Raw genomic sequence first — 72,089 nt, forward strand, 5'->3', positions numbered from 1 at the left:
GAGTCTTAGAATGAGCCCTACTTTACTCGCATCTTCATTTTGGTCTTCCTAGTGTCCAGAACTGTGAGTAATTAATTTCTGTTGTTTTTGCCACCCAGGGTGTGGTACTTGTTATGACATTCTGAGCTAATATAGCCACCAATTTTAATACACAAAATTAGTAGGATTCTCATCTTGTAAGTAAATGTTTGTGTGTTGTTTGTTTCCTCATACTTTATATATGTTACATACATGACTTTATATTTATGAAATAATTTATTACATATTTCTTAAATACCCAATGTATATTGGAGTAATACTGATAAAATTATTGAATAAAATCAGATTATAAATTGTTTTAATCTGTAATTTTAAATATATAAGTATTATGTTCGCTTGAAATCTAAAAGGATAGAATTCCCCATGTACACACACACATAATGAGATCTAATTCACAATAGCATCAAAACCATTAATAATATGTGAAATGTGGAAAAATGGATAGAACCTGTAGGAATAATCTGTAACATTTACCTGAAAGACAAATAAAATACTTGATACAATGGAGGGGTATGTCCATTTCTCAGATTTAAAATATAGCAATTCGGGATCCCTGGGTGGCGCAGTGGTTTGGCACCTGCCTTTGGCCCAGGGCGCGATCCTGGAGACCCAGGATTGAATCCCACGTCGGGCTCCCTGCATGGAGCCTGCTTCTCCCTCTGCCTATGTCTCTGCCTCTCTCTCTCTCTCTCTCTCTCTCTCTCTCTCTCTGTGACTATCATAAATAAATACATAAATAAAATAAAATAAAATAAAATATAGCAATTCTCTGTAAGTTAGCTACTACATAAATGCAATCTGAATTTATATTTCAACAGTGCTTTTTTGTATCATGGAAAATGTTTGTATGAATGAATAAATATATTGTAATATTCAGACAACTTCAGAAAAGAGGATACAATGAGGGGCATTGCCTTACCAGATTTTTAAAACTTTCTGTAAAGCTAAGGAAAATTTAAACATTGTGGTGTTATCTTATAAATGGAACAGAGATTTCATATATGTTTTTAGCTATATAAAAAAAATTAAGTATCCAATGAGATTTACCATCATAGCTTGACCATTTGGTTTGATGATTAAGACCTTTGAGGACCATTGAGAATGAAGAATTCGGAGTCCTGTTCTTATTGAAATCGAGTTATCTGCAGATTTGGACAAGTGGAAACAATGCAGATTTCAGTTATTATAAAGCATGACCACACGAGGGAAAAGAGTAGTTGAATGGTGCTCAAATTATGAGGGTGTCTCACAAAGATAATATTGAATCTATTGAAAAAATAGATTTTTCTATTTTATTCCTTAAAGAAATAAGACATAAAACAAATATTTTGTCAGAGCCTGGAGGAAACTTAACTTTTATATTCAAACATCAGTAATTATGGGAATTGTAGGATGCAGTGGAAAGGAGTAAGTTGGGTAATTATACCACATGTCTCCAAAACCACCACAGAAATAAATTATTTGGTTTTGTGCTAGGCTTTTGAATTTTTACCTTGTTGATTAATGGTTGAATGTACTCCATATCTCCAGTCTTGGTTTGAATAAATATTTTTCTGCAAGTGTTTATTACCAGTGAATGGCCCAGTATTTTTAGAAGTCTTGAAATGGAGCTCAAACAGTTCAAACATGGATCTTGTTTGCTGGATGACATTTTTTAGTTGCAGAGAAAGTATTCTATGTCTGTGTTTAGCTAATGTCTTTATTAATGACTTTGAAAAGAATTTAAATATATGTTAATTAATTTTGAAATGATAGTAAAGGAGAAAATTTTGTGAACATTATGAGAATCCAAATAACCTCTCCAGGAGAGGTTAAGGATGTAAGCAGATAAGAACGCCAGATTTAACCTATCATGTAGACACAATCATGCAGGGAAAATGATCAAAAATAAGATATTTTAGTCTAGGGAGTGTACTGACTGGAAATCAGCCATGCTGTGAGCATTTGGCATTCACCAGAATAGAATTAGGCTAAATGAAATTCTCAAGGAAGGAATGGAAAGATTCACACTGAATTTCCAACTTTTGTCTAGAAAAAACTTTTTTTAAACTTTGTTTTCCTAAGCGTTGATGTAGCCCATGGTTAAAGGGTCACATAGATTGTAGACATAGATTGTAGACATAGATCTGAGTGATGAGACAGTATTCCATATCTATTCTTGAAGTGATGAAAAATTTATATAGCATGAATGAAATTTATTCATTAAGGAAAACTTGACCAGTACTTCCATTTTTGGAGAGTACTTTCAAAAAGGACAAATGATGACAATAATTTGTGTTTTAGTGGGGTTCCTGAAGTATCATTTGTTTTAAAACTATCAGAAATGCTTTTTGAAATGGAGAATTCTGGGCTCCACTCTTGACTTAATGAAATGGAGTGCTTTGATATGAGTATATGGAATATGCATTTTAAAAGTTCTGGGTTTTCAATGTTCACAGCAGCAATGACCACAGTAGCTAAACTGTGGAAGAGGCTGAGATATCCTTTTGACAGATGAATGGATAAAGAAGATGTGATACACACACACACACACACACACACACACACAGAATATTACTCAGCCATCGTAAAGGATGAATACCAACCATTTACATTGACATGATTGGAACTGGAAGGTATTATGTTGAGTGAAATAAGTCAATTGGAGAAAGACAATTATCATATCATTTCACTCATATGTGGAATATAAGAAATAGTGCAAGGGGCCTAAGGGAAGAAGGGGAAATTCAATGGGGAAAAATCAGAGAGGAAGACAAAGCATGAGAGACTCTGAACTCTAGGAAACAAACTGAGGGTGGCAGAAGGGAAAGTGGGTGGGCAGATGGGGTAACTGGGTGATGGCCATTAAAGAGGGCACATGATGTGATGAGCACTGGATGTTATATGCAACTGATGAATTGTTGAAAACTACGTCTTAAACTAATGATGTTTTTATATGTTGGCAAATTGAATTTTTAATCAAGAGAAAAAGTGGTGGGCTTTTTTTCTGTCTTATGTAGTAACTTTTGGAGGGCACCGTTTTATGTTATCAGTATTAAAATGTGATGAATGGATAGTAATGTAAAAAATAGTAACTGTATTTTAATATGGAATGCCTTTTCTGTTTACTTAGAATATAAAGGCCCAGATTATCAGGGGCAACCATCTGTACACATAGAAAGAGAGGAATAGCAACACTGAAGTTAGTACTTACAACCTTACAGATTAGTTACTGCACGACTCCGTGGGACATCATTCACATGAATTACAATGTGAATGGAACCCCCAAAGATCATGCAGTAAAGACTCTGAATCATTATATACAAATTTTCCCATTTACTACTAGCTTGCTTCTAATCTGGAGAAGAGAAATTCATTCATTTATATCTTACTCTAAATTAAAAGACTTATGTTTTCTTTGATCTATGTTAACTAGAATTTTCAAATTTGGTATTAAAATCCCTTGATCCTGAGATTGGGATGTCATTGGAAGTATGTACTCTGTTATTACATGATACAGTCACATCTTCATTCATAAGTGATTATTCTCGAGTTTGGTGAATCATAGTTTTATAACCTGTAGAGTTTAGGGTCATACCCTGGAGCAAGAAAGATGCAACTAAATATATTGATCTCATGCAAGCCAGTCATCTGAAACTATCAGCTTGCTTTGTCCTTGTCATGATTATAACTGCAATCCTGTCCTATTATGTATTTTAGTTTGTAAAGAAAAAAAAAATCAGTGTTTAAGGATGTAAGTTGCAGACAGCTTGATGAACCATAGATTAGGTTTAGAATATTTTCACTCAAATGCAATTTTTTTTTTGCACCTGCAAGCAGATTGTAACCTTGAGAAGAATCTTATGCACAAAATTAGAGGCCACAGTGGAAAATTTACTTTTGAGAGTAGGTCATCAAACAGAGCACGCTGAGTCCAGATGCAGAGGAAATTAGAACCTTTGTTTGTTCTCTCTTTGAGGACAATTGTGCCCTCTGTTTAAATTACATAGCCCCTCCTTACAACATTTGAGGGGGAGTGAAACCCATTAAAACAAGTATGGGAGATATTGGAACACAAAATCAGGAGGAGTAGTTAGGAAAATAATTGAGTTTGAAAACTGCTGAGTCATTTTGACTGATTGTATAACCTGAGGAAAGAGGAGAGACAAAATAAGTTACCTGAGTTAAGGGAGTGGATGGAATTGGGTGAAATAGCTCCTAACAGGTCATGGCTTCTTCCACAGGTTTCCCTTCTCCTGGAAATCATCTTCACTTGACCCAACTGCCCTTTCTAGATTTCTCCTTATTTATTTCCTTCCTTTCATAACTGAAGTTCTTTTCATAATTTGACTTTCTCTGCTTTCCATACATCCTTCCTTGACCCCTTACTGAAATACATTTAGTCTGTAATTTCTTCCCACCATTGTAGTAAATCTATAATCCTAACATTCATCAGTGCCACATGAAACCTATATTTCCAGGTCCGAGATTCTTTCTCAGTCGATTTTTGTTTTTCTCAGTATCTCATAGATTCTCTGCCTAAATATAATAGCATAATGAAAGCAAAAACAGCAGGCATCATGTATAACAGAGTACTTATTGAGCACTGCCAGGCCGTGTTTCGCATGATTTACATGTACTAACTCATTTGATTCTCTGTAGTCTATGAAGCAGGTACTTCTATTAACCTTTTTACAAAGATAAAGTAGGAAGTCTGGAGAGGATTCATGACTTCCCCAAGGTCACACAGACTAGGAAACTGAAGAGCTTGGAGCTGAACTTAAGTACTTTGACTTCTATGTGTTAAGTGACAACTTTCACTTTTCCACTTTAATGAAATCACCATTTTCCCAAATCCTTTTATCATCATCTTTAAGCAGTGGTAATGGGAAATAAAGAGATTTCAGCATTTTGATTTACTAGTTTATGAAAATTTTAATCAAAAACTTTACAACTTTGCCCACAACTATATGGTCAATTAATCCTTGACAAAGCAGGGACGAATAGTCTCTTCACAAAGTAGTGTTGGGAAAAGTGGACAGCAACATTCAAAAGAATGAAACTGGATGACTTTCTCACTCCAAACACAAAAATAAATTCAAAATGCATTAACGACCTAAGTGAAAGGCCTGAAAGTATACAGCTCCTTTAACAGAGCATAAGCAGTAGTTTCTTTGACACTAGTCATAGCAGTATTCTAGATAGGTCTCCTGAGGCAAGGGAAACAAAAGCAAAGATATTGGGACTTCATAGAAATAAAGAGCTTCTGCACAGCAAAGGAATCAACAAAACTAAAAGGTAATCTATGGACTAAGAGAAGATATTTGTAAATACCATTTCTGGTAAAGGGTTAGCATACAAAATATATGAAGAACTTACCAAACTCAATACCCAAAGAACAAATAATCCAATTAAAAAATGGACAGAAGCCTTGAACACTTTTCCAAAGAAGACATGCAAATGAAAACTACAATGAAATACCACTTCACACCTCTCAGAATGTCTAAAATCAACAACATGATGTACACCTGATACAACAGGTGTAAATGAGGATGTGGAGAAAGGGGAACCCTCTTGTTCTGTTGATGGGAATGCAAACTGGTACAACCACTCTAGAAAACAATATCGAAGTTCCACAGAAAGTTAAAAATAGCACTACCCCACAATCCAGCAATTGTACTACTAAGTATTTACCCAAAGAACACAAAAATACTAATTTATAGGAATACATGTACTCCAATGTTTATAGCAGCATTATCTACAATAGCCATATATGGAAACAATACAAGTATCTATTGACTGATGAATAAATAAAGAAGTTACATATATAAGTGTGTGTGTGTATGTATGTATACACACAATGGAATATTTTTCAGCCATAAAAAAGGATGAAATCCTGTCATTTGCAAAGATGTGGATGGAGCTACAGGGTATTAATGTAAGCGAAGCAAGTCAGAGAAAGACAAATACCACATGATTTCACTCATATGTGAAATTTAAGGAACAAACAAAAGAGCAAAGGGAGAAAAAAAAAAAACAGATTGGGAAACCAAGAAACAGATTCTTATCTATAGAGAACAAATTGATGGTTACCAGAGGGGTGGTGAGTGGGGATGGGTTAAATTGTGATGGAGATTTTTTTTTTAATTTCAGAATTTTGGGGGACAGCCCAGGTGGCTCAGTGGTTTAGCACCACCTTCAGCCCAGGGCATGATCCTAGAGACCTGGGATCGAGTTCCACGTTGGCTCTCTGCATGGAGCCTGCTTCTCCCTCTGACTGTGTCTCTGCCCCCCCCCCCCGAGTCTCTCATGAATAAATAAGTAAAATCTTTAAAAAACATAAAAAATAAAAAAATAAAGACATTCATGTTTAAAAAAATTTCAGAACTTTTTATGGTGAGTGTGAATAGTTTGATATAGTAACATACACAGGTATTTCATGGTTTTTAAACAGTATAGTTTTATGTTTTTAAATAGTACTCATTTATTTTAATGCTTTCCTGCAAATAAATGTGAATCTCACATAATTTTTAAAGAAGGCTGGGGTCCCTGGGTGGCTCAGCGGTTTAGTGCCTGACTTTGGCTCAGGGAGTGATCCTGGAGTCCCAGGATTGAGTCCCATATCAGGCTCCCTGCATGGACCCTGCTTCTGCCTCTGTCTGTGTCTCTGTCTCTCTCTCTGTCTCTCATTAATAAATAAATAAAATCTTTAAAAAAAAATAAAGAAGACTGAGGGCTTTTTTTAATGGGTGCAAGTTATCTAGAATATCTTGAATTTCACATATTAGCTGGAGTGTGTATTATGTGGCAAAAATGTCTTTACTTATGCTATTCTTCAGCAACTCCTTCCAACTTTATCAGACATGTACATGCTCTAGTAACTTTTATGAAGAAAAAGGCCCCAAACATCTTCTTTTTATAGATGAAATGTTATGTGATTGGATACTGCTTCATGTTTTAATATCTCTGGGCTAAACTAGATAGCAGATTGAATATTAGGATGGGCAGTAGATACAGATAAGAAAACAAACTGGCAACTTATATGGGAAATATTATTTTAATCACCCATATATTTTTTTCTCACCATCCTTGGAAACACATGGATCTTTGGCATAGGGTGGACCAACCATGTCTGTAGTTATATGACTTTTTCATTTTTGTACAGATTATTTGGTATTAGGTAGACTTCGACAACCTTTATATTTTAATATTCCTTATGTAGCAAGACATACAATGGGATGTACAGCATTGGTATATTAATTTAATTTAATTTTCTATGACCCTACTTTTTTAGAGAGAATGAGAGCACGCATAAGAGAGATCACAAGCAGAGGGGATGGGCAGAGGGAGAGGGAGCTCTGAGCAGGGCACTGAGCAGGGAGCCCAACTTGGGGCTTGATCCCAGGACCCTGAGATCATGACCTGAGCCAAAGGCAGATGCTTAACAGACTGAGTCACAGAGGACCCAGGGTTGTTACATTAAAAGATTGACTGAATTCTACCCTTGAATACATCTGAATTCCAAAATAGAGGTAATTTACAGACTATCAGTAGTTTGAAAATCACCCCAAATTCTGGCAGTAGTCCTTTTCTTTAGCAAAGAGAATTTAAGTAATTTTTGCCAATAGCTCAACACCATACACTTGCTGATCCTGACTTTCTGACTGTACAACAGTTGAGCCTTCTTGTCAAACCAACCATATACTTCAGAGCCAAAAAATACCATGAAGACAGAGTTTGAGATAAAAAGGGATAATAGATTTATCACTTTTCTGGGCTAAGGAGGCTTTGGGATTCTATATCCTCCACAAATTATAAGCCCAGCTGAGGATGTTGGGGGGTTTTATAGGGAAATCAGGATCTAGCTGAATTTGATAGGAAACCTGTATGTGCTACTTGCCTCCTTCGTCTTGTCTTTTCGGTGGTGCAAGTTTCCTGATACAAAAGGCCAACAATGGAGGAAGGAAAGTTTGAGGGAGAGGAAAAAGATTACTTTAAAATCTACTTCAGTGTTCCTGGGTGGCTCAGTAAGTTCAGCGTCTGCCTTTCACTGGTGTAATGAACTGGGGTCCTGGGATAGATCCCTGCTCAGGGGGGAACCTGCTTCTCCCTCTGCTGCTCTCCCCTGATCGTGCTGTTTCTTGCTTGCTCTCTATCTGAAATAAATAAATAGAATCTTTTAAAAAAAATTAGATCTAGCTTCACTGAAGTATTAGTGCAACCATTTTGATTTTGTTTGCCTTTATTCTTTTAAGCATTTTCATTCTTCCCAAGATCAGGTAGGTAGTTCCCTGCCTCCTTCTCCAATACCCAGAACTAGGTTGCTTTTTCCTCCTGTGCTTGATCCTTTGACCAGTATTCGTGTTCTTTTGAAATTATGTTCCTAAATTTTCTTTTTCATTATATATTTCCAGAGACTAGAATCCAGACTCAGAATTTAATTTCCCCTGTCTTGACCCCTGAAGAGTGCTACCTGATTTCCCTGACATTTCCTGTTTATCTGCCTCCACCTCCTGGCTTCCACATAAGGTTATGCAGCTAAACACTATGCAACTCCAGGGGATGCCATTGTCAAGTCTGTGATGTGAATGTTTCCCCTGCAGCTGTACAATGAGGCAGCTTTACCTATTTTTTGCTGATAGACTTCCCTCGTTTTGTAACTGCTTTTTGTAAGACCTTGCTCCCCCTATGTCATGGATGTTTGCCTAATATTTCTTACCAGGCTACCTTGAGCTCAATTTGCTGCCTTCTTGGACCACCTATTAATGCCTGCTGTTTAAAAACTACTGCCAATGATTACAAATGCAATTTTTTTAAACATCAAAATGACACAGAAAAAGGTCAAGTTGTAGAATGATAAAATCACAAAACTCAAGGGTATGTGAATTAGCTAGTTCTCATGGTTCTGATTATTCATTTGAGTGCATATACATATATATATGTATATATATATACACAAATATACATATGCAACATTGGTTGCTTACATTTAGTTTTCTAATTGCATTAATTTCAGTAAGCAGTTTGTTTATTTATTTATTTATTTATTTATTTATTTATTTATTTATTTTTAAGATTTTATTTATTCATGAGAGACACAGAGAAAGGGAGAGAGAGGCAGAGGGAGAAGCAGGCTTCCTGCAAGGAGCCCAATGTGGGACTAGATCCCGGATCCCAGGATCACACCCTGAGATGAATGCAGATGCTCAACTGCTGAGTCACCCAGGCGTCCCAACAGTGTATTTTACATTTATACCATCATACCAGTGAAACAAATCTAGACTAATTCTTTCATAATTCAAATACATATACAATATTGGGAGTATTTTTTCAGAAGGTTTGAGAATATAACCTGAGAAGTAACTAGATTCTTTGTAGAATTTCACTTATACTTTTTGATTGAAAGGGGTGGATCAAATGGATAGTTTATGTTCTGTTTGGACAATGAAAACTTTTTGCAGGTTTTTCATATGTGGTCATTAAAAAAAAATTTTTTTAGGGCAACCCAGGTGGCTCAGGGGTTTAGCACCGCCTTCAGCCCCAGGGCGTGATCCTGGAGACCTGGGATTGAGTCCCATGTCGGGCTCCCTTCGTGGAGCCTGCTTCTCCCTCTGCCTGTGTCTCTGCCTCTCTCTGTGTCTCGCATGAATAAATAAATAAAATCTAAAAAAAATAAAAATAAAAATAAAATAAATTCTTTAAACGTACCACGAAGAGGAATACTAACAGTTGCCATGATGAAGCACATTATTTATGCATTGCATAAGTCAAGCAATTATTGTTCTGTTATTGCAACTAACTGTTTTGGGAGAAGTCTAGACATTTCCTAAAAGGGAGTAAGTAACCTTTTGTTCAGTTTCACAAAATGAAATTTCCAATGTATAGAGATTATTTGAAAAGAACAATTGAGAAACTTTGGTGATATAGTCACGCTGTGGTTCTGTGAACGCTAGGATATTCATAGCAGTGGACCATGAACTTATTACAGTGCCTTTTCATTTCATTATCAACTATAAGTTCAGGGTTTTTTGTTGTTGTTTTGTTTTGTTTTTTAAGTTCAGGGTTTAAAATCTAAAGGCTCTAAAGGGCTGTAAACCTAAAGGCCTTTTTTTCTCTCCATTTGTGTGAAAACTCCTTTTGTTTTCATTTTCATGAAATGTGGATATCATCCACGAAGGAAGTAGCACCAGCCTCCATAACTATAAATTTTTTTTATTTGTTTATGATAGTTACAGAGAGAGAGAGAGAGGCAGAGACACAGGCAGAGGGAGAAGCAGGCTCCATGCACCGGGAGCCCGACGTGGGATTCGATCCCGGGTCTCCAGGATCGCGCCCTGGGCCAAAGGCAGGCGCCATACCGCTGCGCCACCCAGGGATCCCTCCATAACTATAAAGAGAGTGATAGAAGTGGTATCATTTTCCCACCTCATGATGTTGTGCCCAAGATTGCAAATCCGAGAAACCACCAAGGAGCCGACACCGATGCAAGTACACGAGGGTTTATTTACAAGCTCGAGCTTGGGTCCAAGTGTACCCGACACAGCGGAGCAGGGACTTGGACGCCGAGCTGGGTTCCAGCTGGGTTTTTATGGGCTGGTCTAGGGGATTTCCTGAAGGGGTGGAGGAATTTCTTAAGCTCTGTTTTCATTCTGATATGGGGCTTTCAAGGGCATTGAGCGTTTTTTTCCTGTAACTGAAGTAAGGTAAAGTTCAGCTTTTATTCACCGGGACCTGAGATGGCTGTACTTGAGCTAATGCTGAACTTGAGGTGGAATGGCCTTAATTTTCTCGGCCTCCACAATGGAAACTGCCTCATTGATGGAGCGTTTTTTGTTGTTTTGTGTTTTCGCAGAATACTGATGATCAATATTGGCTAAGAGCACAGATTCATAGCAATTACTGTGCTCCAAGGCATATAATTTGAACATGTAATTCTCTAGCCTGCTTAATATAAATGATAACCAATACCATCATATCTTTGTTTAAAGTTTATGAAGTGCAATGGAAATCACAAATATCTAAGATGTTTGCTGCTTCGATGACTACCCGAGCATTTTTTTCTCTCCAGCCTCTTTCTGTCATTCCCCAAAGACAGCTTTATTGTATTAGCAAATTCTACTTAGCTTCCTTCATTGGTGTTTATGATTTTAAGCTACAGCAATCTGAAGGAAATTTGGAAGTGTTGAAAAGTTTAGCATGAAGTTCTTTCCTTTATTCCTTGGTAACAGAACAAGGTAGATTTACTCTTTTTCCATAAGAAGAAACTTTATTCAGAGTATACCCTTTTCGTTTTAGTCAGTGAAGTGACCAAACAATGGAATATTTAGTACTCAGAGCTAGGGTTATCTATATTTTATCAGATCACCTTCAAAGGGTTATACCCAAGCTGAAGTCATATGCTCTAATGGGAATTTTCCTAGATAGTCAGGTCTAGGAATCTAGATTTAAATCTAGAATAGATTGTTTAAATCATGTCTTGCACATTTAAATGCCTTTGGGAACCAAGCAGGTAACATAAATTTGTAATTAGTCTAAATGTGGCATTTTAAGTAATGTTAGTGTCAGTTATAAACTGGAGATTGTATTCCAGTTTTAGATAAATTCAAGTGAGCTTGTGTGACTGTTTTAATGGAGTTCACATCATATCTATCCTCACATGGCATCTTGTTACATGATGGTAAGAAAAAAAACAAGCTAGTGGGATATTAAAGCATATTAAAGCCTTTGAGAATTATTATAGTCAATAAACTTGTTTATCCAAGAGTTTCTCAAATGTGACAACACGACCCTCCTCTCTCAGTATTACTATCCTGCCTCCTTTATGCATGTGCATCCAAGTGTGAGTGTTTGGCAAACATACAATATGTATTTGTTTCTTGTGGGATTTTAATTATTTTATGGGATGCAGTTTAGTAAATATTCTTCTTCAGGAAACCTATTTAGAGGAATCATAAAAAACCAATCAGTCAATTTAATAAAGTTTACTTCTCTTAGATGCTGTATAATTGCTCTTTATCTCTATCCATGTTGTGAAACATTAAACATTTGCACAGTCAATCCTGCCTCACAGCCAATTGAAAAAAAGTGGCTTTCAAGTTCAAGTTAGTCATTATGCAAGGTAACAGGTTAGACTTTATAATTTTTCTCATCAGTTAATATGATCCAGCCTCTTGGTTAAGGAATCGGCTAAGTTGTTATAATAAAAATAACTCTAATAGTGGTTCTAAGAGAAGCCAAATAATCTTCTCTGTCATAGAACTGTCCAAATCTGTCAAGGGAAAGTAGGTTTGTCTTTAAGAAGATGACCTAGGTGGGTGTCTGGGTTGCAGAGTCAGTGAATCCTCTGGCTCTTGTTTTGGCCCAGGTTGTGTTTAGGGTAGTGAGATTAAGCCCCATTTGTGGAGTCTAATTGCCATTCTCTGTCTCTTTCCCTCAGTCACTCCTGCTCATGCTTGCCCTCTCTTTCTAAAATATATAAATAAATCTTAAAAAACAAAAAACAGAACAGATGACCTGGACCTGCACATTGCATTTCTGACTGTATCCCATTATTTAGAATTTAGGACCATGGATATGCCTAACTGCAGGGAGACTTGGAATGTAGTTTCTTCCTGGGTTGCCGTGTTCCCAGCTGATACTGAGAAGGAAAGAATGAGTATTATGGTGACATTTAGCCATCTCTCTTATACCTTGGAAGCATTTATGGCAATGGTCCAATGTAGTAGGCAAGAAGTTCAGTGACAATTCAATGAATGGCTATTGAAAAAAATTGGTCATTTTTTTGAGCAGAGTAACACAGATATGCACAAACATATTTACTGAATAGGAAAGACAGTATGATTTATCCTTCTCTTTCATATTGATAGCCACTTATTTTTTTAAAGATTTTTTTAAAAAGTAATTGTTTAATCATGAGAGACACAGAGAGAGAAAGAGGCAGAGACATAGGCAGAGGAGAAGCAGACTCCATACAGGGAGACCGATGTGGGACTCCATCCTGGGACCCTTAATCACTCCCTGAGCCAAAGACAGATGCTCAACTGTTTGCCACCTAGGTGTCCCAATAGCTACTTATTCTTAATGAATTACTTGCACATGTTTATTAAACACTAAATATTAGGAACTTTATATCAGGCAGTATACTATGTATTGTAGATGCCATGGTGAATAAAACATGGCTAGTGTCTTGGAGGTCATAGTATAGTGAGAATATATGTTGTGGGATAATCCCAGAATTTTAGTCATAGTCATTTTTTCTGTTTATAACAGGAAAATAGTAAAATAAAGCAAAAATCTTTTGGTGGGGAAACATTTCTACTGTTGGTATGCAATTTTTACTAAAGAAGTTTGCATGTTACCCATTGTCTTTATAGGGATTAATTAATTAATTTTAATGATGCTTCTAATTCTTGAAACTCTACAAAGCAATGAAAATTGCACGAAGATAGAACATGTGATTTGTTAACAGAAGACATCTGTAAGAGTGCTTTGTAAGGATACTAGTTTTCACATTTCCATGGTCCTGTAATGCAGTGTGGTATATAGGACTTGGTTGGAAGTTAAGAAAACTAATATTAGTCTTTTTCTATTTTCTCAGTTGTATAAAGTGTATAATGGGGATAATGAAATTTCTTCCACATAATTCATACTCTGTGAGGTTCATAGAAGTCAAGATATGTATAGAAATACTTTATAACTCCTAGAGTAACATTCAATTTATTTTTTTATTTCTGTATCAAAACTTGGAGATTGAGATCATGCCATTTGTTATCCTTATAGCACTATGGTTATAATTTCTAAATAATTCTTGATTACCTTCACAGTTTATATTTATTTATTTTATTATTTTAAATTTTAAATTTTTTTCACACTTTATATTTAAAGGGTGGAGGGCAGTGATAAGAGATGTGATTTGATAGGTAGGGACTATTTAGGCCATGTCAGGGAATTTAAAATTTTTTCTAAATGAAATCATAAGATATGGTTCCTAAGAGGGAAGTAGTGTGATCTGTTGTCCTCTTTGGTAACATTTACTCTCGCTATTTTATAAAGAGGAAACTTTAGGAGCAACAATTAAAGGCAGGAAAAACGCCACTGAGAGACTTTTATAGTGGTCCAAGCAAAATACTACTACTACTACTACTACTACTACTACTACTACTACTATTACTAATGTTTTCGGTTAAGGTGTTGGCTGTGAGTATGGACAGGCCAGGACAGATTTGGGCAATGTTGGAAGTAGACCTGTTGCAATTACATGATCATGATTCTATAAGCAAACTCTTTATTAGTATGGTAATAGTATAAACAATGATATGTGTGCGTAAGTGGTATGAATCTGATGCTAGTTCGTCTTTCATTTGTGCCCTCCACTGTTTTTTACAAACAATTGTAGCCCTCTCAATGTCACATATCCCAGAAAGTAGTAGAATATTATGGATAATTTGCTGCAAAGACCACTTCTTTGATTAAATGAAGTTGGGAGGCCGTTTTCTTTTTCACTAAGTTGTCGGGTTATTGTTTATGATTTTCGGGTAATCCAGTTGATTAGCAAGTTTAAGATGGCTATTTAAAATTATAAGTATATAGAAGTATGATTTATTTATGTATTTATTTATAAATATTTTATTCATCAGAGACACAGAGAGAGAGAGAGAGGCAGAGGCAGAGGCAAAGGGAGAAGCAGGCTCCATGCAGGGAGCCTGATGTGGGGACTGGATCTCTGGATTCCAGGATTTCACCCTGAGCCAAAGGCAGACGCCCAGCCGCTGAGCCACCCAGGTATCCCTAGAAGTATGATTGTAAACAAAATCTGTGCCAAAGAATAATCTTAAGATTAAATAGATTTCCATGAGTGCATGTGGGAATGCCAGGCCTTAAAGATGAAATCTATGTTTTTCTGTTGGGCTATTGAATATATTGAACAAATTTCCAATCTATGTAAGACTCAGAGAGTAACAGGCTTGGGAAGAACAATTGCATGTTCTGTTTTGAATATGTTGTGTTTGTGTTGTGTTTGAGATGCCTGCTGGATACTCTAATCTGTGGAAGTTCTGAGTAAGCAGTTAAAAATATAAGTGAGAAAAAAAAATATAAGTGAGTTTAGGGAGTAGTTTTTGGGAGCAGCTAAAGATAAAGGACATTTGGTTTTAGTATGTGGTGAATGAGATGCCCTTTCCATTCTTTTTAAATCTTTTTTTATTTTATTTTTTTATTATTTATTTACGATAGTCACAGAGAGAGAGAGCGAGAGAGGCAGAGACACAGGCAGAGGGAGAAGCAGGCTCCATGCACCGGGAGCCTGACCCATTCTTTTTAAATCTTATCCTATCCCATCCTATCCTATCCTATTCAAATAGCCTTGCCTACTAATAGGAAGTTGAATATGTTTATTACTAAGAAGAAAGAACTTGGATATAGATTTTGGAGTCATTAGTGTATCCATGGCAATTGAATCCATCAGAGTGGAAAGAATTTTACATCACCCAAAAATGTAGTGGACAAATTAAAGAAGAACCAGTATAGAATCTTGAGGAACACCAGGAGATAAAAGAGGAAGGGAATCTCTGGTGTAAAAGGTAGGAGGAATATCAAAGGAAGAGAGTATTTTTAGTAGTAAGGATTTTTTTAAACAATATCTAAAAAAAAACAAAAAACAAAAAACAAAAAACAAAAAAAACAATATCTAATGTTTTTGGTGCCACAAATATGATAATGACTGAGAACTGTTTTGGGGTTTAATATAAGGAGCTCTTTTAGGTCCATGGTGAGAAATGCTTGGGTGTATCACTGGAGATAGAAACCTAATCATGTTGAGATAGATACTGATTATAGATTAGAAATGGAGTTAGCAATTGAACATATTTATTTTTTTCTTTTTATAGATGTTATTTATTGATTTACTTTAGAGAGAGAGAGAGAGATAGCAAGAGAAAGCAGAGCAGGAGGGAGGGGCATGGAGAATAGTAGGCAACCCAGTGCTGGGCTTGATCCCAGGATCATGACCTCAGTCACCCAGGCACCCCTGAACATATTTCTTTTAAGAAGCTTGGTTGTGACCTGGAGGAGGCAAATAAGTAAGCAGCTGTATCAGGTTTAGGGAGTTATGTATTTAAGAGGAGAAATTGAACTTACTTAAATGCAAATGGAAAGGACCTAGTACATGGAGGTTGATTATAAAGGAGAGAAAGAGAGGACACCTGGGTGGCTCAGTAGTTGAACATTTGCCTTTGGCTCAGGGCATGATCCTGGCGTCCCAGTATCTAGTCCCACAACAGGCTCCTTGCATGGAGCCTGCTTCTCTTCCCTCTACCTGTGTATGTCTCTGCCTCTCTCTCTCTCTCTCACATGAATAAGTAAATCTTAAAAAAAGGGGGGTTGAAAAAAAGGGGACAATCAATTTAATATGATTTCTGTTACATTATAGGATACAAAAAAATGAAGGTATTAGTCTTAGGCAGAAGAAAAGGGAAGTCTGCTTTTTTTTTTTTAAAAAAAAAAGATTTTATTTATTTATTCATGAGAGACAGAGCCACAGGCAGAGAGAGAAGCAGGCTCCATGCAGGAAGCCTGATGTGGGACTTGATCCCGGGACTCTGGGACTCATGGATCAAGTCCCATGTCGGGCTCCCTGCATGGAGCCTGATTCTCCCTCTGCCTGTGTCTCTGCCTCTCTGTGTGTCTCTCATGAATAAATAAATAAAATCTTAAAAAAAAAAAAAAAAGAAACCTTTTCTGAAGGGTTCTTCACCCCCTCTTCCCCGTTCCACCCCCTGCCTTCATGCTGTGAACAGTTCCTCAATAGATTATCTTTAAGTACTAGATCCATAACAGGCCTGTGAAAGGACATAGTGCATTTGCAGCTCTGTAATTTTTTATATATGACATTTTATCAACTACTGCAGTTGATCCTTTAACATTGTTGGAGTTAGGGACATCAATCTCCCTGTCCCCACACATGCAGTTGAAAAATCTGCTTATAATTTTTGGCATCATAAAAACATTACAACTAATAATTTACTGTTGCCTGGAATCCTTGCTGTTAACATAAACAGTTGATTATCACAAGTTTTATTTCTTATTTCTATTATATACTGTAAAGGGGTGGAAGTCCTTCCTTCATCTGCCCTAGAGTCTTTCAAGGGGAAGAAGGTTGGGACGCCTAGGTAGCTCAGCGGTTAAGCTTCTGTCTTTAGCCCAAGGGCGTGATCCTGCTTCCTGCGTGGAGCCTGCTTCTCTCTCAGCCCGTGTCTCTGCCTCTCTCTCTGTGTCTCTCATGAATAAATAAATAAAACACAAAAAAAGAGGTGGCGAGGGTGGGGTGGGGGGGCGGGGGGGTGGGGAAGAAGATCCTTAACAAGAAGGTGAAAGGAGATGTTTGGAAAAACAAGGTTACCTTATTATGCAGATAAATTCCTTAGGTAAAGGTGAGTATTTGTTAATAGTAGGTTTCCTGTTTTAGGTTCCCCTTTTCCAATGTAAATTTAGGCTGTGGTGGGGAAGTCTGAGAGCTTTTCCTGTAAAAGGGGCCTATCCTTGGGCAGCCTGCCCTGGGCCTCTACAATGCCATGTGCAGACCTTAAAGTCAGCCATAGAAAAGAAAATGTTATTAAGAAAAACAAGGAAGAGAAAATCCATTTCCAGGATTGTACTCTATTTATGTATACGGTAAGTTTGTGTTGTCTATTTACAGGATGAATCATCTGTTTGTCTTATCCGACATCATTATTGTCTTACATGATACAGCTCAATGTGGATGTTATAAGTAGATATCATAAATAAAAAAAATACATGTCTGTGTTTGTAAGTTTTGATAAATTTTAACTTTTTATAGTAGACTTGTGTATATGTTATGGTATAGTAAATGATACGCTAGTTTCTACATATATTTATCTATTCATGACTCATCTAACTTTTCCTTATTTTTTTCGGTATTTCTGTGCCTTGTGGTTTGTCTCTGTGTTTTCTCCCATTGTTACAAACGTCCAAGAAACTTTCCAACAAATTTTTTAAAAAGATTTATTTATTTATTCACGAGAGAGAGAGAGAGAGAGGAAGAGAGAGAGAGAGAGAGAGAGAGAGAGAGAGAGAGGCAGAGACATAGGCAGAGGGTGAAGCAGGCTCCCCACAGGGAACCCAATGTGGGACTGGATCCTGGATCCTGGATCCTGGGGTCAAGCCCTGAGCGGAAGGCAGCTGCTCAATGGCTGAGCTACCCAGGGGTCCCTCCAACATATTTTTTTGATAACCAAATCTACATATAAGTGGACCCATACATTTTAAATGTTTGTCATTGAAGTGTCAACTCTACTCGTTTCTGCTCCTCTCTTTCCCCTTGGAGCCTCTGTTACAGAATCACAGGCAGATAAGACTTCGTGTAATCCTAGGAGGCATTTCTTATGTTCTGAAAAGCACATCTGTGTGCCCATCTTAGATATTCTTTGGCTCTTTTCTATAGTGTGTAATTCAGTGTCATACTGTGATGATGCCTCAACTATTCTCAGCCCTACTTTAATTATAACTCTAGTGCATCATTAAGTGGACCGTTCAAGACTTGGATAACTCTATTCCCTTAGCACTGTAGAACCATGTAGAAATTTCTCTTTTGTTACAACAATGCCTAACACAAGATCGTTTACAGAAACTCTTGTTAAATTATATCTTTCTGTAACTTCTTTTCTTCTCTTAGGATGCATCTGTCCCTTTTTCTCAATTGAATCCCCTCTTGTTTGTTTCCTTTTTCTTATATCTATGTTTGGATAACTTTTTTATATAGTGATATTTGTCTAATTTTCCTGCTACCACAACATTTTGAATGATCATCTTATTTTATGATGTTTCTTCCTGTCTTCTGTATTACATGGATATCTGTGTCATTTGTAAAATTTTGCTAATTAATTAAAGTCAATAATCTGGTTTTAATTTCCCCTGGATGATATATACATTCAGTATATTGTTCTTATCATTTCTCTGTGGTTAAAGAATGACGCGGTTCAAGCTAGTTTAAATAAAAAATGTAATTAATAAGGTCAAATAATTGGGAAGCCTAAAGGCAGATACCTGTTAGTATTGTAACTGGTGCTCTATTTTTCTCTGTGCATCAGTAACATTTTTGGCCAAGCTCCTCATGTGGCAAGGAAGAGATCTACCATCATACCTAAGCCTACATCTTTATAGTTTAAAACTCATAAGGAAACAGTTTGTCTCAATCACAGTGTGCATGTATCAGATTCTATGTAAGAGCTCTGGTTACTCATGCTTTAGTCATGGGCCTGGGTCTCCAGGATCAAGCCCTGGGCTGAAGGTGGCCCTAATACATTCTATGTTAATTAATTGAATTTAAATTTTAAAAAACCTCAGTGGATGGCAGTACTTATGTCTGAAATCGTGGTCTTTTCAAATTTTATTTTATTTTTTTTTTCAAATTTTATTGAACACTTACATAGTTATTAACGTATACTAGACACTTTTTTCCAGTATTTTTTATACTTCAATTCATTAGTCCTCATAAGAACCTATGGGGTCAGTACTAACGTACATATTTTAAAGACGAAGAAACAATTATAGAAGGATTGATTTATTTGCTTATGGCCCCACAGTCAATGAGCATGAAATTAAACATCTGAACACAGGTCATCTGGACCCATTGCTTATGTGCTTAATACTTTCATGTTATATACTATTCTTCCTCTTTGATGCCTCCCCTCCTGCTTCATTTAACTTGGTCACAAACTGTTGAGCATAACTTCTACCTCATTAATAGATTGCAACTATGTTCTATCCTCTAGAGGTTTCTATCCACTATGGACATTCCATTCACTCATCCCTGGTAACTTCTTCATGAGATATTTTTTCTTTTTCTTTTTTCATGTGGCACATTGTTATAGTATTTTAACTGATCTTCTTTCTCTGAGTTAAGCCCTTTGAGGCACCTTTTCCAACTTCCTCTAGGGTAATTTTTCTAAAATATAAATCTAATAATTTTGCTTTCCGGATTAAAACCATTAAAACATTTCCCCCAAATTGTAAAGTTAATATACAGTCTTTAACGTGGCCTACAACCCTGCAAATGAGCTAATCTTTTTCTGATTTTTCAGACACTCCCATACTTTTTCCTGATTTTTCATACACACCTCTTGCCAGTTTCCTACCTGTATCTCACACTATCTGGCTGTATGTCCTTTTTTAGAATCCTACTCACTGACCACTGTGTCCTGAAGTGTAAAATGATGAGGGGAGATTACAATAGCCCTTTGTACCTGTTCACCTGATTCAGAACAGGGCTAGTTGAGGACAAAGCATGAGCCCAGGGCAGCATATTGACAAGTCCTTGAAACAGACAGAGGAGCAATCCTCTAAGGATTCAACTGCCTGGATGTTAATACTTTGCTAAGGGCAAAAGGCAATCTTAGCCTGACTCCCCAGGATCTTGTAAGTCTACTTTAACATTTAAAAATTCCTTTAGAAATGTCCTTTATCTCTAAATTCCCAAGATACCTGTTGGCAATCATCCCCCAAGCACATGGCCTACAGATGTACATCTGAAGGGTCTCTTGACTCAGGTTTTATTAGATGGTAATAAATGACCTTTTCCCAAGCAATAGTTAACCCCTTCAAGGTCCAGGAAATCTTGCTTCCAAAATTCATTAGAGAGTAATCTATCCTCAAACCCCTCACAACTCCCAGGTTATTTTATTTTTTTTTAAGATTTTATTTATTTATTCATGAGACACACACACACACACACAGAGAGAGAGAGAGAGAGAGAGAGAGAGAGAGAGAGAGAAAGAAAGAAAGAGAGGCAGAGACACAGGCAGAGGGAGAAGCAGGCTCCATGCAGGGAGCCCGACCTAGGACTTGATCCCAGGACTTCAGGATCACACCCTGCGCCAAAGGTGGCGCTAAACCGCTGAGCCACCCTGGCTGCCTATCTCCCAGGTTTATAATCAGCCATTCCTCAGAAGCCTGGGGCAGCAGCTCTTCCTGCTGATGGTTCTTGTCCTCATTTTTAATAAAATCCCCATTTTTTCAGCAAAGACATTTGAAGAATTCTTTCTTGGTCATCGACTCCAGACCTCACCCCACTAAACCTCGTCTATATTCCAAAACTTCATCACAACCCTTAGAAAAATCTATGAATCTGGGACCCCCCGATGGCTCAGGGCTTTGAGCGCCTCCCTTAGGCCCAGGGCTGACCTGGGAGCCCGGGATCCAGTCCCATGTTGGGCTCCCTGCATGGAGCCTACGTCTCCCTCTGCCTGTGTCTCTGCCTCTCTCTGTGTCTCTCATGAGTAAATAAATAAAATCTTAAAAAAAAGAAAAAGAAAAATTAATGAATCTTATTTTTTGTTTGTCAACTCTTTCATTTGGATATATTTAGATTTATGTATGTGTACCTAATAAGTGCTCCTAGATACAAGTTTAAGCTATATTCTTAGAAGAACAAAATTTAAGTTCGCCTTTTTTGTACCCTGAGACTAAGAACGATTTTGAGGAGAAATTGTATATATGCATTTCTTTTGTATACTAATTATTTAAATTCTCTTAGATCAGAACTGTCTGCTCTCACCAATTTTATAAGCTTCAGAAAAATACTGAGCTATTTATAGAGTTTCAGCAAACCCTGAAATCAAAGATTAAAATTCAATTTAAAGTTCAGAATCCACAGAGTTTGAAGCTTTGTTAATAAATAAATTTCCATGATCATTTTCAATACCATCTTCACTTAAATTGTGATCATTTGTTCTGGTGACTTCCATAGTTTTCCCTTTCTGTTAGCTAAATGAAAGTCTTGTTGCTTTGACATATATAAACACTAACAGACTCTGAAAGGCTGAGGATTGTTTCTTGTCCTTTTCAGAGTCCATGTTTTGTGAACTGTGTTGCAGAAACTAGAAGACCTCCAAGGCTAGTTGTTACTTTTGTGCAGAGGAAAAAAATCATATGCCAATGAACTCCATATATGGAAGTGAGAATTTATTTTTGAATTTCAGTTTTGTTTCCTTGTGTTTATGATTTTCCTAAAAGGGAACTTGCGTCATTTGTGGAGATTTATCATAAGATGTGATGATTGGGAAGGGGCTTCTAAGCAAACTTTTAAGAAATGGGATTATTTGCATTTTGTAAAATATAAGACAAGTTGATCTCTAATAACCTGCACTGCAAGATTTTCTTGGATAGAATTAGATTTTACAGGAAAGAAGAGAAAGTAGAAAGGGATTGATTCCTTCCTGTCTCTTTCTGCTTTTCATTACTTGGCTTTTTTTCCCTTGTAGCATAGACTTTGAAAACCCGCTGATTAAAGCATTCATCCTGAGTCAGCTTCTTCCTAGTTATGACTGGACGAAGTTATGTAATCTCTGTAGGCCTCAGTTTCCTCACAGTCACGTGGGGCCAATAATAGTGCTTATCTTGTAGGATTCTAATAACGATGAAATGGCATAATTCATCTTACGAGCTAGATGCAATATTTGCAATCCTCAAAGATTAGCAGCTGTTATTATTAGTGAATATTATTGCTGCTCCTTGCATTGATAAATATGAAAACTATATCTCCTAGCACTCACCAAATTTAATCCAGTTACCCATGTGATCTCTCAGTTATTTTTTTAAAGTTTCTACCTGACATTCCCCTGCCTCACTTTGCATTTTAGCCCTCTTCCCTCACAGAGGCTCTTAAATCTTCCCTCTTGCCTGAGTAATTCAGTTCTTTCTAAAAGTACTTTTCTAATTAGCAAAATAAAGACATGATAGTCGCCTAATCTGACTTTCTTAGAAATCAATTCAGCACACATTCAATAATACTTGGGTCTTGTCCCCCACCATCCTTCCCTCCTACCCCCCACCTTGCTGAAGAAGGGATTCTGCTACTTTTTTTTAAAAAAGATTTTATTTATTCATGAGAGACACACAGAGAGAAAGGCAGAGGGAGAAGCAGGCTCCATGCAGAAGCCCAACGCGGGACTCCAGGATCACACCCTGGGCCGAAGGGCTTAGCCACCCAGGGATCCCTGAATTCTGCTACTTTGAACAATAGCATTTCTCCAGTGGTAGCATTATTATTCTTCTCACTAGGGAGGAGATTGAGCTTGAGTTAGTAAACACTAATGTGATCAGTGTCTTTCTTTTTTTGTTTTTAAGGATTTTATTTATTTATTCATGAGAGACACACAGAGGGAGGCAGAGGCACAGGCAGAGGGAGAAGCAGGCTCCCTGTGCAGAGCCGGATGCGGGACTCAATCCCAGGACCCTGGGATCATGCCCTGAGCAGAAGGCAGATGCTCAATGACTCAGCCACCCAGGTGTCCCAAGAGTGAGCTTTAGCATATGTATTCTGTATAACTGTATTGTTTGGTGGTGCCTTTAAGGTCTCTGATCATAAACCAGAAGAAGACCTGGAGGAATGTGCTGACTGAAGATAGTTCATGGCCATAGAAGATGGTGACTTTTGATCACTTATATATCTCTGTTCTCTGAAGCCTAAGTCTAAGCAATGGAAGTTACTCTACTACACTATATTGGACTAGTGTGCTTTGAGCTATATGGCTTATTAGAGAAAGCTGCATCTGGATTTACATCCTGGGTCAGACACTGGCTTGTTTTAACTTGGTCAGTTGTCTGAACTTCTCTAACCTTCATTATCATTTGTGAAACCGGGATAAAACATCTACCTCATAAGGTTATTTTGAGGAATAAATGTAATATAAATTTAAAGTCCATTGTATGACATTCATAATAAATGTTTCTGTTATTGATTGTGTGTGGATGTTAAATATTCCTGGTTGAAGGAAATATCTAGAAACGTGGTCCAAAGTAGTATACAATTCACATCTGAATGCTTTTTTTTTTTAAGATTTATTTACTTATTCATGACAGATACAGCGAGAGAGAGAGAGAGAGAGAGAGAGAGAGAGAGAGGCAGAGACACAGGCAGAGGGACAAGCAGGCTCAATGCAAGGAGCTTGATGCGGAACTCGATCCCAGGACCCTGGGATCACGACCTGAGCCAAAGGCAGATGCTCAACTGCTGAGCCACCCAGGTATCCCACAATTCGCATCTGAGTATATGTGCCACTAGAAATTCTAAACTGTCAAGAGGTTAGATGGCTGTCATTACTAGCTAGTAATAAATTATGTCAATGGGAGCATGTTCAGGAATGCTCTTTTGACCAATCTTTTCATGTGGAATCACCACTGGCACTGGGACCACCCTGTATTTCTGTTGCAGAGACTAGTTTGTAACAAGATCTTTTTAGTACTTCAACTTTTATGTGATTTCTCTAATTACAATATTGACCATACCTGATACTGAATTCTTCTTTGTAAGAAACAAAATGGTTATCTTTACCAGGGAAAAATAAATTCCTCTGCTGAAGAAGGAGATCAAAGGGAAAAAAGAGTCACACCAAAATAAGAGTTTCTTCTGTCATGAAAATGGAACCACTGCACACTTTCCCAAACAATCTTTTGACAGAAAATGTTTGACAATTAAATGTTGGTCCCCTCTCTTACTGTTAGATATTAAATACAAAATATCCTGTCAAGATGACAAATGAAGGTAATATGAGCTTAAAAAAAAACCACACACACACACAAAAACCCAAGACCTATCTACAGACTCTTCTCATGTGAACAACATGTTGTAAATTGGATTAGCTGGAGTTTAATCAGATTTTTTTGATAGTCACTGAAAGGAAGGAAACTTCTTCTCTCAAAGCCATTGAAATGACCTGTCAATTCTGGGGCTTTTTTTTTTTTTTTTTGAGTCCTATTGGTTCTGCATTACTTGCTGCTTGTAAGTGTGTGTAGATATTACACCTTGTTTCGAATCAAGGTTCTCGTTGCTCTTGTTCTTTAGGGCCATTGTTAGGTATCCTTTGCTACCAGATGCTGTCCTCAGAGTTCTTTAGCCTATCAACCTGGCATGCTGTTTTCCTTGTCTTTTTTAAAGATTTTATTTATTTATTCATGAGAGACACACACAGAGAGGCAGAGACACAGGCAGAGGGAGAAGCAGGCTCCCTACAGGGAGCCTGTTGGGGGACTGGATCCTAGGACCCCAGGATCACACCCTGAGCCAAAGGCAGAAGCTCAACTGCTGAGCCACCCAGGTGTCCCTGGCATGCTCTTTTCTACCAGAAAAGATAGAGCTGGGGGATGAGAGTTCTTCCTATATCATGCTGACCTCACTTGGTCTTCATTTTTTTTTTTTAATTTTATTTATCCATTCATAGAGACACAGAGAGAGATGCAGAGGGAGAAGCAGGCTCCATGCAGGGAGCCCAACGTGGGACTCGATCCCAGGTCTCCAGGATCACACCCTGGGCTGCAGGGGGTGCTAAACCGCTGTGCCACCAGGGCTGCCCCTCACTTGGTCTTCAACACTCATAACCCACTCACTTCAACTAGTTAAGCCCACTTAACATTCGGATCTTAGTTTGAGCTTCATTTTCTCAAGGAAACTTTCTCTGTCACCCAGAATAGATGAGGTTCCATTAGTACAGACTCTGTTTGCCCCCCCCCCCATTTTTCTTAATGTAGGTTATCATAATATGTCATTATATTAAGTTGACCCATATTACATTGCTATTCCTGTTGGCTAAAAACAGTGAATTATTGGTAGTTTCATATAGTCTAACCTAAAATACTTACCTGTTGAGTCATTTTCTCTCTCCCTCTGTGTACTCTAAGCTCCATGAAGTCTTAATCCAGTCTATTTGTTTATTTCCTTGTGCCTAGTATCTGGCAAGGTGTCTGCCGTATAGATTTGTTGAATGAATGAATGAGTGAATATGACCTAAATACCAATTTCAGGTATCTCTATAAATTCTTGAAACAAGCTTTCAAAATAGTCTAGACTATGACAGTATTACAATGTGTGGGGAGATGGTTATGCTTTATCATAGATAGGGGGACATTCTAATATAAGTAACATTGCTTTTCAGAATAGATTCTCTTATGTTCCCTAGGGTAGTGTGTACTTTCCCAGTCTATCTATACTCCTGGTCAGAATTAATGTTGTATTTTTCTTTTTTTTTTTATGATTTTATTTACTTATTCATGAGAGACAAAGGGAGAGAGGCAGAGACACAGAGGGAGAGGCAGGCTCCTCGCAGGGAGCCCCATATGGGACTTCATTCCCAGACCAGGACCACGCCCTAAACTAAAGGCAGACACTCATTCACTAAGCCATCCAGGCATCCCTAATGTTGTATTTTTCTGTCCTAGATGAATGTCCATCATCTCCCTCAAAGATTGAGTTGATCATTTCCCCATCTCAAACCTCCAGTAAATTCTGTAAAAACCAGTGCAATCTTGTGCATTCAAGTTGCAAAGGTCCTAATTCATGCATATCTAGAGGGGAATTTTTTTTTTTTTTTTTTTTTTTTTTACCTTATACCAACTCCACTGATGCTTTTTTGGGCAATCAGGAGATTAGTTTAGGAATTCCAAGTGACCACAATGAGTTCAGAGTAAAGATGTATAATCTGGGCAATGCATAGAAAACAACCCAGTTTTAGGGGCACCTGGATGGCTCAGTGGCTGAGCTTCTGCCTTTAGTTCAAGTCCTGATACAGGAGTCCAGGGATTGAGTTTTGCATCAGGCTCCGCATGGAGAGCCTGCCTCTCCCTCTGCCTATATCTCTGCCTTTCTCTGTATGTCTCTCATGAATGAATAAATAAAATCTTCAAAACAGAAACAAAAAACACAGTTTTAACTTGTTAGATTAATGAGTGGCCATTTTACAAAAATCTTTCCTTCTGCTAGAAATAGAGACTTAATCTTTAAAGCCTGAGAGGTGTTGGGAAGCTGACGTCAAGTTTACATCATACAGTGTAATACATTCTATAACGTTGGCATGATCAATATTTTTGTTGGTTCTAATGTGAATTGACATTTACTTATAAGGATTCTCCATAGCAACCCTCAATTAAACTTTGATTAGGAACTTGGGGTTAGGAAAATCATGATAATGGGAGACACATTTTCCACTAAAACACCTATTATCTTCCTTAGAACAGCTTTGTCAATAATCTTCCCACAGAACTTAAGCCATTTCTGAAAAGATGAAAGATTCTTCAGTACAGACAACTGAATGTCTTTTTCTGCCTATTTCCAAAAGACTCAACTTTCTGCTTTTCTTGTGTGGGATTTTCCTGACATGCTTATGAATCGTGACTATCGTCTTTTGGGCCTCAGTGGTAGTACATCCTGTGTTCTAGTAACATAATGAAAACCTATTTTAAAAGCTTGTCATAACAGGGGAGCCTGGGTGGCTCAGTTGGTTAAGTGTCTGCTTTGGACCAGGTCATGATCCCAGAGTCCTGGGATCTAGCCTGCATTGGGCTCTTTGCCCTGTGGGGCATCTCCATCTCTCTTTCCCTCTAGCTCTGCCTGGTGCTCCCGCTGCTTGTGCTCTTCTCTCTCTCTGTCAAATAAATAAAGAAAATCATAAAAGAATAAAAGTTTGGCATTACACACCAATAGATAAATCATAGGCCAAGACTTATTTCCAAATAAGATGCTTTTGTGTAGTAAAAGTGTCTTATAATATGGTTACCTTGCCAAGAGAGATATTATTCCTGTATCCCTATTTCAGCATAATAACGGATTTCTGCTTTATTGGTTTGATTGATTTATTATGCTGAGTAAATGTGTATGGCTTAATTCTTGTTCTATCCTTCCTGTCCACTCCAATGAAATCCAACTTTTTGAGTTCCTTGGAGATGTTGGTTGTTCGTAATGTTTTTCGGGCTTGCAGAATATTCCATATTCTACTGTTACTTGCAGTTTGAGCAGGGCTAGACTGATCTGGAGGCCTGGAATATGGAAGTAGAATATCTCTTGCTTGAGATTGAAATCTACAACACAAGGATGGGTATCAGGAAACAAAACAAACAAACAAACAAACAAACAAACCCAACGACAACTAACAACTTTGTAAGTATATTCCATGGCAGAAGAAGCAGTTTGGAATTAGATCCCAAATCTGAATGTTATAGAAGTGAAGACCTGAAATGTAAAGTTAAATAAGAAAGGAAGTAAGTGGAGTGGAAAAGTGAAGGTGTGCAAAGCAGTGAAAGGCAGATGCACTTGAAGATTTCTGATATGAAGCCCAGAGTAGTACAGGAATTCTTTCCTTTGTTCTAAAGACTATGGGCACAGGCATGTTGAGTTTAATTCAAAGCAATGTTTGTGAACCTCAGCACTATGGTCATTTTGAACCAGGTAATTCTTTGTTGTGTGAGCTGTCCTGTGAGCTGTTTGATGTTTAGCAGCATCTCTGGCCTCTAGCCACTAGAGCAGCATCCTCCTCCCCGCCCTCCAGTGTGAGTTCCTGGGGACAAAAAATTTCACCAGGCATTGCCACGTGTCTCTCTGAGGAGTGGGGGTGAAATCACCTAGTTGAGAACCAATGATTGAAGGTTTAAAAGAAAGAAAACAGTCAAGAGCGTTATAATATGTACTATAGTCTATATTTCCCAGATGTAGCTAAACTCCTAAGTGTCTATTTGTCTTCCTCTGTACCTAATATTTCCAGAATTGTATCTCTTATAAAGATTAAAACTATTGATTATATTTTTGCTGTTATCATAATAGTTCAGGTGATAAGTTATGGTAAATTTCATGTGCTGCTTACGTCAGGATGTGTATATTCGGCATCTGCCTTCAAATGAAGAATGGTATCATCAGGCAAAGAAATCCTTGGAGGGATTTCTGACTTTTAGGCATTCTCAAACATGTGTAGCAAAAGTTCTAGATATATAGGAAATAGGTATTCAAATATATTTTTTGATAGGTTTTCTGTTTGTTTGGTGCCCCAGCTTAGTTGTCCAATATAACCTTTGTGCATGTGTGTGTGTTTTTGTGCATGTGTGTTGATTTTCTGAGTTTTGTTAGAATTTATTTCTGTTTGCTCTTACAGAGAATAAAAATGGAAAATAAAACAAGACAGCTGCCCCAAGTGACACTGCTATCCAGCGTTAGTTTAGTCTTGAAGCTATCCAGTTCTCGAGGTTTCTTTTCTCTAACTTTTCAGCCGTTTCATACAAGAGAGCTGAAAATATTATACAAAATGTTTCCCTTATTTGTTTGTTCACTGGGTTTTTAGAATTCAAGCAATGATCCCAAACTGTCCTTTTCCATTGATTTCTGCAATTACTCATTTTAATAGCTTCTCTTGGACAGCAGGGGATCATCCCTAGTGTTGTAAAGCAGCATTACCTTTCCTTACTCAAAAACAATTTTAGTGACGAAGATTTATTGGCCTCAACTATTTATAACCTTTTGTTCTATTTCTTCTAAACATTAGCTGAGCTACATACTAGCATTCTTATTTCAGAACACGTAAGTGACCATTAGTCCCTTATCCTTTGTTGACAGAACAATTGAAACTCATTTTTAAGTCAATACCATTACTTTTCATAGTCCTTTGTTTCTTACATGCAGGAATTTGAAGAACTTTCATAGAACCGAATTTGTCCTAACTTTAAGTATTTGACTTCTGTTAATTTGCTGTCTAGAAATAGCTACTAAAACTTCCCACATTTGTAATTTTCTTTTGTTTTGTTTTTTTTCAGAAGCTCTGAACATTTTATTAGTTCTTTTTGAAGTTCTTTTTTTGAAAATAATTTTTTTGAAGTTCGTTTTGTTCCTGACCATTACAAGTTCAGGACTCGGAAAAGTTTGTTTTTATTTTTATTTATTTTTTAATTTTTTAAAAAATTCTTTTATTTAAATTTAATTATTATATAATTAATTCAATTATAATAATTCAATTATTATTATACAATATAATACCCAGGGCTCATCCGTGAGGTGCCCTCCTTAGTGCCTATCACCCAGCCACCGTTTCCCCCCATTCTCCTCCCCTTCTGTAATCCTTTGTTTCCCAGAGTTAGGAGTCTCTCATGGTTTGTCTCCCTCTGATTTTTCCCCACTCCGTTTCCTTCCTTTCCTTGATAGTCCCTTTCACTATTTCTTATATTCCTTGTATGAGTGAAACCATATGATTATTGTCCTCTGATTGACTTACTTCACTTAGCATAATACCCTCTAGTTCCATCCACCTCGAAGCAAATGGTGGTTACTATATATATATGTATATATATCACATCTTCTTTATCCATTCATCTGTTGAAGGACATCATGGCTTCTTCCACAGTTTGGCTATTGTGGACATTGCTGCTATGGACATTGGGGTTCAAGTGTCCTGGTGTTTAACTATATCAGTATCTTTGGGGTAAATCCCCAGCAGTGCAATTGCTGGGTCGTAGGGCAGATCTATTTTTAACTCTTTGAGGAACCTCCACAAAGTTTTCCAGAGTGGCTGCACCAGTTCACATTCCCACCAACAGTGCAAGAGGGTTCCCCTTTCTCCACATCCTCTCCAACATTTGTTGTTGCACATCTGTAATTTTGAATGGTTGACATGAAATTTGGTAGAAGTGTTTAAAATTTCTCTAATATGTGAAAACTATCCCCAAACTACAAAACTACCTTGTGCAGGAAAAGAACCACTATGTGAAAATCTAATAAATGAAATATACTTTTACAATCAGGTTAAATCAACTAGATGGCCTTTTGGTCCATTCTTATATATGTTTTCATTATGAAATATTGTTCATTATAAATAATTAAATACAAATAGGTGTGGCTATGAAGAGTGAAAGGCTCTTATTTTTTGCTTATCTTCTGCCCAATCCCACTCTCCTGAAACCCCTGTTGAGTACAGTTTAGTTTATAACTTTTAGAATTTTGTTTTAGGTATACAGAAATAATGTATCATAAACTATTTTCATAATATATACACATCTACTCACCTACCTGTGCAAGATACACTTAATTTTTTGAATAACTGCTTGGGTATTTCATTGTATGGGTGAAGCACAATTTTGTAAACTGTTCCTTAAATGATGGAAATTTATTTTAACCATTTTGTAATTTTACAGATGATATTTCAATATATATATCTGTTCTCTAAAAAGACTGAGCCAGAGACGAGTAGTGAAAAATAAAGTTCCTAGGATATACAGACTTTGTTCGGGAATTATATTAGACTTATGTTGCAACTGGAATTTTAAGCCAAGTTTACCTGGACCATAAGTGCAAGGTACTTGTTCTTGACATGTAGATGTTAATGAGAACTAAGTGATATGCTTTAAAACTTGAAAGTGATCTAAGATAAATATAAAAAGGAACCAAAGAACTTAGACTACAGTTTACATGACAAAATGGGTCATATATTGTTCACCAGTATAATTTAAATATATTAAGTGACATGGTAAATGTTTTCATATGGAAGAAAAGAAAAAGTAAAGATGAAATCACTGTCTCTGCATTGGTCAAGATCACGGATGCCAACATGGATATCGTCTACAAGGATATGGTCACCAAAATGCAGCAGGAGGTCACTGTTCAGCAAATAATGTCTCAGATTGCTAATGTGAAAAAAGATATGATTATTTTGGAGAAGAGGGGATTTTCAGCCCTCAGAGCAGAAAATGAGAAGACAAACGTGGAACTACATCGATTAAAACAACAAATAATGGATGAAGTGATCAAAGTCCGAACAGATGCCAAGTTAGACTTCAATCTAGAAAAGAGCAGAGTGAAGGAATTGTACTCGTTGAATGAAAGGAAGCTGCTGGAAATGAGGACAGAAATGGTGGCATTGCATGCCCAGCAAGATCGGGCTGTCACCCAGACAGACAGGAAGATAGACACTGAGGTTGCTGGCCTCAAAACCATGCTGGAGTCACACAAGCTTGATAACATTAAATATTTAGCAGGGACTGTATTCACGTGCCTAACAGTAGCTCTGGGATTTTACCGCCTGTGGATATAATAAAGTGTCTTTTTAAAGAGAAAAAAAAAATCACAGGAAGGAGAAAAGGAAAGAAGGAAGGAAGGAAGGAAGGAAGGAAAGAAGGAAGGAAGGAAGGAAGGAAGCAAACTTCTAAAAAGGGATGCCTGGGTGGCTCAGTGGTTGAGTGTCTGTCTTTGGCTCATGTCCTCAACCCGGGGTCCCGGGATCAAGTCCCGCATCAGGCTCCCTGCTCAGTGGGGAGCCTGCTTCTCCCTCTGCCTATGTCTCTGCCTCTCTCTGTGTGTCTCTCATGAATAAATAAATAAAATCTTACCAAAAAATCTTTCTAATAAGTACTTCCATTTAACAACAGAAAATAAAGGTCTAAATACAAAGATCTATTTGGATATTTGGGGGAAGCTATGAAGTTTTAAGATACATCCCTAATTTATGAATATATGATTATATTTTTTAACATCCCTCAGTTGTCCTGTAAAAGGTTAAATATGAAGCTATATCCGTTTATTTTTGCATTTGGTGAATATTTATTCAGTGGTCATTGTGTATGTACAATTCTCTGTTGTGGGATACACATAGTCATTGCCTTTAAATTGTGTATGATCTAGGCTTATAGGCACATACACATAACGTAATTGACTGAAGAGAACAAAAAGTAGCAGTTGGCCAAAGAAGAAAAAGCATGAGCTTTTGAGTAAGATAGATTTAAGTTCAAATACCGACTAACCATCTGATTTTGGCATGGTACATATTACTATCAATCTTAGTTTTCTCATCTATAAAATTAGGAAATTAATATTACCTACCCCATAGGGCTATAATGAAACACAATGTAATGTGGTTAAATACTTAGCATATTGCTTGAAACACTGAAAACATGTAATAATGATGATATAATTATTAGTTTTCAGTAATAGTGAACACAGATTGGTCTACTGTTTGTAGACAGTGTGTGATTTTTTTTGAATATATTTTTTTAAATTTTTATTTATTTATGATAGTCACACAGAGAGAGAGAGAGAGGCAGAGACACAGGCAGAGGGAGAAGCAGGCTCCATGCACCAGGAGCCCGATGTGGGATTCGATCCTGGGTCTCCAGGATCGGGCCCTGGGCCAAAGGCAGGCGCCAAACCGCTGTGCCACCCAGGGATCCCGACAGTGTGTGATTAAGTACCAAATCAAGATGATAGATCGATCAGTGGTTAGCAAAGTTTTTTCTATAAAGGAATACATAGTAAATATTTTAGATTTGTAGACCATGTATGATCTCTTTCACAAATTCTTTATTCTTTTTTTTTAAGATTTTATTTATTTATTTATTCATGAGAGACACAGAGAGAGAGGCAGAGACACAGGCAGAGGGAGAAGAATGTTCCTCTCAGGGAGCTGGACGTGGGACTCAATCCAGGAACTCTGGTATCATGCCCTGAGCCAAAGGCAGATGCTCAACTGCTGAGCCACCCAGGTATCCCAGAAATTCATTATTCTTATTTATAACTCTTTAAAAATATAAAAACTACTTGGGGCACCTGGGTGACTCAATAATAAATATATAAATATTTATTTGTTATTTATTATTCATGAGAGACACACAGAGAGAGGCAGAGACACAGGCAGAGGGAGGAGAAGCAGGCTCCATGCAAGAAGCCCAATGCGGGACTCGATCTCTGGAGTCTAGGATCACACCGTGAGCCAAAGGCAGTTGCCCAACCACTGAGCCACCCAGGCATCCCTAAAATCCTTTTTAAAAAATATAAAAACTACTCTTAACACATAGTCTGTACAAAAATAGGCCTATAGCTGGATTTAGCTAGAGACTATGGTTTCCTATCTCTGTTATAGGTATTAAAGTTCTCTTTAATCTCTAAAAGGACACTAGCTGGCATATTGAGATTCTTGTAAGTGGTGGTTTTTGATTTGGCTCATAGAGAATGAATGGACCATAAATATAATTTGGTATGATAATTCTCATGTTCGTACAGCAACTGATAAAAATATTGCTTAGTATCACTCTGAAAAATGTATAGAGATTGGAATTAACTGAAAATAGAATTTAGGAATAGACTTTTAAATGTTTGGCCACTCAGTGATTTTCCTGGAGCTACAGATGGGGATGGCATTCCTTGAGTATCACCACTTCTATGAAATTTCCCACAATAATTTTTCTGTATAAACTAGCCTTTTAAAAAATTTCATGATGATGTAAAATTAAGAATTCAGGATATTTGAAAGAGTGCCAAAAATCTAGCAGTAATTGATTTGTACTAGGTGCTGTTCCAATGACTCCTATTCATTAACTCATTTATTTCCTGCAATAACCCTGTGTTGTACATATAATTATTACCATCTTCGTTTTACAGATGAGAAAACCAAGGCCGAAACAATTTAGGCAAATTATTCTGTGTCTCACACATAGTGAACAGCAGAAGTGAGATTTAAACACAGGTAGTCTGGCTCTTGAAACAATACTCTGAGCATGTCTTCTGGGGGGCCTGATTCATTAGTGGTCTTAAGGCCCATGAGATGGAAACTCAATTTTGTATACAATTTAAAAATAAGAATTAACTTATTTCCTAGAATATAAATTTTCAATCAATATATTTTGAAGGATACACTGAAGAGAATTTCTTTTGCCAACCACAAATTTCTATAATTTTTGATCTACATGCACAACGGAGTGATAAATACCATGGGTCAGGGGATACCATAGCCTTCATGTATAGGCACTGATGTCATCCTCATTTCACAAATGAGGACACTGAGATCTGGAGAGGTAAAGTATCTAGTTCATGGTTACACAACTAATAAATGACAGACCCAGGATTTGACCTCAAGCCTGTGTGATACTAGAGCCCAACCATTAACCATTTTATTTACTGTCCCCAAATAATTTACCTTCTGGTTGGAATAGTAAGAGATGCATATATGAAATTATTTCTTACAGTGCCCAGTGGTATTTATGAAATGAATCAACATTAAGTGTTGTTACAATTTTACAGAAAGAAGAGGGCACTTAGGGCTAGGGTGGACAGAGGGAATGACGATGATGTTTATTTTTACAGCAGTCAATCCAGAATTACCAAAACACAAATTGTGACATGGGAGTAGGATGAGATTGGTAAAAATAGTGGAGACAGGGCAGAGAATTTAAGGCAATGGCAAATTGGAAAATATTACTTCTGCCTTAAGTTGTTGTTATGAAAGCAGTATACACTAACAGTAAATGTTGAAAAAGCAAAGAACCAAAAACTAAAGGAAAGTGGGAAGTGACCTCTTAAATTTATCTCTAAAATATTAAATAATGAATCATATTAAAAACATTGAACAAGGGAGTTAAAGATGATGCAATTTTGCTACAATGCTATCTTTTCATAGCATAGCAAAAGATTAGAATTAGGAATGCTGTATTTTTTTAAGAAACAGCAATTGCTTTGTGCATACTGTCAATATTTAGTAATATGGAACAGGTTATGATTTTCATATAATAAGTTTTTTTTGCATCTTAAAAACACCACTACATTTTAAACATCAATCTTCTTATTATCTATGTCTGTTCCTTATTATAGTTTGATTTTGTAGCCTCATAAATGGATATAATTTAATAATGTTTCTGAAATAGATCATTATCATCTATCATGAAGTCAGATACATTGTCACATTCATTTCTCTCGTGTTCTATTGGAAAATATGTTTGATTTCTTTTGTAATTCCTGATAAGGTGGGTATTTTTCTTTGGATTATAAGGTCATTATGAATCTCTGAGTAGATTGATGAAACTGTTAATTTACCTGTCAAGAGAGGGCCACAGATGTATCTGGAAGAGGTATACTAATGGCATGGCACTAATGCAATTTCCCAAACGACTTAATGGAGCACATAAAGCATATTTCCTCTATTAAATACACATAGCATAGAGTCATATCTTGCTTTACGGGCTGTGAAAAATATTTTTAATCAGCTAAAGGATGAAGAGACTCTTCAAGGTTATGCAGAATAAGTTATAAAAAACCCTTAAACACATAATCCTCAATGAGTGTTCAGGAAGGAAAATTTCAATCAGGGATGTTTGTTTAGTTGACATTTGTGAGTTTCTTACATTTCCAAGAGGATTTTAAAAAGAAAATTGGATTGTGTCAGTTTTTATTTTTTTTTTATTTTTTAAAGATTTATTTATTTATTCATGAGAGACACAGAGAGAGGGACAGAGGCATAGGCAGAGGGAGAAACAGGCTCCTTGCAGGGAGGCCGATGTGGGACTCGATCCCGGATTCTGGGATCAGGCCCTGAGCTGAAGGCAGACACTCAACTACTAAGCCACCCAAGAGTTCCGGATTGTGTCAGTTTTTAAAAACAAAGTAGGAAAATACAATGTAATTCAAGGCTTACGTTCATTAAAAAATGTCTACTACCGTGTGATGCTAGATTGATGACCTCTCTTCTAGTCTGGATCAGAGCACAATTATAGCTATAGTTTTGTTTGATTTCAATGACCTGATCCACCCATGGATGTTCCTCACTGTCCTTGATACCATAGCCACCTCTTCTGTCTACGTAATAGCAGTAATTATCAAAACATCTTTAAGTACCAACTTGCTGCCCTATGAGATAAAGACCTTTTTATATTTCATTGATTTATTCATTGATTCATTCACTTATTTACTCAACAAATCCATATATAACTTGTGTGATATTCTCAGCATTCTAGTAGACCCCTTGAGACATAATGGGTTTTAAAATACTTCTATATGTCAATTTTACCTCAATAACATTTAATCTGTGTGACACTGAGCTTATTATGAACTGGGCTATATATTAGATTGAGAGGATACCAATTAAGGGTTCCAGCCCCTTAATAAATAATTGAGTGGTGGATGCTGTTCCACCTTAGTTATGAATATTATGCAAGGAATGGGAAAATGGTATGTAAAGTAGACTTCAGGGAGTTGGATGTGCCTGGAATCAAGGAAAAGGCCTCTATCCCAATAGCTTGAGGCAAAAGTTATGGAGCCTTGGTCACCTGTGGTGAGAGACAAGTAGGTCTCCCAGCCACCAAATCAGTGTCTAGGACCTGTGCTTTAACTCCAAACTCTGATCTTGCCCTAGACAGTAACTAACTAGTGATATCATGACAGTTATTAGAGAATTGAAGACCCTGAATCATTAAGGTCTTTAATTACCCAAAAATGATTAAAATTGTTTATAGTAAGTTATTCTTCCCCTATCCAGATAAACAGCACCCTCAAGATGAGATAAATCCAGAAGTGATTTCTGATTTGCATTAAAACATTCTGAGAGGGGCTCCTGGGTATCTCAGTGGTTGACCCTCTGCCTTTGGTTCAGTTCTTGATCCTGGGGTCCTGGGATTGAGTCCCATATTGGGTTCCCCACAGGGAGCCTTCTTCTCCCTCTGCCTATGTCTCCATGTCTCTCATGGATAAATAAAATCTTAAAAAAAAAAAAAACATTTTGAGAACTCCACTAGGGTCCCATGAACTGAATGTCAATCCAAGCTGGATTACTTCTGAATTGTTTGATCTTGTGCAGATCATGTAACTTCTTGGCCCTGCAGTTTCTGTCTATAGAAAACGTATGATAAATCTGGCTCTTCTTAACATTTTGGGTTGTGTTAGTAGCTCCAGTGATCTTAAAGGTATGAGTATTTTAGAATTTGCTCAGCAGTATACAAATACAAGGAATTTTTATTTGAGAGCATCTTAGGCTCTGAAAAAGTCTGCCTTCATACTTAACCTGAAAGCTTATTAAGAGTCTCATCTGAAAGTTATTGCAGTAGTAGAAGTATTTTAAGAGTCATATAATAAAAGCAGAAATGAGTGAAATTCATTTTATTATGTAGGAGATGGAATTGCCAATCGACAGGTGAGTTTAACACTCACTCTTTTATTCTTAATACATCAGCTGTGTATTGACTATAATACCTGTTTACAAAGCTGTTCTAGACTGCTTGGACCCACCTTAAAGAAGATGTTTTGTCTCATAGGTTGAACTGAAGCCCATTGCGCTGTATCAGACACGGGAGTGCATGCTCTACTCAGCGCAAGAGGACAGATATATAAAGGCCAGAGCCTTAGTTTTTGATGTCCCCGTTAATGATCAACAGAACTAAGGTTTTGCAGCATGGAAAATTTAGCCGTATATCCAGAATGAAAATAAAAGCAAAAAAGAAAAAGCAAAACATCCTATTATCTTTGATCAAAAGTTGTTGAGAAATGTTCTGCATCATAAATCTGAACATGATTCTGGTCTCCTTTCGTCCCACCCAGCTTTCAAGAAAATTTTTCTGCAGTAAATTTTTATATGTGCTTTATGATGCACAGTTAGGTCAGTTTTCACAAGTGCATGAAATTCTGTAAACATTGCCATGATTGATCAAGATGCAGAAGACTTCTTACATCCTAAGAAAACTTAATGTTGCCCCTTTGTAGTCAAACCCTCTCTCTCTAGTTCTGCCTTTTCTAGTATGCTTTTTCCATTTGTCAGCAAATTATGCCTTTTTATTGCTGGGTAGTATCCCATAGTATGCATTTACCAGTTTGCTTAGACATTCACCAGTGGATGAGCATTTGGGGTGTTTCCCATTTTTGGTTGTTATGAATAAAGCTGCTCTGAACATTCTCATACTCATTTTGGGTGAACATAAGATTTCATATCTCTTGCCATGAATACCTGGGAGTAGGCTTGTTTGTTCTGATTTGCATTAAAACATTCTGAGAGGGGCACCTGGGTGAGAAGTATATATTTAATATTACCAGAAACTAAAGTACCTGTACCATTTTCTCTTTTCATTTGCAATGCATGAGTTTTCCAGTTGCTCTGCATCCTCTCCAGGATTTGGCACTCATTGTAATAGGTGTGTAGTGGAATCACTTTGTGACTTTATTTTGTCTTTATTTCCCTGACATGTAATGAGACTGAGCAACTGTTTTTGAAAATGGTTTTATTTATTTATTTAAGAGAGAGAGCACATATCAGCAGGGGAGAGGGCCCCAGGGAGATGGAGAAGCAGATTCCTCCCTGAGCAGGGAGTTGGACACAGGGCTTGATGTCTGGACCCTGGGATCAGGACCTCAGTCAAAGGCAGACCCTTAAAAGACCAAGCCACCCAGGTGCCTCTGAGCAACTTTTGGATCCGGATATGGGACTCAATCTTGGGACTCTGGGACCTTGTCCTGAGCCTGAGGCATAAGCTCAACCACTGAGTCAACCAGGCATCCCCAAATTTTTATTTTGGAGTCTGTTTTTCAGTTGTAAAATTTTATTTGGATCTTTATTGTAATATATACCTTTGTTGCTTAAAACTTTTGGTTTTTGGGAAGCCTTGGTGGCGCAGTGGTTTAGCGTCTGCCTTTGGTTCAGGTCGTGATCCCGGGGTCCTGGGTTGGAGTCCCACATAGGTCTCCCCTCAGGGAACCTGCTTCTTCCTCTGCCTATGTCTCTGCCTCTCTCTGTGTGTCTCTCATGAATAAATAAATAAAATCCTTTTTAAAAAATCAGAAGTGTAAAAAAAATATCAGAAGTGGTTTTTTTTTTTGTTTTGTTTTTTTGTTTTTTTTTGTTTTTACTTCAAGAGTTTTCACCTTTCCCTCTTGTTGAGTCATTAGATAGAAAAGGGGTTTTAATGCATTTTTGTGATAATTCAAGTATCTGGTTTATCTCTGATGTAGCATTTTTTGAATGTCCTTTCCCTTGAGAATTGGTTAGATTTTCCGTGATTTCTTCATGTCAAGTCATTTTGGATTGCATTCTGGGAGTTATGATTTTTATGTTAGGAGAGAGTGGGTTTATCACAATCCATTTGAGATAATTGATGTTATTTTAGTATCTAATCAACATAATTATGTTCAGACTCTAAGTTCTAACTTGCTTTTTTTGTGATGTGGTTTGAAGTGATGGGGTTTGGAGCTGATGGCCAAGGAAGAAATCTTGAGATGTCTCCCATGCAAAAAATTGATTTTATTAATGCCTGGGCACAGGACCTGTGGGCAGAAAGTAGCTGCACTGGGTTGTGTCCTTTGATTGATTGTATACTTCAAGTTGGGAGGGTTTAGGGACAGCACAAGCCTACAAGGTATTTAGGAAACAAGATTTCCAGGATCCTGAGGGGGCTAGCTCCTGTTAGAAAAAGGTCCTGTATTACTGTTGAGTAAAAACTCAGTCATGAGATACTTCAGATCTATATTGGTGTGCTATTAGCTTGGAGGATGATTACTAACATGTGTCTTAGGGGGTAGAGATAAAGGAAGTTTCCAGAGGAATTTTTATATGTTAAAGAAGACTTATGGGATCCTGGGGTGGTCTGGCAGGGGTATTGTCAAGCTAAGATCGCTTTTTGCCCTTAGCAATGTGTCAACATCCAGGCAGCTGAGCTCCCAGTGGAAGGTCACTCTAACTGTTTCAAGGACTTGTCAATGGGCTGTAGGCAGTAAGGACATTTAATTTTTTTTTTTTGTCTTTGTTTCCCACATCATATGCATAGTAGTTTCAATGTCAGTTTATTTGTGCAAACCTTTACTGTGCTGTTTGAATTTGATTTTTTTTTTTTTTATTTATGATAGTCACAGAGAGAGAGAGAGAGAGGCAGAGACACAGGCAGAGGGAGAAGCAGGCTCCATGCACCGGGAGCCCGACGTGGGATTCGATCCCGGGTCTCCAGGATCGCGCCCTGGGCCAAAGGCAGGCGCCAAACCGCTGCACCACCCAGGGATCCCTGCTGTTTGAATTTGAATGTCATATGTAGTACTTAGCAGTTACTCTGGGAATTGAGTGGTGGTTTATTTATTTATTTTCAATGTTTTAATTTTTTTGAGTGGTGGTTTATATATTTCAGTTCTCACACCCTTGTCTATGCTTCTTTTTTAAATATTTTATTTATTTATTCATGAGAAACACACACAGAGAGAGGCAGAGACACAGGCAGAGGGAGAAGCAGGCTCCATGCAGGGAAGCCTGATGTGGGACTCGATCCAGGGGCCTCCAAGGACCACACCCCCAGCCAAAGGCAAACGCTCAACCGCTGAGCCACCCAGGCATCCCTCTATGTTTTTTTTTTTTTTGTCTGTTCTGGATGCACAGACTGACATGTGCCTTTTATGTTTTTATTCTATTCATATTTAAGATGTTGGTGTAGACTTAGTGGACTTAGAATCAAATTGTCAAGAGACAGACTGACAGGAGAAAATCAATCATATGTCTACGTATGGGAATTTACACAAACATATAATTCCAAAGACCACGAGACAACATGAAGTTTATATGAACTAAGGAGAGCGGTAGGAGTCTGAGGATACAAAGGGGAGATGGCCATTAGGAGGAAGGTGAAAGGAGATGTTTGGAAAAACAAGGTTGCTCTATTATGTAGGTAAGTTTCTTAGGTAGAGGGGAGTCTCAGTTAATAATTCTCTTCCTGGTACAGGCTCTCCTTTCCAGTCTAAACTTAGGCAGTTGAGGGGAAGGCAGAGAGCTTTTCCTGCATCTATTGGGTTTCTATTACTTTTAGCTCAAAATTGTCTTTATGCCAAAGTGGCCAATATTCTGGAAACCTGCCCTGGGAACCCCCTGCATTTTCTTCCTCTGAAACTTCCTTCAAGTTTCACACATTAACAGTGGAGCTAATAAATGGTTCCATCTTTCTTTCTTTCTTTCTTTCTTTCTTTCTTTCTTTCTTTCTTTCTTTCTTTCTTTCTTTTTCTTTCTTCTTTCTCTCTTTCTTTCTTTCTCTCTTCTTTCTTTCTTTCTTCTTTCTTTTCTTTCTTCTTTCTTTCTTTCTTTCTTCTTTCTCTTTTAGATTTATTTATGCATTTATTCATGAGAGACACACAGAGAGAGAGAGAGAGAGAGAGGCAGAGAAAGAAGCAGTTTCCCTGTGGGGAGTCGGATGCGGGACTGGATCCCGGGATTCTGGGATCATGCCCTGAGCTAAAGGCAGGCACTCAACCACTGAGCCACCCAGGAGTCCCACTTCTTTTTTTTTCTTTTAAAGATTTTATTTATTCGAGAGAGAGAGAGAGAGAGAGAGAGAGAGAGAGAGAGATACACTGAGAGAGAGAGCATGAGCAGAGAGGAGGGGCAGAGGGAGAAGGAGAAGCTGACTTTACTGCAGAGCAGGGAGCCTGTCCTGGATGGGGCTGATCCCAGGACTCTAGGCAAGTTGCCTAACCAATTGAACCCCCCCAGGGCCCCCAAATTGTTCCATCTTATGGAACCAGGCTTAGTTCTCATGTTGGGTAAGTTCAGTTAAAATCATTTCAGGAAGTGGTTATGCAGATATATTTTCAGAGATAGGCCTGTGGTTCAAGAAATCGGGTACTAAACAGGAGGCATTTCTCTAGAAACAAATGAAACAAACAATGGTTAATGATTAGGTTCAAAATATAAATCAGTTTCTGATTTCTGAAGAATGCCTGTGGAGAAGATGTCTGGATTTCAACATTGAAGTATTTTCAGATAAAGGGAGACCAGGCAGTGGCAGTATGATAGATTTTCCTAGTTGGTAGCTCAAATGTCTCTGGTGAACTTTCAATGGCCCACACAGCAACAGGCATGAATACTGTCTCTACATGAGCTATTGTGGTTATTTCTTTGAAGTTTACCTCAAGTTGTTCATATTTATTTTGCAGGGCTTGAGGAAAAAGGGCAGTTTTTGTTCTCAAATGAATCCAACTCAGAAAGGTAGGAGAAAAATCAATACATGTTTCAGAGTGGTAGTCAGGGACTAGAGGATCTAGTCTAGTTTATCATAAACAGTATTAGAATCTAATATTTACTCAAGTATGTTGTTTAAACCATTTTTGTTCTGTATAATCACCCTCATTTTTTTTATCAAAGGTAGCCAAATTAACATTTGTTTGCAAAACAAATTTAGTCTTAACAGTCTGTCCTAATTATTTACACAAACAGAGCATGAATAGTCTTTAGCCACAAAGGTTCTTTTAAATCTGTTTTGCTTGACCTTTGTATATGGAATTTCTAGATTGAACTTTTATTTTTTATTTTTTTTAAATTTTTTATTTATGATAGTCACACACACACAGAGAGAGAGAGAGAGAGAGAGAGAGGCAGAGACACAGGCAGAGGGAGAAGCAGGCTCCATGCACCGGGAGCCCGACGTGGGATTCGATCCCGGGTCTCCAAGATCGCGCCCTGGGCCAAAGGCAGGCGCTAAACCGCTGCGCCACCCGGGGATCCCTACATTGAACTTTTAATAGCCTCTCTAGGCTATAAGCCAAACCAAAACTTGTACCAAATTCTTTTTTTTTTTTTTTTTTTTTTACCAAATTCTTAACTGGATTTTGCTTGGAATAATTCTAGATTTGGGTGATTTCCTCTCTTTTCTAGGTCTCCCAAATATCCTGATATTCTTGAACCTGCTAGGATGTATCCTCCTTTACTCACCAGCTAAGGCTACTGGAAGCTTTGTAAGGAAAGTTTGAGACCAACATGTATAAGGGGCTCTACTGGCTCCATAAAGTCTACCTGAGTTCCTTAAATCTGATCGTATCTGAGTCTATGCATATTTCAAATATGACATTCCAGTTAAAGCCCGATTAATATAACCAGTGATTCCAATTGTATCCTGTTAGAAGGAAAACAAATTCTTATTGATCTTGTGTAAATATATAGTCATAAAAATATAAGAATGCTTAGCCTTTTAATTCTGGAGGGTTCAGATGAATGTTTTAATTCTGCTTACGGTTGTATGATTTATCGAATTTGGAATTGCTTAGGTAGCTTAACAAAAAAGATTACCTTAGACCTGAAAAAACAGAACATTTAAAAACCTAGGCATCTTTAAAGAAAGTCATAAAAATTATTATCTTCCTCAGTTCATTCAATCTCATGTTATTAATTTTTATTTTGCCTTAATTCATTTTTTTCTGCTAGTTTTTGAAATTTTTACCTAATTCAGTTTGATGATCCTGTGGTCACCAGAAACCGTACTCAACAGGCTCTTTCTGTGAGTCTCACTGAAGAGGAAACATATTTGCAATAGCATTAGTGTAAAACCATAATTGTAAATGACAAGAATTAAAAATGACCATTGTTGAAATTTTGGTTAGAGTTCATTATGATGAAATTGGCAAGGAAATTTGGTTATTTCTATGACGTATAACACCTCAAGATAATAAAATATACCACGACTTCAGATTTCTAGGGCTATTAAACAAATCTATCTTTCTTCTTTTTCTTTCTTTCTTTCTTTCTTTCTTTCTTTCTTTCTTTCTTTCTTTCTTTCTTTCTTTCTTCTTTCTCTTTCTTTCTTTCTCTTTCTTTCTTTTCTTTCTTTCTTTCTTTCTTTCTTTCTCTTTCTTCTTTCTATTTTTTTAAGATTTTATTTATTTATTCATGAGAATAAATGGAGAAGTGGAGAAGTAGGCTCCCCGCAGGGAGCCTGATTGGGACTCCATCCTGGGATCTCCGGATCAGAACCAGAGCCAAAGGCAGATGCGCAACCACTGAGCTACGCAGGTGCCCCCCTATTAAACTATTTATTTTATTTTATTTATTTATTTTATTTTATTTTAAATATTTCATTTATTTATTCATGAGAGACACACAGAGAGAGACACAGGCAGAGACACAGGCAGAGGGAGAAGCAGGCTCCACGCAAGGAGCCCGACGTGGGATTCAATCCCAGGTCTGCAGGATCACACCCTGGGCTGCAGGCGGCGCTAAACTGCTGAGCCACCCGGGCTGCCCTATTAAACAATTTTAGAACACTTAATTACAATCTACACAAATATAATCTATCAAGGTTTAGTATCACTTATTTGCTTCCTATTTTTTTATTTTTTATTTATTATTATTTTTTTATTTTTAGATTTTTAAAATTTTATTTATTTATTCATTTGAAACACAGAGAGAAGGGCAGAGATCCAGGCAGAGGGAGAAGCAGGCTCCATGCAGGGAGCCCGACGTGGGACTTGATCCCGGGTCCCCAGGATCACACCCTGGGCTGAAGGCGGCGCCAAACCGCTGAGCTACCCGGGCTGCCCGCTTCCTATTTTTTTAAAAAGATTTTATGTATTTATTTGATAGAGCAAAAGAGCACAAGCAAGGGGGTGTGGGTAGGGCCAAGGGAGAAGGAGAAGCAGGCTCCCTGCTCAGTGGAGAGCCCTATGCTGGGAGATCCCAGGACCTGAGATCTGGACCTGAGCAAAAGGCAGTTAACCCTCTGAGCCAACTAGGCACCTCTCCCTAATTCTTTATACGTTTAAGAGTGGTTCTTAGGTCTTAGGGAAGATGGTAGTGGCAGAAAATTTACATTACAAAAGCAGAACAAATATGCACTTCTCTCCAACATGGCTCCAACATGGAGCCTATTTGTCTGTTCTGAAAGGTGCTAGAGTCTGGGCTCAAAAGCCATTTTAGCAGTTTAAATTTTAAAAGAAAGAAACCTCCTTTTCCTTTTTATTTTTTTGGTTTCAGGCAGTTGTGGGATGTTTTCATTTTAAAGACATAAGATTGATAATTTCAAGGGACAGAAAGAATACAAAACGATTTATTTCAATGTTTCAAGGTTATTGTAATTTAAAATTCACCTCCCTTTCTCCTAAGTACAGGACATTATATCCCAATATCTTGATCTCTTACAATATCCAGAAAGTTTCAGTCGTAGGTTTTGACTGGTTTCTAGAGTCGCATTTCTGCTTTTGTAAAGATTTTAAGACACAGAGATGTTTTTAATTCCCCAAAGAACTAGATTACAGTGTAAATATTAAGTACGTAGCCTGCCTTTTAAAGTAAATTAGCTTCTTTATATTATGGTGAACTTTAACAGAAATTGTAATTCAAAAGGTTTTTACCTGTATAAAATATTTTAATTAAAATCTTCATATTCAATCTTGGGTTCCATTAGTAGGATGGACTGGGAGAAATTTTGGTCTCCCTTTCCTCTATATAGGGAAAGTAGTGAATGAGTTATTAACCTTTTGAATTTCTCTCTAAACTTCCTAGGATCTTTTAAATGTGAAGGTAAAAGGGCTTTATTAAAGATTTTGCTGCTATCTGGGAGACATGAATTCTTTTCTAGTAGGGGGTCATTACTAGACCCTACTAGGGGGTACACCGGGACACTGGTAGGGGACACCGGCATAGCTGGATTACTAATCCCTAGAAGTTAGGAGCAAAGCCAGCTTTATTTTCATCTTCAGGTGCTTTGTTAAATGTATTCCTGTCTTTCAACATCTACATGAGCAACATGTACACTTTGAACCTAGAGATTAGGCCTGAGTGCTCTTTGTAAATCTTATTGGAAAAGGTAAATTAAAACGGGCAAATGAGGCCAGATTTTAAGGGAAATTTGCATTGCATGTCAATATTTGTTTATATGTCTTAAGTCTGATTTTTGTGATTTTATCTTGTCAACGTAGTTTCTAAGGGTAGCCATTATACTAAAAAGACAGTGGAGAGCTCTCTATAAAGAATATTTTTCTTTTCATTATAGCCAAATTGAAGGATCATCATCTTGGCCATTGACCAGTAGGATCTAATCAACTCAAACCACTAAGCCCTAATGGGTTACCCCAAAATGTAACTGTAATCAAAGAGTGCATAGGTGACATACTTCTCTATGATCCAAAAATTACTCCCAAAATTAGTCTAAGAAAGCATGGACCTTCGTTTCACAAGTAGTAAGGATGGTATCATGAAATCAGTTTTTCAATGTCCCACAAAATTGTGAGATGCTGTTCTGAAGAAAAGATAAACCACAGCTGTGTTTTTGGTTTTAAAGGGGAAAAACACTTTATTGATATCATAAAAATCTGATTAAACAGAAAGATGAAAAGGGAAATGTATACATAGAGGAGAGTAATAGTAAGTGGTAAAGGAGAATAAGAAAGGGTTATATGAAATCGGGTACTTAGAATATCCAGCCTCAGTAGCTGGGGAAACCCTGTGGAGACAGCCATCCTGGGCGAGGAGCATCCTTCCCTCAGGTGAGACTTTCAACTGACCATCCCCCTAAGGGCCATATTTATAGGACAAAAGAAAGGTTCTGAACTTAAACATTTGTTTGCCTGTGTGATGTTTGGAGCGAGCTACATTTCTATATTATCATGTCTTTACATCTTTAAGGAGCCTGGGCTATATGTGCTTGCCTCCCCTCTGGGATTCCATCTTAGGTGGTCAGTCCAGCCTAGGGCAAGAGGGGATATGTAAGCAAGAATTGCAGCTCTTGGCCTTTAGACAGGAAGGGCCATTTCTGACCTGCACGCCAGTTAATGTCAACTGACTAGGCTCTTGAGGTCACTTATGCAGCATAAGTCTCACAAACAACATTCTTTGGCTTGCCTGTGTCCCTGCACATTGGGGTGGTCAGTTATGCAGGACAAATCACAGAAACCTCCATCTGTAAGATACAGATGCCTCCAGGCACAGACCGCTCATCTTTTTACAGTGGGTGGGGACACTGGAATGGGATTTTACAGCACTAACAAGCAACAAAAGTTGACATGACATGGGTTTCTCCGGGCTGGAAACTTTCATGACAAACACCCTTGGGAGCTGACATTATTAGACAGAGATAGAGGGCAGCCCCGGTGGCGCAGCGGTTTAGCCCAGGGCGTGATCCTGGGGACGCGGGACCGAGTCCCACATCATGCTCCCTGCATGCAGCCTGCTTCTTCCTCTGCCTGTGTTTCTGCCTCTCTCTCTCTCTGTGAGTCTGTCATGAATAAATAAATAAAAAAATAAAACAATAAAACTTATTTATTAAAAAAAAAAGACAGAGATAGAGAATCAGAGTCAGAGCCCCAGTCTATTTGACTATGAAAGTACATTCTAGGAAGTGCACCCTCTGATGGGAGAGACTAAAGAGAATATTCTCACTGATCATAAAGCCATGCTCTTAAGACACAAAATAAGAGGATAGGAAAAATATGTACACATTAATAGTCCTGACCAAGTTTTGGGACTCTTGGAGCCACACTGATACCTAAGAGCAATGTGCAGTGGGGTTCTAGATTATGTTTTTTATGTGTCCCTTGATGTATGGAAGTTTTCATGAGGATGGCAGATGACCTCGTGTCAATCTAAACATTACCTTGTCCAAGTTGTCATATTGTGGTAGTCTTTTTGATGTGGCAAGTGCTCCAACATAATTTAAGTTCTCCACTTCTGCCTAACATTTTGCAGCTTTGGCTTCTGAGATGTCCCTTAGCAACAGCTTTTTACCTCATGTGCACAAGAAAAGATACAGAGAAAATAATACAAAGATCATATCTAAGATGAAATGGATCCGTAACCTGAGTACTTCACCAAATTTAACCTAAGTGTTGTTAGGTTCCTGCGAGTAGTTCTACAGATAATTTTTCATGCTAATCAAAGTGTAGAAAGAGAGTACAAGGACTCCCGACATCTTACTCCACTGGACTCTCTAGATAGAGACTCTGTACAGCTGACATGGTAAAAAATCTTATCTTTTGCTGACTGCTTGTTAGATATTCCAGAGATCTCTTAGCTGTAGCATTGTTCAGAACTCGTGGTGTCTCGTGAATTAAAGTGTGCTACTGATTATGCCAACTGTTGGGGTGGAACAATTTTTCTGCCCTATCATTCTAGCTTGACTAAGAATCAAATTGTTATGAGACAAATTAAGAGAATAAAATGCAATCTAATAGGGTTACCTACGGGAAATCAACAGGGACCTAGAATTCTAAAGATAGTGAGGCAGCATGAAGCTCATATGAACTAAGGCGAGGGGTAAGGTCTGAGGATACAATGGGGAGAAGGCCATTAGCAGGAAGGTGAAATATGTCTTGAAAAACAAGGTTGTCCTAGTATCCAGATAATTCTCTTTGGTAAAGGGGAGTCTTTGCTAATAGCTGTCTTCCTGGTATAGGATCTCCTTTGCCTTGCACATTTAGGCAGGTGAGGGGAAGACAGAGAGCTTTTTCTGCATCTGCTGGATTTTGATTAGTTTGAACTGAAAATAATCTTTATTATAAAGTAGCTCTTCCCAGGCAGCTTGCCCTTTGCCCCCACGTTGCGATTTTTTTTATTCTGTCTTCCCTTAGGATTCTTACCATGTTCTCCAGCACCCGGGAGACCCTTACCCCTGATTCCCCTGGCCGGAGAGACAGGTTTCTTTTCATATTTTAAACCTTCTCATAAGATTTTATTTTATTTTCATTTTATCTTTTTATTTTATTTATGAATGAGACAATTTATTAACCCAGCATTTGTTCTGATGCTTCTTGTTGGCAGCTGCCACCTGCCCGGCAATTTGGTCCAGATACCGCGGTCCCTCAGGTGTCAGTTTGCGGCCCACATCTTGGTCCTTTCACACCATTTTCAGCCCCTCTAGGGCTTGGAGGGCCCTGCAGGCCACGCTCGGAGCCTCTGCTGACGTGGCTGGGCCTGACCCCATTCCTCTGACCTCCCGGTGGATCTTGGTCTCGGAGCCGACCCCAGCGCCGCCCCGGAGGTACAGGAGCCGTGTGTAGAACCAAACTTCTCATCGCAGGGAGCAAGCTCTTTATGCTTGGCCAGCTTGACCGTATCCACCCATTCAAGGACTTTCAGCTTCCCAGACTTTTTTATTTTATTTATTTATTTTTTAAAGATTTTATTTATTTATTCATGAGAGACACAGGGAGAGAGAGAGAGGCAGAGACACAGGCAGAGGGAGAAGCAGGCTCCACGCGGAGCTCGGTGTGGGACTCAATCCCGGGTCTCCAGGATCACGCCCTGAGCCGAAGGTGGCACCAACCCACTGAGCCACCCGGGCTGCCCTTTCCTAGCCTTTTTGAGGAAGGCTGCCAGAGCTCTGATGAATTCCTGTTGGCTCACATCTTTTACAGTAACTCCAGGCATCCTGTGGCCTCCGCCCTGCCATAGGAAAGCTTCTCATTAGATTTTATTTTATTTATTTATTTATTTAATTAATTTTTTAAAATTGGAGTTCAATTTGCCAACATATAGCATAACACCCAGTGCTCATCCCTTCAAGTGCCCCCCTCAGTGCCCGTCACCCAGTCACTCCAACCCCCCCCCCGCCCACCTCCCCTTCCACCACCCCTAGTTCGTTTCCCAGAGTTAGGTGTCTCATGTTCTGTCACCCTCACTGATAGTTCCCACTCATTTTCTCTCCTTTCCCCTTTATTCCCTTTCACTATTTTTTATATTCCCCAAATGAATGAGACCATATAATGTTTGTCCTTCTCCAATTGACTTACTTCACTCAGCATAGTACCCTTCAGATCCATCCACGTGGAAGCAAATGGTGGGTATTCGTCCTTTCTGATGGCTGAGTAATATTCCATTGTATACATAGACCACATCTTCTTTATCCATTCATCTTTCGATGGACACCGAGGCTCCTTCCACAGTTTGGCTATTGTGGACATTGCTGCTAGAAACATTGGGGTGCAGGTGTCTCGGTTTTTCACTGCATCTGTATCTTTGGGGTAAATCCCCAGCAGTGCAATTGCTGGGTCTCATAAGATTTTAAATGGTGGGACTGCTTCTACCACAGCAGTACAATATAAGGTTTAGGGACGTCCTCAAAGTCATGGTGATGCAGTTTTAGAATATAGGTCAGGTTTGGCTGGGTGAGGTTGGGAGTTGGTGGCCAAGAAAGAATTCTTGAGATGTCTTTGGTGCAAAATGGTGGTTCTATTAAAACACGTGGACAGGACCTGTGGAGAAAAAAGAGCTGCTGCCCTGGGGTTGTGAGAGGTGGCTTCTATATACTTGGGAGATTGGGGGCATAAGGAAAAGGGAGGTTTTCAAAAGAACTTTTGCATGCTGTAAAGGACCTACAAGATATCAGAGTCCTTGCCATTGTCAAGTTAAGGTTGTTTTCCCCTATAGTAAAGTATTAACATTAAGACAATAATATCCTGGAGGAATGTTACAATCTACCTATGGCAATTTCTTGTCAAAGGGCTGTAGGTTTTAAGGAAATTGTATTTTATTTGCATTCACTTCTACTTTTGTTTCTCACATTGCCATGGATGGGTTGGTGATGTTAGGGCTCCAAGAAATTGAGTTTATGGGTCTCTGGAAGTTAGGCTATTGATAAGAATGCTTTTTTCTTGTGAAAATGAACATCACTAAGACATTTGTAACTGAAGGAGACTCAGGCTTTGCTGGACTGTGATCTCTATCAGTTTACCATTTGCTCTTCCTTTCCCTTAGCTTCAGGGCAACCAGGAGTGCCTCCGGAATGTCACATAAGTCCCACCTGGGAGTGGGGGGAGGGAGGTTTCAGGATGTCTGCTTGTGCTTTGTGCTCAGCTTGCCTTCTGTTCCCTCATCAATGGTAAGACAGAAAAGGAAGACAAAATGTAGCAAAATGATGGGGATGGAAATAATAATGAAATACCACTATACACCTATTAGAATGTCTATAATCCAAAAAACTGACAATACCAACTGCTGGTGAGAATGCAGAGCAACAAGAACTCTCATTATTTCTAGTGGGAGTGCGAAATGATAACAATGTGGAAGACAGGTCGACAATTTCTTTTTTTTTTTTTTTCAGTTTCATTCAAACTATACTTAGCCTACTATGTAATCCAGCAATCATGGTCCTTGGCATTTTCCCAAATGAGTTGAAAACTTATGTCTATAGAAAACTGCACATAAATGTTATAGCAGCCTTATTCATAATTACCAAAATGTGAAAGCAACCAAAATGCCCTTCAGTAGGTGGGTCAATAAATAAACTGTCATCCTAAACTATACAATATAATATAATTGAGTGATGAAAAAATGAGCAATCAAGTCTGAAAGGTATGGAGGAACGTTAAATACATGTTGTTAAGTGAATGAATCCAATCTGAAAAGAATACATACTGATTCCAATTATATAATATTTTCTGGAAAGTCAAAAGTATCGAATTGGTAAGAGAGATGATGTTTGGCAGAAGATGGTGGGAAGGGTTGAGGGTCAAAATACTAGATTTGTTTAGAGTACGAAACTATTCAACATGATGCTGTAATGATTGCTGAATGACAGTATGTATTCACCAAAACCCAGAAAACTTCGCAGTAAAGAGCAAATCATTATGTCGGAAATGTAAAAATGATTTAGAGGCCTGAGAGATCTCAGGAAGCACTGGAGTATAACAAAAGAATTCGAATGTATCACAAATGTGTGAAACAAGGGAACAGAGTGGAGGAACAAGGTGTTTACCTAGTAATTTTGAAAATGGTTGGCGACTGTAAGACTAAGCATTGTACTTTAGTTGATAAAATTGTTTCCTATGGTGGATAGGTTGACCATTTTGAAACCACTATACATGTATACTGGAGTGGAACAGTTAACTAAGTAAATTGGTTGCAGATGGTAGGAGCCAGTTTTCTCAATGTTGCAGTGGAAGGTTATAGAGAAGTAAGGGAGGGAGCCAGGATTGGTTCATCTTTTAATGGTTTAGAGTTGGAGACATTAGTTTGAACTCCTATTTCACTTAATATAGATATAAATGGATCTATCTATCTATCTATCTATCTATCATCTATCTATCTATCATCTATCTATCTATCTCTGGAGAGACTTACATACCTGAATTAGTATACACACATGTATTTTTTGCCCCTCTTTCAGTGGAGAAAGCAAAGAAATAAGAACAATTAAGTATCAATGACATTGTCTAGCATCCAGATCTTGGTTTCTAATGCCATTCTCAAATAAAAGAAACTGGTGGTCCTTTGAGAAAAGACTGATTGACTGTAGTAGTGGGGCAGAAAATTTATAAAATGAACTTGAAAAGAAATGAGCTTCGACCATCTTGTAATGCCTGAAAATAAAAACAAGTGCCCTTCTCCAAAAATTAAAAGATCTGATATGCAATGTTGGGTTATGTCAAAGGATATCAGGAACCAAGTGGAAGAGCTTCTAAATGTGAAAGTTGAAAAAAAAATACAATAACTAAAATAGCACTACATTATACCTTAAAGTATAAAATAAATATCCATGAGTAAAAATGATACAAATGGTTGAAGAAAGAAATAAATGAGCAAGAACAGAATAATCTCTCATGGAGAAAAAAAAATTCCAAATAGTTTATTTACTCTATCCCAAAAGAGGTGATAGTCTGTCCTTAAGGAGGTAGAGAATAATTCTTCTTTTATTAAGTTTGGGTTGCATTTAGTGACTATTTTCTGAAGAGTACATTATGGGAAGGGAAACAGTAATTAGTTCACCATTGAGAAACCTGAAAAGAACACCTCAAGCCAAGTAATGAAGGTTAACATCAACAGTGGTAAGACGTGTTGATTGCCTGATTCCTTGATATGATGGTGTGTGAATAGCTTCTTACTCTTGTGATCTTCTTCCTCAAAACATGTTACATCACAATAATCATAATTACAACATCAGATAAGTCCCAATTGAAGGAAATTTTATAAAATACCTTGCCACTACTTCCTTATGTCTGTCAAGGCATTCAGAAATGAGAAATGTCTAAGAAACTCACAGAGAAGTACCTGAGGAGACATGATATCTCAATGAAAATGTACTATCATGTATGAGATCCTTGAACAGAAAAAGTCATTGGGGGAAAAGTGAGGAAATCTAAATAGTATGGACTTTATTTAATAATAATGTACCAATATTGGTTAATTATTATGGCAAATGTTACATAGTAGTATAAGTTGTTGATAATTGAGTTGGTGTCAGTATAGGGGTATTCTTTGTACTACCTTTAGAGGAATCCTGTTATCTAAACAATCCTATGATAGTTTATTTAAAACTTTTTTTTTTTAGAAAAGGATGTGGTTATTCCAGATTCTTCACCTTTTCCACTGGCCTCCCAAACATGTCCTCTGACTATAAATGAGGAGTTACTCCTGGATTTCTGGTGTACAATGCTAACTATAGTGTATTTATATATTCCTTCAAGCAAAATGCAGGACAAAGTGGAGGGAAAAAAATCTGTGAATCTTACTGTTACTTAAATTGTGACTATAATCTCCAATCTACCTCCTATTGTTTACTTTCTAGAGCCCTTAGGTGGAGACTTTTGTATTATGTCCAAAGATTGTAGGTGTAATGAATGGGAGAGATAAAGTCACTATCTTGGTCAGGATTGGTAATCCCAACACAACTTTTCTTTGGAAAGAGAGCATGTATATGTTTGGATGATTTATTTTTCTTTTTTTTTTGAAAAATCAATATTGTAGTCAATTTATTTCCTAAGTTCTCATACCCCACTGAATATTTCCTGTAGCTTCATTCAGAACACCATTATGTGACTGCATCAATTTATGTGCTAACCCATGAGTTTATCTGTCATTCATCATAGTTCTTCATTCAAAGATAGATAGATAGATGGTATATATGTATATAATATACGTATGTTTTTATTGCACCCACCTATCTTTCTGTTTGTCTAGCTATATCTGAGAGATAACCTCACTAACGCACATTCACAAACAGGAGCATATGCTGTATTTTTTTTAACTTGCTTTTTCAACAATATATATCAAGCATTTTATCATGTGCACACATCCAAATCAGTCTCATTCTTTTAAAATGGTTGCATGTGTATTTAGATTAGACCTAACTCATGGCTAATGGGGAGTATTTAAACATAGTTAACACTTACATACATCAGTTCGGCCTAATATAGAAGGGAGGAAGGTGAGAGGCAGGAAAGCTAATAAAGAACATAAAGGTGGTGGGACCCCTCAGTGGTTCAGTGGTTGAGAGTTTGCCTTGGGCTCCGTGCGAGATCCCGGGGTCCTGGGATTGAATCCTGCCTTGGCTCCCCTCAGGGAGCCTGCATCTCACTCGGCCTATGTTTCTGCCTCTCTGTGTGTCTCTCATGAATAATTAAAATAAAATGTTTAAAACAAAAGAAGGTAGGGCAGCCCCCGTGGCTTGGCAGTTTAGCGCCCCCTTCAGCCCTCAATGTGATCCTGGAGTCCCGGGATCGAGTCCCAGGTCCGGCTCCCTGCATGGAGCCTACTTCTCCCTCTGTCTGTGTCTCTGCCTCTCTCTCTGTGTCTCTCATGAATAAATAAATAAAATCTTAGAAAAAAAAAAAGAAGGTAAAGGTGGGGTCCTCTAGGCAACCAGGATGAGGACCTGGAATAAAGTATTTGGGATAGAAGTGTTGGGATATGTTTGAGAAGTGTTGGAGCAGTTAGCAAAAAAAAAAAAAAAAAGAGTTGAGGGTTGATTAGGATTTAAGATAGTGCTTAATTTTATAGTATAGAACTGTCTTTAATGAACTCTCTTAGCATTGGGTTGCTTTATGTCCCTCAGGGCATGGATTCAGTATAGAGTTTATGCCAGCATTTCAGTGGCGATTAACTTCAAATGTTCATGGCACAGGTATATTTAGATATCACTTATCATCTCTATAGTTTCATTCTGTCTATCTAAGGCTTGCTTTATGATTATGGGGAAATGAAAGTCGGTAAAGGAAATTGAGCTTGCATGTATGAAATGCTATACCATGTGACTAGACCTGATTAAACATTTTGTTTATTCACAGGGTATTAGTCTGCTTAAGCTGCCATAACAAAATAACATAAACTGGATGGTATAAACAACAGAAACTTATTTTCTTGCACTTCTGAGGGCTAGAAGTCCCAGCTGCTGTTTTCATGACTTATAGACACCTGCCTTTTTGCTTTGTTCTCACATGGCTTTTACACCAACTAGAGAGAGAGTAAGATCTTTATTTTCTAAAAGGCCACAACCCTATCAGATAAAGGTCCCTCTTTTATGACTTCCCTTAACATTATTTACCTCCTAAAATGTATCTCAAAACAAACAAAAAAACACATCATATTGAGAATTATGACTTTAACTGACATATTTTGAGGTGACACAATTCAGTTCTTTGCCATCCATAGTTAATGCTCATGTTAGCCCTACAAAATATTATTAACTATATTTTATACATGAGGAAATGAAATCTGAAAGATGCTAAGGAAACGATCTAGTGCCACTGGTCTAATGGGTGATGTAACTGCTATTTGTGCTCCTATCTCTCAGAATCATTCCAGTATACCAGGGTTTGGAAAGCTATAGTCTATGAGCCAAAACTGATCCATCACCTGTTTTGTTGAAACATAGCTATACTCATTTCATTGTATATTCCCTAACTGCCTGTGGCAGACTTCATGCTACAATGGCAAGTTTAGAGATGATGGCTAGCTAAAGCCATTTTGGATATTAATAAGGATATTAACTTAGGATATCGTGGATATTAATTGGTTACTAGAAGATGCTAAACCTCTGCCTTTCATTCTCTGGTAGGAAACACAGATGAATGAGTCAGAAAACTTATTTTGGGGACATAGACCCTGATGCTGTGAAACTAGAGTGTGGAAAAGGTGAGTTCTAGAGTACTGGATTTATTTCATGATGCAAACATGTATTTCATTAACACAGGTAGAGAGAGAGAGAGCTCTGCTTGAAACCCATAATTTACTTTAACAATTTCCACATTAAAGTGGAAGAAATAAAATTGAAAATTGAATATAGACTCAGCAAATACAACACTAAAGGAATAATTTCATGACTAATTTTGGCATAGATGCTTACTTCTAAAAGATTTATTATTGCACAATCAAATCTAAAATACAGTAGAGCCTTAGGGTTATCTTGCTTAGGATCATACAGACCCGGATATATTTTTGGTCAAATCAGGTCTCAGGAATCATAACAACTCCATCCATTAAACTAGTTATAACTTCATTAGTATAAATATTAGTTTTATCCTCTATATACAATTTTTGTAAAAGGTATTTATCATACTGATTATATATCTGTCCTCGGGATGGATGACACTACAGAGAAGAGAATGACAACTGATGATAAATAGATCAGTGAAATCTTAAGGAACTTTTAAATAGATAAATACACATGCACATACATGATTAGGTAATTTTTGAATTGCAGTACTTTTTTATGCGACTTGATTTTTCTCAATAGAAAAGAAGTCCATTTGATTTGGAATTATCAAGTGTCAGAGGGGAGAATCATTATAGATTATTTAGTCCAGTTTTCTCACTTAAAACATGAGGTAACTGTAGTCCGGAAAGAGAAAAGGTTTTACCAGTGTCTCTCAGTAAATTTCATGGCAATACTTGGGCAAGAAGATCTTTGTCCCTTTAATAAAAGTGATTTGCACTGTATACCATGTTATAATAAATGTGATAGATAGTGATACAGGTAACACATGACCTCTGTGAGCATTTCTGAAGGAATTTGTGCAACATAGGGCACATTTGAGTGGTGGAGAGAGAGTATATTTTTAGTATGTCACAGGCAATAAAATCAGACTTCTCCTGGGTTTCCTCCTGTTTGGGGACCATTCTTCCTACCAGCTCTCTCTAATAAATATTTTGCATATGCCTAAAAGAATCTTTGCACTAGAAGAATTTTGAGTAGGCTTATCATATAAACCCCCATCAGATAATGCCATCTCCATATTTTACCATGTATGTAGTAAAAAAGAGCACCTGACTTTTTAAAAAAATTTATTTATGATAGTCACACACACAGAGAGAGAGAGAGAGAGAGAGAGGCAGAGACATAGGCAGAGGGAGAAGCAGGCTCCATGCACTGGGAGCCCGACGTGGGATTCAATCCCGGGTCTCCAGGATCGTGCCCTGGGCCAAAGGCAGGCACCAAACCGCTGCGCCACCCAGGGATCCCAAGCACTTGACTTAAAGTCAGAAAACTTGAATTTGGATCCCTGGGTGGCTCAGCAGTTTAGTGCCTGCCTTCAGCCCAGGGTGTGATCCTGGAGTCCCAGGATCGAGTCCCACATCGGGCTCCCTGCGTGGAGCCTGCTTCTTCTCCCTCTGCCTGTGTCTCTGCCTCTCTCTCTCTCATGAATAAAAAAATAAAATCTTAAAAAAAAAAAAGAAAACTTGGATTTAAGTACTACCTGTGACACCATAGATTGCTCACTTCCCCTTTTGCTATTCCCTGTACATGTCAAGTGAAAGTGTTGTATTGGAAGATCATGTCAAAGATTTCTTTTAAGTCTTTTTTTTAATAAATTAATTTTTATTGGTGTTCAATTTACCAACATACAGAATAACACCCAGTGCTCATCCCGTCAAGTGTCCCCCTCAGTGCCCGTCACCCATTCACCCCCACCCCCCGCCCTCCTCCCCCTCCACCACCCCTAGTTCATTTCCCAGAGTTAGAAGTCTCTATGTTCTGTCTCCCTTTCTGATATTTCTCACACATTTCTTCTCCCTTCCCTTATATTCCCTTTCACTATTATTCATATTCCCCAAATGAATGAGAACATACACTGTTTGTCCTTCTCTGATTGACTTACTTCACTCAGCATAATACCCTCCAGTTCCATCCACGTTGAAGCAAATGGTGGGTATTTTAAGTCTTAAAACTAGACTCTTTGATACTCTTAAGTTGTTAATCAGTCTCGACTTGTCGACCTGTGGTGGGAAGAAACTCATTATCTGGGCAGTTACCTGGTTTCGATTGTGGACCTCCCTATTCACTGGAAAATATTTTCCATATGTAGGTTCAAAATCTCTATGTCATAATTCCATTATTAATCATATAGGCAAATTGGAACAAATCTGGTCTCCTTATCTATTAGCAGTTCAATATATTTGAAGGTAGTCAAAATCCTTTTGTTGTCTAGACTCAATCTCCTTTCTTCTTTCAACTGTTCTTCACATGTTCTGATTTTTACCTCCCGTGGTATCTGCTCATCCTCCTTTGTATATGTGCTTTGCCACTGTGGAATCCATAAAGGACCTAGCCCCGAGTAGCTCATTTGTTTGTTGTTCTTTCATAGAGTAGAACAGGCCTATATATTTTGTTTTATTATGTTTATTGGATTATATCCCAGCATCACACCCATGTTCAAATACATATGTTATATACCTGCTTCATAGTAAATGTGTAATAAGTCCACTCAAACATGATTTTATTTACATATGTGCCTTTAGATTCATGACTTCACCAGTTTTTATTTGAACACTTTATTATTTAGACTGATGAGTAGCATTCTATATAATAAATACATGAATAATTCATCTCATTGATAGAGTTGGTCCCTCTCTTGTTCATCCAAGTGCTCATTCACTGTTGAGTTCCTTATCATTGACAAAGGTGATAAGCCAAACTCCAAAACTTTCTTCCAAATAATTATTTTGAATGAGTCAGAATACGGGATGCCCTGATGTTCTAAGCTGAGACAGCTTCGCCTATAAACAAATTCTTACAAATGTCTCAGATACAAACCAATCGAACTCTACCAGCACCTAATCTGTGTTTAGCTACTTTTTTGCATTAAGAATATTGAGGCTGGCTGGCTTTGTCAGGTGCCCTGCTGGTGGCAAGTCGTTGTATGCATAACAATTTTTTTCCCTTGATCTACCAGCCACAGAAACCTTACCTTTTGAAAAGGGAAATGATACTACTTTTGTAGAGCTTATTATTTATGAAAACATGTGGAATCTAGAAAAGTATTTATAAACTCCTCTTTCACATGATCCAGATTAACTAATGTCTCAATCATCTTTTTCCTTTATGAAAAACTAGAAAGCACTGATATATCTCTTGTCTTCCCACATCCTTCCCAAGTTTATTCAAATATCACCATTGTTATATTGAAACAGGGCAGCCTGGCATACAGCAGAGAGTAACCATGGAATCAGATTTGTGTTCAGCTTTTGTCTCCGGTATTACTTGTTGTTTAGCAGATGAGTTCTAAAATGTCAGCCTTAGTATTTTCCTTTGTGAAATGTAAGTAACACTCTTTGGCAAGAAGAGTTGTGAAAGTTAGTAATGCTGTATGTAACATACCTAGTTCATACTGAGAATTTCTGTTGTTGTTAGCGTTATTTCTTGGAATATGTAATATAATTTATTGTTGATATTATTTTCATTTCTTTGCAATATAACTCATTTAGGTCAGGTAGCATAATTTTGTTTAAGATTATAAATATTCTTTTAAAATGTTCTTATGTTGCTCAGGTTTCCAACTTCTTAATCACCATTCAGAACTTTTTATTTATTTATATTTTTATTATTTATTATTATTTTTTTAAAGATTTTCTTTTTTTAAAAAAATTTTATTTATTTATGATAGTCACACACACACAGAGAGAGAGGCAGAGACACAGGCTGAGGGAGAAGCAGGCTCCATGCACTGGGAGCCCGACGTGGGATTCGATCCCAGGTCTCCAGGATCACACCCTGGGCCAAAGGCAGGCGCCAAACCGCTGTGCCACCCAGGGATCCCCCATTCAGAACTTTTTAATCCGCGGATTATCCCCCATCCCCTCTGTCTTTCGATTCCTACCTCATGGTTGTTTCAAGTACAGTCTAAGGACTGTCTGATGTGCCATCTCAGATGCTAAGGTTTTGAATCAGAGCTTTTCCTTGATGTTATATTTTGTGCTCACAACACTTTATTTCTTCCCTCTTTTACCTTTTATCCTGCCTTATTTTAATAGTAAGACATCCATTCCCCATGATTCTTCCTCCTTACTATCTACGATTTTTACTTTTTAGTTCTTTTTCGGGCCTTTCTAGATTTTCATAAAATCCAAAATGAATTATTTATTTATTTATTTGGTTGTTTGTTTGTTTTAAAGATTTTATTTATTTATTCATGATAGACATAGAAAGAGAGAGAGAGGGGCAGAGACACAGGCAGAAAGAGAAGCAGGCTCCATGCCGGGAGCCCGATGTGGGACTTGATCCCGGGGCTCCAGGATCACGCCCTGGGCCAAAGGCAGGCACTAAACCGCTGAGCCACCCAGGGATCCCCTCAAAATGAAATATTTAATCCTTGTTTTTTCACTCTCCCCTAAACTCTATAGTTTTATCATAGAAGCCTGTAGAATGTTACAAAGGCAGACTTTCCTAAGTTAGAGTTGTGTATATATGAATTCTATTTTCCTTGTCACCAATATTACCATTAGAATGTGTTGGGAATATCTTCTTGCTGCATAATATTGTTCATTAAAATACTTTGTTCTAAAATTTGCTTTTAATATGCAAAGAATGGGGCTAAAATGATGGTGTACAGTGTAAGGAGTTGTGCTCAACTATAGTAACATCTGGTTGGTTCATATTCAGAATGATGTTAAAATTTCCATGGCTTCTCTGTATAATAGAAATTGATATCTGTAAATCAGACCATAGCCTCATTGGGAAATCCCTAGAGTTATAGCGAGTAATGAGTTCTGGAATTTCATGTTTCCTTCTTCCTAGTTATTATGGTAATGAGTACATGTTAGTCCTTGATTTCTCTCTAGGATTTGAAACTTCACTCTTCCTGCTTTCTTAAAAAGTTCTTTTCAATTGGCTTCTATCTTTCACACTCCAGATTTTGTTACTTTTTTATGTATTCCTTTTCTCTCTTATCTGCCTTCTTCCACCTACCCTTCAAACACAGTAGTGTTATCTAAAATCCCATGTTCTACTTAATCCCTTCTAAATCTATCTCCCCTGCCTGTGCAGTTCATTTATTCCCATTGTTTCAACTCCATCTCTACTACTTGTATGTTGATGATTGCTGAATCTTTATCTCCATTCTAGAAGTCTCCTCCCAGCTCTAGATGTACATGCCTAACTCCTTACTGGATATTTCCACTTGGGTGTTTTCTCGACTTCTTAAGCTAAACATGAAAATAATAATAATAATAATAATAATAATAATACCACATATTACCTTTTCCCCAGTTCCATATTTCTCATAGTAAGCTCTATATCAATGAATAGCATCAGTATCGATCCATGAATTCATTAAGTAATTAATTTGGATTCCTCCTTTGCTTATGTCCCACAGTGGTGGATTATAAAAGGCAAAGGTTTATTTGCATTTCTTCCCATCAAGAGGTAGACTGTTTCCACACCCTTTGAATCTGGTCTGGCCTTATGATTTTTTTGGTAGAAATCATATTGAGTGATTTTTGAACCTTGGCCTCAGACCTTGCAGCTTTACTCTCATTCTCTTAAAACCTAGTACTATCATGTGTGAACACCTAGGTTAGCTGTCTTCAGGATGAAGTGTAACCACTTGAGCATGATATACAAGATCCTGCATGATGTAGTCTAAGCCATGATATTACCACAGTCTTAGCAAAGTGTAGTTATAATGTGATGTATTTTCTTTAGGTCTACACCTTTTTGCCTATTCTTTGGTCTATAATTCTCTTCTGGAATTCAAGAATTAGTTCATCATTACACCTCTGTTGATGATTCTTCATTGAGCCCTTATAGTCCTAGTCTGAATTTATTCACTATCTTTGTTATCTTCTAGGAACTTTTTCTATCCTTCTATTTTAAGCTATATTGTCAATGTACCTACTTATGTTCCCAATAATCCATATACTCTTTAAATGCAAGGAGTTTGCCTTATTTATTTCTGTATTTGTGGTATTTAACTAATATAGAGTGAGCAGATGACAATTTGATTAGAAGCATTTATCTAACCAATGCTAGAATGACCAGGGAAGTCCAGAATTTCGAGGCCTTAATGCTTGGAATAAGTATATGCAAAGGATATTTATAAATCAGGGTATCCAAATAGATGTGGCTGTAGGAATTGGGGAAACATTTTTTTTTGTCATCCATTAAATACTGGCAGTGTTAAGTATTTATAGTAAATATGCATTGTGATATATCTGATAACAGATATTTTGGAAGAGTGTACCATGTTTCAGTCTGTATTGTAACCATGGACCTTATATACACACACATATATACACAGTTCTGATTAAGAGAGCTCTAGATCCCAGGAAGTAGGGATAAACTTATTTAATTTTGAATTGTTGAATTTTTTTGAGCCATTGTGTTTACATATTGTATATAAATGACATTTAGACTAGTTGCTCATTTCCTTTGGTTGGAATATTTATGTAATATAGAGACATGATACACCCGAGGGAGCAGTTTGCAAGAATGTCTGATTAACTGAGGGTCTGAATTCATTTAAAAGAATATTAATATCAAAAAAGAATATTAATATCAAAGAGATGCATATGTTTATCTTTGTATACACATATAAACATTTTCTGTTTGTTTATATGCTCACATGATCGCTATATGTAGACCTATATTTATTGTGTACTGAATCAATGGAAAAATGCTGTATATTCACTTCTCATAATATTTATCACTAGTGCAGAAGATTATATGCTTGAAAGATTTTATGGAAATTATGTATATGACATAGTGCACTTGTAGAAACCTGCCATTTTGTAAATGGCCATGAACATTCAAGTTTATCCTTATCAAATTGGAGGAAATATTTATCTTTTGATGTTGGGCTAGGATGGAATTGCAAGGAAATTTCTATTTCTATTCATTCTCATTTAAAAAATTTTATTATTTAAGTATGTATTTTACTTTGTCATTTGAGAAAAAGGAAAAGAAAACAGTTTTAAATAGATATTTGTCAGGTGAACTGTGACCTGAGTAGAACTACGAAAGTGGCAAACCCATTAAATACCGTAATATCATGCAAATTATGACAGCTTTGCTGATATTTCTTTCAGAGACAAGGAAATTAGTTTCTATTTGACTATTTTATAATAAATCAACACCATGTACAGATATTCAAATTTATGAAATTGTAGATTATAATAGGTGCAACTTCAGATTTATCTATATGAATAATCAGAGTAATAGTTGAGCCCCTGATGATTGCACACATACAATTTTTTTTGAAATCCATAGTTCGAACTATATATAATCAGTAAATTTGAAAATTAGAACTGTATATCTATCCACCTTATTATGTAAAGCTTTGTTCGTTCAAGTAGATTGCCGTACTTTTCATAGTCATACTACTTCCTTTTAGTTGTAAACTCATGTTCACCTTCACATTTCATTTTAGGGGGAAAAAAATTCCCTTCTCTTGCTTTTGCCAAAGAGTAGCACTTTACCTTTTTTTCTTTTTAGGAACAATTTTTATTTATTTATTTTTAATTTAAATTCAATTAATTAACATTTAATGTATTATTAGTTTCAGTTGTAGAGTTCAGTGATGCATTAGAAGTTGTTTACCTTTTAAGAGAAAAAAATGATCAAATTCTATATAGTGAGATGTGTCATTCATTTAAACAGTGTCTTTTGGAACAGAAGTAATTGCAATTGTGGTCTAACTCGTGAAGCAATCTTTGAGTTAGACTGGATGATGTTAGGTATGGAATAGAATACAGTGGGGAGCATCACCTCACTCAAATCATTCTCTTGAAATTACTTCTATCCCTTAAACCTGAGATAATCCTTCAATGATATCTGTGATTTTTCATTTGTTAGAAATGGGATTTCCTGTTTATACAAAGGGAAAATGCTAATTTGGCTCACCAAAGTTATCCAAGGATTCTTTGTATATAAAGTATTTCAAGAGGAAGAAATAGGTTTTGATGAGTTGGTGTAAGTGAATCATTAACATGTGGGCCTGAACTTCCTTTTAGTTAGAGACACAGGAAGGATTCTAAACAGTTCAGCTTTAACATTGTAAGTTTAAGGAAGGCATATCTTTCTTTTTTTTATGTATTCATGAGAAACACACACACACTCACACAGAGAGAGAGAGAGAAAGAGAGAGGCAAAGACACGGGCAGAGGGAGAAGCAGGCTCCATGCAGGGAGCCCAATGTGGGACTTGATCCTGGGACCGGGATCATGCCTTGAGCCAAAGGCAGATGCTCAACCGGTGAGCCACCCAGGCATTCTATGATGCTCAAAAATTTCAAACTGTGAACAAGGTCACCTCTATGTAGTCAGAGATGCATTTTTTGCATTGACTAGTGAACAGATGAAGGCCATTACATTGTGATTTTCCAGAATTTTTAGTTTCTCCCATTATTAATCAGGCACAGTTTTTTACCTTATAATTTATTTAAATCATGTACTTAGTTAACATTTGGTAAGGAAAACAAAACCCTGCATGATGATAAATGAGTGTGTGAGTGGTTGTTTTATATTAATGTACTTTTTTGCAAAGCATAGATGTGATGTAGCCAATGTATTTATTGGGGTATCTGAATATTTTTATTTCTTGCACCAGTGCCTCCCATTCTTTGGGGAAATAATCAATATTTTGGTGTGCAATACTATTCTTCCTTTTCCATTACCTTATTATTTTGATCCTTAACAACTTTGGAAGAGCATGTGGTCATGCATGTTATATATATTCCTTCTAACTACATCAGCAGTCAATTGTGGTTTTAGTATTTGAGAATGTGCTTCTTTGGAAAAAGAAAGAAGGATGTGTTTTTCTTTTGCTCAGTAGGAAATGTTAGTGACTGCCAGCCAATGTTTTCTCCTTGCTGTGTTCTAAATTTTCAATTTCATTAAATAATTTGTAATCTCAGCCCTAAGTCCAGTCTGAATAAATGTTGGTCATTCTTTGTGATGAAACTCACTGATGGGACCTCTCATAATGAGAATTTATCTGGAGGAGAGTTTGCTGGAGCTGAAGAAATTTTGAGAAGTGTTTCTATATCTTTTCTCAGTGACTGGGTTTTGAGTGTAAATCTCAGAGGGAAAGCAATTAAATCCTATCTGTTGGGACAGGAGTTTCATAAGAATTGACTTAGGCATGATTCCTAGATAATTGTATTTGTTCGGGTATCCTGATAATGCTGAGGTCATGGTTGTACTTTAGGACAGTATTGATATATGTGCTAAGTGTCAGCAAAGAACAAATATTGTTGTAGAAAACTGTCTTAAATAGGTTTTTTGAATTTGCTCTTCTAAAAAATAGCTTTAAAAAAGGGCAATAGCAGGACGCCTGGGTGGCTCAATGGCTGGCTGAGTGTCTGCCTTCAACTCAGGGCATGATCCCGGAGTTCCAGGATTGAGTTCCACATCAGGCTCCCTGCATGGAGCCTGCTTCTCCCTCTACTTATGTCTCTGCCTCTCTTTCTGTGTCTCTCATGAATAAATATTTTTTTTAAAAAAAAGGGCAATAGCTTTTTCTTACTTCAATTATCCAGGAGCAACAAACGCTCCTGAGTTGGGGTATAATTCATGATTTCGTATAAGACACCCTGATACCACTTTTGGTTCAGTAGAATCATAGTAAAATTATTAGGTAACAATGATGCAGGATTACTAGTGCTGTGATGCAAACCAAACTTTTTTTAAAGTATCATTGTCACGTAACATTATATTAGTTTTAGGTGTTTAACATGATTATTTGATATTTGTTTGTATTATAAAATGATCACTATAACAAATCTTGTTAACATTCATTATTATGCATTGCTACCAATTTATTCTTTTGGTGATGAGTAATTTTAAGATCTACTCTCTTAGAACTTTCTAATATACAATACAGTATTATTAACTATTGTGACCATACTGTGCATACATCCTCATTACTAACTTTCTTACTGGACATTTATACCAGTTGACAAACCTCACCCATTTCATTCATCCCCATATCCCATGCCCAGTCTATGGCAATCACCAATCTATTCTTTATATCTATGATCTTAAAACCAAACTTTTGTGATGGTATTTAATTTCATCACAAAAGAGAAGATGCAAAAAACAAGCATACATCTAGAGCAATTCATTGTGTGTGTGTGTGTGTGATATTTATTTAAGAGTAGATTTTCTAGCCATGTTTTCTCCTATGTTGAGGCCTAAAGAAATAGCAGAAGTTAGATAAATGAATAAGGGCTGAGAAGATGGGAATCAGTTCAGTGCATGTGTCCCAGAGATGAAACAGAACTTGACACCTTTAACAACTGAACGAAATTCAATACAGCAGGAGCATATAATGCACGGGCATGAATAAAAGATGTGGGATTGGAGAGAGAAGTAGGGACCAAATCATAAATGATCTTGTGACCCACTGTGTGATTTTCAGGCTTATTCTACAGGTAATATGTAACCATTAAATGTTTAAGCAATAAAGAGACATGATTAGATCCATGATTTTTAGAGCTCATGTGACTGACTGTATTGTAGAGAATCAATCTGAGGGCTTAAAAATGGAGGTGGCAAGATTCTTTTATTTTTAAGATATTATTTATTTATTCATGAAAGACACAGAGAGGCAGAGACACAGAGGGAGAAGTAGGCTCCCTGTGGGGAGCCCAGTGCGGGACTGGATCCTGGGAATCTGGGATCATGCCCTGAGCCAAAGGCAGGTGCCCAACTGCTGAGCCACCCAGGTGTCCAGGTGGCAAGATTATTTGGAGTGTGGTTATTGGAATAATTAAGTTAAGAATTTAATAATGAGGGTACGTGGGTGGCTCAGTCGGTTAAACATCTGCCTTCAGCTCAGTACATGATCCCAGGGTCCTGGGATCGAGTCCCACATTTCGTTCCCTGCTCCTTGGGGAGCCCACTTTGGCCTGACACTCCCCTTGCCAGTGCTTTTTCTGTCAAATCAATAAATAGAATTCTTATAAAAAATTTAATAATGAGTAAAGAAAAAGAGACATCCAGTAGCAAATTAAGTTACTCAAAGCCTATTGGAGCTTGGGGAATGAGTCTATCACCAAGGAAACTGAAATCTTCTTAATAATTGTGAAAATGAGGTGGCAATGATGATTATCTAATATGTACAGTATCCTACAGTTTACAAATTACTTGCAAAACTATTGTCACATGTAAACTTTTTTAATAGCTTCATAAGTTAGATGTTTATATTATGATTATTTATCTTATACAAATAGTTAAATAGAAATTTGCAGAAGTCCTATGAGTGTTCAATTTTATACTGTCAAGAATTGTGAAAGGTCTTAGATTTCACCTACTTGTATCGTAACAAATCAGTTTTACACAGTTTCATGGAGGCTGGATTGGGTTAAAGACAATGGACATTATTACTCATGGCTTAGTAGACAACATGACTATATTCTTTTTTTTTAAGATTTTATTTATTTATTCATAGAGACAGAGAGAGAGAGAGAGAGAGAGAGAGAGAGAGAGATAGGCAGAGACATAGGCAGAGGGAGAAGCAGGCTCCATGCAGGGAACCCGATGTGGGACTCGATTCCGGGTCTCCAGAATCACACCTCGGGCTGCAGGCGGCGCTAAACCGCTGCGCCACCGGGGCTGCCCCATGACTATATTCATATCTGTTCTTGTTGCTATTCGATTCCTATAGGAGTAATGTGAAGTTAGCTTAAGTGTCTGCTGCACATTTAGTGAGTGTGTTTCACAGAAGACCTAAGTCTAGTAAGCCCCCAAATTTTAACCCACCCAGAACCATTTGCACTAAAAGATGATGTTATCTTAATATCCTGGACAGTAAACACATTTGCCCTCTGCCTTGGAGGACGACACTATCTCCATCTCCCAAAGTTGTCAAAAGCCCTTGAGAAGATAGGCTGGAAATAGGCTCTCAGTGCTTCTCATTAGAAGATGTATAGACATGTAGGAAACGCAATTAGAATTATCTCCCAACAATAATCTTTACTCTTGGATGCCAAGTCCCATGGCTGTTCTATACCTTTTGATTTCTGTAGGATTTATAATTTCTTGAGTGCATTTGTAACATTGAATTAAGTCAAAACCCTTATATATAGATGAGTTTGCTCTGAGAATTAGAGATTTATACTCACAAATATACAAGTGTAGAATTGTATAAGCCACCACAGAAATATTTTCATATTTTTCCCTTGCCTCTAGCATTTGGGAAATTTCGATCATTGCCATACTGGCTGGATTTAGAGGAATAAAAACTAAAGGAGCATGGCTGAATGTTTATTTATCAGAGCCTTTCTAAATTGCTCATTCATGGGGATTCAGACTGCAAGAGAACATCAATGCTGCCAGTACCATTCAGTGTGAAAGGAAACGGTAGAAGCCATAAGGAGCAAGGGGAATGCTTTAATAGTAGGATCTCCACCAATAATAAAGCTACATTGGATGTATACATCAATATGCTACAACTCAGTATCAAATGCAGGTGGTATGTCAGTTGCATACAGTGAGGAAACCTCCTTTATAGTCTTGAGAGTAGTGAAAAACTTAAGCTCCTTTCCAAAGTGCTTGGAAAACTTCAAATCTAAAGAAGTTTACAAAACCCGACAGGGAAGGAAGCATGGGTCACTGATCACTTTCTATATGCCATGTGCTTGTATTTAATTCTCAACACAACCCCGTAAGATCATTATTATTCTCATTTTATTTTTATTTATTTTTATTTTAAAGATTTTATTTATTTAAGAGAGAGAGACAGAGAGCACAAGCAGGGGGAAGGGCAGAGGGAGAAGCAGGCACCCCCCTTGAGCAGGGAACCTGATGCAGGGGTTGATCTCAAGACCCTGGAATCACGACCCAAGCCGGCAGCAGTGGCTTAACCAACTGAGCCACTCTGCTGCTCCTATTATTCTCATTTTAAAGAGGAGGAATATGTGGGGTTGCCTCACTGATTCAGGCAGTAGTGCATGCTTCTCTTGATCTTGAGAATGTGGGTTCAAGCCCACGTTGGGTGTAGAGCCTACTTAGAAAAACAGAAATGAGGACAAACAGGAGAATATGAATTTTGATAAAACTAAGTAACTTGCTCAAAACTTTATAATTGCAAATTGACCAATCTTAGATTTGAGGTTAGGTACAACTCCCAGCACTTGTGATAATTCTATGCCATCATGCTACCTATTTATAAATTATTACAATTTTATAAGATAGGTAGAATTACTATTTTCCAATCGTACTTGGGGACTCTTAATGAAGTATGTTGACATGGCTAAATTTATATATTACCCTCTTTAGGAAAATTTTAAAAATATAATTGAAAACAAGAAAATAGGGGCAGCCCAGGTAGCTCAGTGGTTTAGCACTGCCTTCAGCCCAGGGTATGATCCTGGAGACCCAGGATCGAGTCCCACATCGGGCTCCCTGCATGGAGCTTGCTTCTCCCTCTGCCTGTGTCTCTGCTTCTCTTTCTCTCTGTGTGTCTCATGAATAAGTAAATAAAATCTTAACAACAACAACAAGAAAATAGCAGAGATTATAATTGCTTGGGTGTGGGAAGAAGGAAAATCATCCATGACTCTGTTTCTTAAAGAGTGGAAAGTCCTCTAGACACCACTAATGTGTATTTGTACGAGCTGGTGGGATATAAGAGGATATATAAATCCTATCTACTCATTTCTGCCTAATAGAATGTGTTCACAATGGATCGAGTTGAATTGTCTAGACTGCTCAAACACCTCAACTATCTGGAGATTGCTTCATTACTCAGAAAATGTTTATTAGAGTGGTTAAAAATCCTGTGGTGGTATTGCCTACACTTTCTGTTAGAAATTGGTCAATTCACTTACAGAGTTCAGTGAAACTGATCATTTGCATCCTGTGGATAAATTAATACATCAAAGTAGTGATTTAATAGGCTTTTTCTCCATTTTAGGAATGTGGAGTTCACTTCCTATATACACAGCTTCAATCTTAAGAGCCTGAAGTAGGAAGTATTGCTTCTGTCATTTTTCTCTCAGTTAATTAATACAGGTTGTGTAGGATTTCGCGATAATATAGTAAGGAGTAATAATATATCTGTCTCCTGATGTCTGTTGGGGAACTATGTTGATTCAGTACTACCTTGCCTCCTTTGGAGTTGCTCATGTGTCTGATACAGACACAGTTCAGTAGCTTGAACTCTGAAAAGTAATCTTAACACATTCCCAAGAAAATGGAATATTCTGGAATTGAATGCATTACTATGAATACAGTCAAAGTCACAAATAATCTGGATTGAATATCTGAAGAAAGTCTATGGAATCAATTATAATGAAATGTTTAGATTTAAGAGAAGAAATGATTTAAGAGAAGAATAAAAAATGCTTGTTTTTTAATTGCATAAACATGTATATATGTATGTATGTATGTATTTCAGATTCATGTTTTAAAAGTTCACTATTACTACTGTGTGTAACATAGCCATGCTATATGGAGTGGAAGGACAAGAGAAAACATACATGATCCATTTAGAAAGGTGTTTAAACAGTTATTGTAACATGTAAATGAAGCCATGACTCAAGATGTAGCAGTGAAGATGGATTCAGGACATGTTAGTGTTACAGTTCACAAGATCTGTTGATGCATCAGCTAGGGCAGAGGGTTAAATGTTCAGTCAGTGATTTAATATTGAATCTTGTTTTCTGTCTTAGACAACATGGTGGGTACCATTTTCTGAGAGGCAACACTGTAGAAGAATGATTATGGAGTTGGAGTGATGATAATTTAGTTTTTCCAGTGAGACATCCATTTGGAAATATTTGTGAGGCTATTGGGTCTGTGTGTGTGGAATCTAAAGGAAAATTTGGGATACAGATATAAATCTGTGAGTCATCAACATTTGAGTGGTGATTGAAGCCATAGGAATTGAGAACATACATGGAACATATGTATGAAGTATAAGAGCTTAGCACAGAACCCCAAGGAGTGAGCACTCTTATTTAAGGCATGGCCTTGTAAAAGTAGCCATCAAAAGAGACTGAATGGAAGAAAAGTATGGAGAATGTGGATTTATGGGAAGCAAGGGAGAAGAATATTTAGAAAAGGAAGTGGTTTTCAAGAGTCCCAAAAAGTTCTAGGTTAAGTATTACAAAATAATCCATTAGATTCAAAAACAAAGTTGCATGTGATTTGGGCAAGAGTGGTTTCAGTAGAGTGAAGAATATGGAAGCCACACTGGAGTAGATTAGAAAGTAAATGGGATTTTAGGATGTGTTTGATTGGATATCTGGTGTATGTATACCAGGGGCCATTGGTGGTGGTGGAGGTGGTAGGTTTCTCTCAGAATTCTTCCTACCCTAAAGGAAGTATTTGCTTAAATCAAAGCCATGAAGTTTTTCTTACGTGTTTTTCCCTAGAAGTTTCATCTTTTTAATTTTATACTTGAGTCTATTATCCATTTTGATTCATTTTTTTATTCATGGTGTGAGTTTTCAAATTTTTTTTATTTTTTTATTTATTTTTTTTTATTAATTTTTTTTTATTTATTTATGATAGTCACAGAGAGAGAGAGAGGCGCAGAGACACAGGCAGAGGGAGAAGCAGGCTCCATGCACCGGGAGCCCGATGTGGGATTCGATCCCGGGTCTCCAGGATCGCGCCCTGGGCCAAAGGCAGGTGCCAAACCGCTGCGCCACCCAGGGATCCAAAATTTTTTTTTATTTTTATGCTTATGCATATTCAGTTTTTCCAGGACTATTTCTTGAAAAGGCTATTCTTCATGAAATTGCTTTACTTTGTTGAAAATCAGTTCCCCATTTTTGTGTGAGTTTGTTTTAGTACATTCTGTTGCATTCCATTAATTGGCCCATTTTTATGTCAATAAATACACTG

The 72,089-nt window shown here is 37.4% G+C and overlaps 1 protein-coding gene and 1 pseudogene across 1 annotated transcript; one reads left to right on the top strand and one right to left on the bottom strand.

Annotated features, from left to right (window-relative positions):
• Positions 1–28,228: 28,228 nt before the first annotated feature.
• On the top strand, positions 28,229–31,887 carry LOC129518055 (mitochondrial calcium uniporter regulator 1-like). The gene is made up of 2 exons (XM_055338102.1): positions 28,229–28,246; positions 31,323–31,887. The coding sequence occupies exons 1-2, from the start codon at positions 28,229–28,231 to the stop codon at positions 31,863–31,865; spliced, it is 561 nt and encodes a 186-aa protein (XP_055194077.1). The 3' UTR covers positions 31,866–31,887.
• Positions 31,888–49,030: 17,143 nt separating this feature from the next.
• LOC129517473 (40S ribosomal protein S19-like) lies at positions 49,031–49,676 on the bottom strand (annotated as a pseudogene).
• Positions 49,677–72,089: the final 22,413 nt, after the last annotated feature.

This window comes from Nyctereutes procyonoides, unplaced genomic scaffold (assembly GCF_905146905.1).
Source record: "Nyctereutes procyonoides isolate TBG_1078 unplaced genomic scaffold, NYPRO_anot_genome, whole genome shotgun sequence".
NCBI classification, from domain to species: domain Eukaryota; kingdom Metazoa; phylum Chordata; class Mammalia; order Carnivora; family Canidae; genus Nyctereutes; species Nyctereutes procyonoides.